This window comes from Sciurus carolinensis, chromosome 11, assembly GCF_902686445.1.
Source record: "Sciurus carolinensis chromosome 11, mSciCar1.2, whole genome shotgun sequence".
NCBI classification, from domain to species: Eukaryota; Metazoa; Chordata; class Mammalia; order Rodentia; family Sciuridae; genus Sciurus; species Sciurus carolinensis.
The window spans coordinates 91,127,945-91,200,033 of record NC_062223.1 but is presented as its reverse complement, the minus strand read 5'-3'; the positions used below and the strand labels follow the sequence as shown (position 1 = coordinate 91,200,033).

General features: G+C 35.1%; 1 protein-coding gene across 3 annotated transcripts; it reads right to left on the bottom strand.

The window, feature by feature from the left end:
• Positions 1 to 22,623: 22,623 nt before the first annotated feature.
• LOC124960251 (Putative N-acetylated-alpha-linked acidic dipeptidase) lies at positions 22,624 to 71,469 on the bottom strand. Of its 3 annotated transcripts, XM_047518947.1 has the most exons (19): positions 71,196 to 71,469; positions 68,811 to 68,919; positions 67,352 to 67,538; positions 61,847 to 61,948; positions 52,711 to 52,836; positions 51,765 to 51,951; positions 48,917 to 49,010; positions 43,179 to 43,277; positions 42,851 to 42,936; positions 41,477 to 41,596; positions 39,155 to 39,237; positions 37,573 to 37,636; positions 33,488 to 33,555; positions 31,335 to 31,426; positions 30,448 to 30,538; positions 28,468 to 28,732; positions 28,113 to 28,194; positions 24,230 to 24,322; positions 22,625 to 23,439 (listed from the first exon to the last, which is right to left on the bottom strand). In XM_047518947.1, exons 1-19 carry the CDS (start codon positions 71,311 to 71,313, stop codon positions 23,250 to 23,252), a joined length of 2,256 nt encoding a protein of 751 aa, XP_047374903.1. In that variant the 5' UTR covers positions 71,314 to 71,469; the 3' UTR covers positions 22,625 to 23,249. The 3 variants fall into 3 exon arrangements, with proteins under 3 accessions (XP_047374904.1, XP_047374905.1, XP_047374903.1); XM_047518948.1 differs by lacking the exon at positions 43,179 to 43,277 and having other exon boundaries at positions 22,624 to 23,439; XM_047518949.1 differs by lacking the exons at positions 67,352 to 67,538; positions 71,196 to 71,469 and adding an exon at positions 70,969 to 71,163 and having other exon boundaries at positions 22,624 to 23,439.
• Between the last annotated feature and the right edge of the window lie 620 nt (positions 71,470 to 72,089).

The window sequence follows — 72,089 nt, the reverse complement described above, 5'->3', positions numbered from 1 at the left end:
TTATTATGAAAATACCTAACATACAAAATAAAGACAGAATTTTAAAGGCCGCGAGAGAAAAGAATCAAATTACATTCAGAGGGAAACCAATAAGAATATCAGCAGATTTTTCAATCCAGACCCTAAAAGCTAGAAGTGCCTGGAACAACATATACCAAGCCCTGAAAGAAAACGGATGCCAACCAAGAATCTTATACCCAGCAAAACTTACCTTCAAATTTGACGATGAAATAAGATCCTTCCATGATAAACAAAAGCTAAAGGAATTTACAAAAAGAAAGCCAGCATTACAGAACATTCTCAGCAAAATATTCCATGAGGAAGAGATGAAAAACAACGATGCAAATCAGCAACAGGAGGAACTAGCCTAAAGGAATAGCCAAATAAAGGAGAAACCAAATCATGTCAAAAACAAATATGAGTCAATTGACTGGGAATACAAATCATATCACAATAATAACCCTGAATGTCAATGGCCTGAATTCATCAATCAAAAGACACAGACTGGCAGATTGGATTAAAAGAAAAATCCAACAATATGCTGCCTGCAAGAGACTCATCTCATAGAAAGAGACACCCATAGACTAAAGGTGAAAGGATGGGGAAAAACATACCACGCACACGGACACAGCAAAAAAGCTGGAGTATCCATCCTCATTTCAGATAATGTGGTCTTCAAGCCAAAACTAGTCAAAAGGGATAAAGAAGGACACTACATGCTGCTTAAGGGAAGCATAAATCAGCAAGACTTAACAATCATAAATATCTATGCCCCGAACATTGGCTCATCCACGTACGTCAAACAAATCCTTCTCAATTCCAGAAATCAAACAGACCACAACACAATAATACTAGGCGATTTTAACACACCTCTCTCACCACTGGATAGAGCGTCCAAACAAAAATTGAATAAAGAAACTATAGATCTCAACAACACAATCAACAATTTAGACTTAACGGACATATATAGAATATACCATCCAACAAAGAACGAATACACTTTCTTCTCAGCAGCACATGGATCCTTCTCTAAAATAGACCATATTTTATGCCACAAAGCTACTGTTAGCAAATACAAGAAGATAGAGATACTACCTTGTACTCTATCAGATCATAATGGATTGAAATTAGAAATAAATGACAGAATAAAAAACAGAAACTTCTCCAATACCTGGAGATTAAATAATACACTATTATATGATGAATGGATAACAGAAGACATCAGGAGGGAAATAAAAAAATTCTTAGACGTAAACGAGAACAAAGACACATCATATCAAAATCTCTGGGACACTATGAAAGCAGTACTTAGAGGAAGATTTATTTTATGGGGTGCATTCAAAAAAAGAAGTAGAAATCAACAAATAAACGACTTAACACTACAGCTCAAAGCGCTAGAAAAAGAAGAGCAGACCAATACCAAAAGTAGTAGAAGACAGGAAATAGTTAAAATCAGAGCCGAAATCAATGAAATTGAAACAAAAGAAACAATTGGAAAAATTAACAAAATAAATAGTTGGTTCTTTGAAAAAATAAATAAAATTGATAAACCCTTAGCCACACTAACAAAGAGAAAGAGGGAGAAAACTCAAATTACTAAAATTCGTAATGAACAAGGAAACATCACAACAGATACGAGTGAAATACAAAACATAATTAGGAGCTATTTCGAAAATCTATACTCCAACAAAACAGAAAACCTCGAAGACATCAACAAATTTCTAGAGACATATGAATTACCTAAACTGAACGAGGAGGACATACACAACTTAAATAAACCAATTTCAAGCAATGAAATAGAAGAGGTCATCAAAAGCCTACCAACAAAGAAAAGTCCAGGACCAGATGGGTTCTCAGCCGAGTTCTACAAAACCTTTAAAGAAGAGCTCATTCCAATACTCCTCAAACTATTCCATGAAATAGAAGAGGAGGGAATCCTCCCAAACTCGTTCTATGAAGCCAATATCACCCTGATACCTAAACCAGACAGAGACACATCAGACCAATATCCTTAATGAACATCGACGCAAAAATTCTTAACAAAATTTTAGCAAATCACATACAAAAATATATTAAAAAGATAGTGCACCACGATCAAGTGGGTTTTATCCCAGGGATGCAAGGTTGGTTCAACATCCGGAAATCAATAAATGTCATTCACCATATCAACAGACTTAAAATCAAGAATCACATGATTATTTCAATAGATGCAGAAAAAGCATTCGATAAAATACAGCATCCCTTCATGCTGAAAACACTAGAAAAAATTGGGGTACTGGGAGCATTCCTTAACATTATAAAGGCAATCTACGCTAAGCCCATGGCTAATATCATTCTAAATGGTGAAAAACTGAAAGCGTTCCCCCTAAAACCTGGAACAAGGCAGGGATGCCCTCTTTCACCGCTTCTATTCAACATCGTCCTTGAGACTCTAGCCAGAGCAATCAGACAAACCAAAGAAATTAAAGGGATACGAATAGGAAAAGAAGAACTCAAACTATCCCTCTTCGCTGATGACATGATTATATATTTAGAGGAACCCGGAAATTCCACCAGAAAACTTTTAGAACTCATAAGTGAATTCAGTAAAGTAGCAGGTTACAAGATCAATGCTCATAAATCCAATGCATTTTTATACGTAAGTGATGAATCTTCAGAAAGAGAAATTAGGAAAACTACCCCATTCACAATAGCATCGAAAAAAATAAAATACTTGGGAATCAATCTCACAAAAGAGGTGAAAGACCTCTACAATGAGAACTACAGAACACTAAAGAAAGAAATTAAAGAAAACCTTAGAAAATGGAAAGATCTCCCATGTTCCTGGATAGGCAGAATTAATATTGTCAAAATGGCCATACTACCTAAAGTGCTATACAGATTCAATGCAATTCCAATTAAAATCCCAATGATGTACCTTGCAGAAATAGAGCAAGCAATTATGAAATTCATCTGGAAGAATAAAAAACCTAGAATAGCTAAAGCAATCCTCAGTAGCAAGAGCGAAGCAGGGGGTATTGCAATACCAGATCTTCAACTCTACTACAAAGCAATAGTAACAAAAACGGCATGGTATTGGTACCAAAATAGACAGGTAGATCAATGGTACAGAATAGAGGACATGGACACAAACCCAAATAAATACAATTTTCTCATACTAGACAAAGGTTCCAAAAATATGCAATGGAGGAAAGATAGCCTCTTCAACAAATGGTGCTGGGAAAACTGGAAAACCATATGCAATAGAATGAAATTAAACCCCTATCTCTCACCCTACACAAAACTCAACTCAAAATGGATCAAGGACCTCAGAATCAGACCAGAGACCATGCATCTTATAGAAGAAAAAGTAGGTCCAAATCTTCAACTTGTTGGCTTAGGATCAGACTTCCTTAACAGGACTCCCATAGCACAAGAAATAAAAGCAAGAATCAACAACTGGGATAGATTCAAACTAAAAAGCTTTCTCTCAGCAAGGGAAACTATCAGAAATGTGAGGACAGAGCCTACGGAGTGGGAGAATATCTTTGCCAACCATACCTCAGATAGAGCGCTAATTTCCAGAATCTATAAAGAACTCAAAAAACTCTACACGAAGAATACCTATAATCCAATCAACAAATGGTCTAAGGAAATGAACAGACACTTCACAGAAGAAGATGTACAAGTAATCAACAGATATATGAAAAAATGTTCAACATCCCTAGTAATAAGGGAAATGCAAATCAAAACTACCCTAAGATTTCATCTCACCCCAATTAGAATGGCGATTATCAAGAATACAAGCAACAATAGGTGTTGGCGAGGATGTGGTGAAAAAGGAACACTCATACATTGCTGGTGGGGTTGCAAATTAGTGCAGCCACTCTGGAAAGCAGTGTGGAGATTCCTCAGAAAGCTTGGAATGGAAACACCATTTGACCCAGCTATCCCACTCCTTGGTCTATACCCAAAGGACTTAAAATCAGCATGCTACAGAGATACAGCCACATCAATGTTCATTGCTGCTCAATTCACCATAGCCAGATTGTGGAACCAACCTAGATGCCCTTCAGTTGATGAATGGATAAAGAATCTGTGGCATATTTATACAATGGAATATTACTCCGCAATGAAGAATGATAAAATTATGGCATTTGTAGGCAAATGGACGAAATTGGAGAATATCATGCTAAGTGAGATAAGCCAATCTCAAAAAACTAAAGGACAAATGATCTCGCTGATAAGCGGATGAGGACATATAATGGGGGGTGGGAGGGGTTAGCATTAGGTTTAGGGTTAGGTTTAGGGTTAGGGATAAGGAGAGCGGTAAGAATGAAGGAAAGAAGGACTGCATAGAGGGAAAAGAGGGGTGGGAGGGGTGGGAGGGGTGGGGGGGAAGGGCAAAAAAAAATAAACATCATTGCCCTATGTAAAAAAAAAAAAAAAAGAAAATCCCAAATAGAACCAAAACAAATTCAGGGAACTCCAGCCCAGGACTTGATCTAACAGCATTTATAGAAAATGGAAGTGACGTTTAACCATGAATTGGCTAATGGGTTATAGTCTTCTGTGATTAAACTCTATAATAACTTGGTCTCTTAGTTTTTTTTGTTGTTGTTGTTTTGTTTTATTTTTAGTCCTGAGAGTTGAAACCCTCTCTAACCACTGGAATTACCAACATAGGGCACAGTGCCAGGCTTCTTCTGTTAGGCTTAGTTTGAGAGCTCAGTCCAAATCAGTGGCTCACATGAATTCTATTTAACACACATAACCAGAGATATAAAGAAAATAAACAAAGAGTAGCCAAGAAATTGGACCCCCATCAAAAATAGACTACCAGTAGTTTAGCTGGAAGCCAAATTTGCAGTTTCCATAATCTAATGACATTAACCCAGAATCCTGAATCACGGGTCATTAGCAATGAAACAAAGGAGATATGACAGCAGGGCAGTGGGAAGACATTTCTGTAAGTCCACAGTCACAGTTGGACCAATAAACTGGATACTGCTGATAACATGGAGGGCTCATGGAAAGCACTCCATTTGTGCTTTTATCATTCCTTTCTTAATTTTGCTACACAGTTTCCTTTTTGCTACTATATTTGTCAACTCAATTAGCTCTGTGATGGTCTGTTTTCCACAATGTGTCCTTCATGTTAGGACTTTCTCAGCATTTTATCAAGGATGATGGTCTTTCTCAAACTGTAACACTCCCTTTTACAATTTCATCTGCTTTGTTAAAACTCAACACAAAAGAAGGGTGGGAGGGGTGGGGGGAAGGAAAAATAACAGAATGAGACAAACATCATTGCCCAATGTACATGTATGATTACACAAATGGTATGAGACTCCTATCACCCTGCAACCGAGGTTCACCTGCCGTTCCTCCGACAGCAGCCAGATGCTTGCTGTTGCCTGGAAGTTCACTGTCACGGTACCTGCAGGTTTGATTACACGTGGCTGCTGCCATTTTGAGACAACAGCTAGACCCCGTAGGACCCCTGGCGGAACTGACTGAGCCCCGTTTCCAGGATCCCTAGCCGGACCAATCACTCCCTGCCTCTGGGGCCCTCACATGGACTGACTGCTCCCTGCCACCAGGACCCCCAGACCAACTGACTGCGTCCTATCACTGGGACCCCAGACTGACTGATTACACTCCGCCTCCAGGATCCCACAACCACACCAAACACACCCCACCTCCAGGACCCCTACCTGACCAACCGCACCCCACCTCCAGGACCTCCAGCGGACCATATCCACACCCCGAGCTACAGCTCCCCATTTGCCAACACATTTGAAAGCCAGAGTGGCCATCTTGGATAATCCTGGAGGCCGTATCTACCATCTTTAGGTGGGGAAAATCTCATTCTGAGACACCTGCTGGAGACTTGAAGCTCATTGTCAGGTACCTCTCATACATCAGGCTACTGAAGACAGGGAGGTATGAATACTATTTGACTGTTATAGTGTAGATTTTTTTTTTCTTTCCTCTCCTTATTGAAAAATTTTAAGTTTTCATTTCTTTACTTTTCTCACTCTCTTTTCCTTTTGGTTACCTGTTCCCTCGGAGTATCTATCTACCTTTTTGAATGCTAACAACCAACTTCTTTTGATTACACTCTCAAACTTTCTTTGATCTACAATTTCTATATATTCTTTTCTTACCCCATTAACAGCTACATCCTACACCCCTCCCCATGCTCTTTGTCCTCCATAAGAAACTGCAGACCTTATTTCAAATCTATTTTTTATACTGAAGATAATTATTGAACTCATTCTGTTTATTATGACAATATTATTAATGTCCTCATAGAGGTTATTTGGTTTCAGGTTGCATATTGTCTGTACTGGGTGCTGCTAATATTGATCTCCCCCTTAAAGAAAATGTTTTGGAAACCTATAGGGTCACTATGAGCATATAGAGGGGAAACTGCAATATCCCAAATCTGTACTGCTAGAAGGGAAGATACATAAACAACATGAAAAAACAAGGGAAGAAAATGATCCAAGCAAACCTAGATTCTATATGAATAGAATCCAGTGACAGTATAGTAGAAGAAATGTCACAAAAGGAGTTCAGATTATATATTATTAAAAAGATTCATGAAGCAAAGGATAAGATAAGAGAGCAAATTCAGGCAATGAATGATCACACAAATAAGCAGTTGAAAGAGCAACTGCAGGAAGCAAAAGATCATTTCAACAAAGAGAGATTTTCAAACACACAAACAAACAAACAAAATGGAAATACTTGCAGTGAAGAAAACAATAAACCAAATAAAAAACTCAATGGAAAGCATCACCGATAGGCTAGACCACTTGGAAGACAGAACCTCAGACGATGACAGGAAAATCAGGAAAACAACTCTGTTCACAATAGCCTCAAAAAATAAAATAAAGTACTTGGGAATCAATCTAACCAAAGAGGTGAAAGATGTCTACAATGAAAACTAAAAACCATTAAAGAAAGAAATTGAAGAAAACCTTAAAAGATGGAACGATCTCCCATTTTTTTTGGATAGGCAGAATTAATACTATCAAAATGGCCATATTTCCAAAGGTGATATACAGATTTAATGCAATTCCAATTAAAATCCCTATGACATTTCTTATAGAAACAGAAAAAGCAATCATGAAATTCATCTAGAAGAACAAAAGACCCAGAATAGCCAAAGCAATCCTAGGCAGGGAGAGTGAAGCAGGAGGTATCACTACACCAGACCTTAAACTCTACTATAGAGCAATAGTAACAAAAACAACATGGTATTGGCACCAAAAAATAGATAGGTAGATCAATGGTACAGGATAGAAGACACAGAGACATACCCACATGAGTACAGTTATCTCATACTAGAAAAAGGTGCCAAAAATATACAATAGAGAAAAGATAGTCTCTTCAACAAATGGTAAATCCATATGCAGTAAAATGAAATTAAACCCCTATCTCTCACCCTGTACAAAACTCAACTCAAAATGAATCAAGGATCTAGGAATTAGACCTGAGACCCTTCACCAAACAGAAGAAAAAGTCGGCCCAAATCTCCATCGTGTTGGCTTAGGACCAGACTTCCTTAACAAGACCCCCATAAGTGCAAGAAATAAAAGCAAGAATCAATAAATGGGATAGATTCAAACTAAAAAGTTTGCCCATTCCCTTTTCTTCTATATCATCCAAATTTCCTTCATTCTTCTCTTCCCCCCATCATCCCCCATTGTTATATATTGTGATGCTCTTGTCAGAGAAAACATTCGACCTTTGAGTTTTGGGGCTTGGCCTATTTCACTTAGCATGATATTTTTCAACTCCATCCATTTACCACCAAATGCCATAATTTTATTCTTCTTTGTGGCTTAATAATATTCCATTGTGTATATATACCACAGTTTCTTTATCCATTCATCAATTGAAGGGCATCTAGGTTGGTTCCACAATCCAGCTATTGTGAATTGAGTTGTTATAAACATTGAAGAATGAAGGAAATTTGTATGTTGTAGAAGAAAAAGGAGTGGGAAGGGGTGGGGGACAGAAAGATAGTAGAATGAAACAGACAGTATTGCCCTATGCATATATATGATTACATGAATGGTGTGAATCTACATTGTGTACAAGCATAGAAATGAAAAGTTGTACCTCATTTTTGTACAATGAATCAAAATGCAGTCTGAAAAAATAAAAAATCAAAAAATTTTAAAATAATTTAAAAGGGGCTGTGACTGTGGCTCTGTGGTAGGGTGCTCCTTGGTTTAATCTCTAGTACCACAAAAATGTTGAAAATGTGAATGTAATTAAATATTCTCAGAATCATCATAGTTCTTCTTGTAACGGCTGAAAAATATTACCAAAAAGATATATAATTTTCTCCTGGGGTACATCCTTCCTGAGGGCCAGTCTCTCCCCCCACCCACTCTCTCCTTTCTTGCAGCCACCACAAGAGGAGCAGCTTCTCTCTGATGCACCTTCCCCCATGATGTGCTGCCTCACGCTTAACTCAGAGCAATGGAAGGAGACATCTATTGTTGGGACCTCTGAAACAAAACTGTCACAGTGTGAAAAGCATTTGGTCACAGTGTGGAGAAAGTTCAATAATACATTTGGCTAATAAAGGACTGTGTAAACTTAGCAGCAGGAGGAGGAAAAGAGTCAACTATGGAATCTAGTTGGGACAGACAGTAAGTAAAAGGAAATATTTCTAAAGCATTTTCACAAATTAGAGAATTTTTTCTGCTTTAGTCATCCACTGAAGAGCTCAAAAGCAAGTAAGCTGCTCCTTGCCACATGATCCGCACTTAGCCAGACAGTAACTAAGGAAACACTCAACACATCAACAAGGTTGAAAAGCAGAGTTTCCTCCCTCTTGAATGGTGCTCACTCCTGGGTGCAACTCAAAGTATCCTTACATCACTGGTTAAGCTTACATTACTCTCAGCTGGGCACAGTGGTGCACACCTATAATCTCAGACACTCTAAAGGCTGAGGCAAGAGGATCACAAGTTCAAAGCAGCCTCAGCAAAGTAGTGAGATCCTCAGAAACTTGGTGAGATCCTTTCTCAAAATAAAGAAATAAAAAGGACTGGGATTGTGGTCTAGTGGTTAAGAGTTCCTCGGTTCAATGCCTGAAATAAAAGAAAAAAAAAAAAAAAGATTACCTTACACTCACTGAACATGAAAGATCATGAACTTATTCTATTGTGCCTATCATTTCATTTTTTCTTCTAAATAAATAAAGTCCCCATCATTCTGTATCCAGCATACCCCAAAATATCTTGCAGTTTGGTGTGCCCTAAGGATAAGTTTGAACCTGTAGGATGGAAACAGACATGCTGTGGAAAACACCAAGCCATTTCCCAAGTCAGGACCCCTTGCTCAGGATATTCTTCAGCTTTCCTACTGGATGGCACATGGCAACAAACTGCCAATTTTTTGCATACACATATAAAAATCCAGTTGTTGAAAATCTCCCTTTTGACCACTTCCTCTATTTAGAGAATCTGATGAGAAGAACACACTGTCCAATTCCTTTAAAATTGGCTTCTGTCTTAAGGCAGTTTGGCCTGTGCCCTAACAGATCCCATGAGAGGCTTTAACTTATACTGAGAAACTAACCCTTAGGCTATGTGCTCACATCTGTAATCCTAGCGACTTGGGAGACTGAGGTAGGAGGAGCTCATGTTTGAGGTCAGTCTCATCAGCTTAGTGAGGCCTGAAGAAACTTAAGACCAAGTCTCAAAATAAAAATTAAAAAGGGCTGTGTGTGTGTGACTACAGGGTGAAGTACCCCCTGAGTTCAACTCCAAATAGCAACAGACAGAGAGAGGGAAAGAGGGAGGGAGACAGAGGGAGGGAGAGAGAGAGAGAGAGAGAGAGAAAGAAATGAACCCTCAGTTTGGTGGAATTGAGCATATTACAAATGATATGATTTCTTCAATTTTCATTATTTTTCTCATGGATAATCCCCCCAGAACAGATATTTTCTTTAATTTTATTCATTTTTTAATTTCCACTTTTTTATTAAAATATTTTTTTAGAGATATGTTTTGATTCATTGTACACAAATAGTGTACAACTTTTCATTTCTATGACTGTACACAATGTAGACTCACACCATGTAATCCTACATATATATAGGGTAATACTGTCTGTTTCATTCTACTGATTTTCCATCCCCATCCCCTCCCACCTCTTTTTCCTCTACACCATCCAAAGTTCCTTCATCTTCTCTTCCTCCCACCACCTCCCATCATTATATATTGTCATGCACTTATCAGAGAAAACATTCAGCCTTTGAGCTTTGGGGCTTGGCCTATTTCACTTAGCATGATGTTTTCCAACTTCATTTACCAGCAAATACCATAATTTTACTCTCCTTTGTGGCTGAGTAATATTCCATTGTGTATATATACCACAGTTTCTTTATCCATTCGTCAATTGAAGGGCATCTAGGTTGGTTCCATAATCCAGATATTGTGAATTGAGCTGCTATGAACATTGATGTGGCTCCATCACTGTAGTATGCTGATTTTAATTTCTTTGGGTACAAACTGAGGAGTGGAATAGCTGGGTCAAATGGTGGGTCTATTCCAAGTTTTCTGAGGAATCTCTATACTTCTTTCCAGAGTGTCTGCACCAATTTGCAACTCCACCAATAATGTATGAGTGTGCCTTTTCACCCACACCCATACCAACACTTATTATTGCTTGTGTTCTTGATAACACAATTGGAGTTAGATGAAATCTTATGGTGGTTTTAATTCGCATTTCTCTAATTACTAGGGATGATGAACACTTTTTCATATATTTGTTGATGACCTGTATATCTTCTTCTTTGAAGTGTCTGCCCATTTCCTTAGTGCATTTATTGATTGGGTTCTTTGTATTTTGGGTGTAAAGTTTTTTAAGTTCTTTATAAACTTTGGAGATGAGTGCTCTGTCTGAAGTGTGTGTGGAAAAGGTTTTCTCCAACTCAGTAAGCTCTCTTTTTACAATATTTATTGTTTCCTGTGCTGATAAAAAACTTTTTAGTTTGAATCTGTCCCATTTATTGATTCTTGCTTTTATTTCTTGCAATATGGGAGTCTTGTTAAGGAAGTCTGGTCCTAAGCCAATATGATGGAGATTCACACCTACATTTTCTTCTATACGGTGAAGGTCTTAGGTCTAAATCCTAGATCCTTCATCTATTTTGAGTTGAGTTTTGTACAGGGTGAGAGATAAGGGTTTAATTTCATTTTACTGCATAATGATTTCTAGTTTTGCTAGCACCATTTGTTGAAGAGGCTATCTTTGCTCCATTGTAAGTTCTTGGCACCCTTGTCTAGTATGAGGTTACTGTACTTATGTGGGTATGTCTCTGTGTCTTCTATCCTGTACCATTGATCCACCTGTATATTTTGGTGCCAGTACCATGCAATTTTTGTTAATATTGTCCTGTAGTAGAGTTTAAGGTCTGGTATAGTGATACCTCCTGCATCACTCTTCCTGCCCAGGATTGCTTTGGCTATTCTGGGTCGTTTGTTCTTCCGGATGAATTTCATGATTGCTTTTTCTGTTTCTATGAAAAATGTCATAGGGATTTTAATTGGAATTGCATTAAATCTGTATAGCGCCTTTGGAAGTATGGCCATTTTGATAATATTAATTCTACCTATCCAAGAACATGGGAGATCTTTCCACCTTCTAAGGTCTTCAATTTCTTTCTTCAATGTTTTGTAGTTTTTGTTGTAGAGGTTTTTCACCTCTGGTTAGATTGATTCCCAAGTATTTTATTTTCTTTGATGCTATTGTGAATGGAGTTGTTTGCCTCATTTCCCTTTCAGATGTTTCATTGCTTGTGTATAAAAATGCTTTAGATTTATGCCTGTTGATTTTATAGCCTGCTACTCTGCTGAATTCATTGATGAGCTCTAGAAGTTTTCTGGGGGAGTTTTTTGGATACTCTAAATAGAGAATCATGTCATCAACAAATAGTGACAGCTTAAGTTCCTCTTTTCCTATTCATATCCCTTTAATTTCATTAGTCTGTCTAATTGCTCTGGCTAGTATTTCATGTATAGAAGTGGTGAAAGAGGGCATCCATGTCTTGTTCTCATTTTTAAAGGGAATGCTTTCAGGTTTTCTCCATTAAGAATGATGTTGGCCATGGGCTTAGCATAAATAGCCTTTATAATGTTCATGTATGTTCCTACTATCCCTATTTTTTCTAGTGTTTTGAGCATGAAGCGGTGTTGTATTTTGTCGAACGCTTTTTCTGCATCAATTGAAATAACCATCTGATTCTTATCCTTAAATCTATTGATATGATGGATTATGTTTATTGATTTACGGATGTTAAACCATCCTTGCATTCCAGGAATGAACCCCACTTGATCCTGGTGCACAATTTTCTTAATACGTTTTTGGATACGGTTTGCCAGTATTTTGTTAAGGATCTTTGCATCTATATTCATCAAGGATATTGATCTAAAATTTTCTTTCCTTGATGTTTCTTTGCCTGGTTTGGGTATGAGGGTGATATTAGCATCATAGAATGAGTTTGGTAGGGTACACTGTTTTTCTATTTCCTGGAATACTTTGAGAAGTATTGGAATGAGTTCTTCTTTGAAGGTCTTATAGAACTCGGCTGAGAATCCGTCTGGTCCTGGGCTTTTCTTGGATGGTAGGTTTTTAATGGCTTCTTCTATTTCATTGCTTGATATTGATCTGTTTAAATTGTGTTTGTCCTTCTGGTTCAGTTTGGGAAGAGCATATGTCTCTAGAAATTTGTCGATGTCTTTGGTAGTTTCTATTTTGTTGGAATATAGATTTTCAAAGTAGCTTCCCTTTATGTTATGTATCTCAGTGGTGTCTGTCACGATATTTCCTTTTTCATCACGAATTTTAGTAATTTGAGTTTTCTTTTTCTTCTCTTTGTTAGTGTGGCTAAGGGTTTGTCTATTTTGTTCACTTTTTCAAAGAACCAACTTTTTATTTTGTCAATTTTTTGAATTTTTTTGTTTGTTTCAATTTCATTGATTTCAGCTCTGATTTTAATTATTTCCTGTCTTCTACTACTTTTGTGTTATTCTGTTCTTCTTTTTCTAGGGCTTTGCACAGTAATGTCAGGTCATTTAGTTGTTAACTTTTTATTCTTTTCTTGAATGCTCTCCATGCAATGAATTTTCCTCTTAGTACCACTTTCATAGTGTCCCAGAGATTTTGATATGTTGTATCATCATTCTCATTGACCTCTAAGAATTTTCTTATCTCCTCCCTGATATTTTCTGTTACCCATGTTTCATTGAATAGTATATTATTTAGTCTCGAGGTGTTGAAGTAATTTTTTTTTTTATTTTGTCATTGATTTCTGCTCTCATTCCATTATGATCTGACAGAACACAAGGCAGTAACTCTATTTTTTGCATTTCCTAAGGGCTGCTTTGTGACATAACATATCGTCTATTTTAGAGAAGGTTCCATGTGCTGCTGAGAGGAAAGTGAATTCACTTGTTGATGGATGGAACATTCTATATATGTCTATTAAGTCTAGGTTAAAGATAGTGTTATTGAGTTCTATGGTTTCTCTGTTTGGTTTTTGTTTGGAAGATCTATCCAGTGGTGACAGCAGTATGTTAAAGTCACCCAGAATTATTGTGTTGTGGTCTATGTGATTCCTGAAATCGAGAAGGATTTGTTTGATGTACAGAGATGCATCATTGTTTGGGGCATAAATATTTACTATCGTTATGTCTTCCTGATTTATTGTTCCCTTAAGCAGTATGAAATGTTCTTCTTTATCCCTTCTGACTAACTTTGACTTGAAGTCCACTTTATCTGAAATAAGGATGGAAACCCCCGCTTTTTTACTGAGTCCATGTGCATGGTAGGTTTTTTCCCATGCTTTTACCTTTAGACTGTGGATGTCTTTTTCTATGAGATGAATCTACTGCAGGCAGCATATTGTTGGGTCTTTCTTTTTAATCCATTCTGCCAGTCTATGTCTTTTGATTGATGAGGTTAGGCCATTAACATTCAGGGTTATTATTGAGATATGATTTGTATTCCCAGTTATTTGGGCTTATTTTTGGTTTTTAACTTGGCTTGGTTTCTCCTTTGAGTGGATTTTTCTCTAAGGTAGTTCCTCCCTTTGCTGACCTTCATAGTTGTTTTTCATTTCCTCCTCATGGAAAATTTTGTTGAGAACATTCTGTAGCTCAGCCTTTCTATTTGTAAATTCTTTTAACTTTTGTTTATCATGGAAGAATTTTATTTCATCTTCAAATCTGAAGGTTAGTTTTGCTGGGTATAGGATTCTTGGTTGGCAACCATGTTCTTTCAGAGCTTGAAATATGTTGTTCCAGGCCCTTCTAACTTTTAGAGTCTGGGTTGAGAAGTCGGCTGTTATTCATATTGGTTTCCCCCTATATGTAATCTGATGCTTTTCTCTTGCAGCCTTCAAAATCCTATCTTTATTTTGAGTGTTAGGCATTTTCATTATAATATGCCTTGGTGTGGATCTGTTGTGATTTTGTGCATTGGTGTTCTATAAGCCTCTTGTAATTGATTTCCCATTTCACTCTTCAGACTTGGGAAGTTTTCTGATATTATTTCATTGAATAAGTTGTTCATTCCTTTGGTTTGTATCTCTGTGTCTTCCTCAATCCCAGTAATTCTTCAATTTGGTCTTTTCATGATATCCCACAGTTCTTGGAGATTCTGTTCATGTTTTCTTATCATCTTCTCTGTTTGGGCAACTTTATTTTCAAGATTAAATATTTTGTCCTCATTGTCTGAGGTTTTGTCTTTCATGTGGTCTAGGCTTTTGGTGATGTTTTCCATTGAGTTTTTTATTTGGTTTATTGTTTCCTTCATTTCAAGGATTTCCATTTGGTTTTTTTTTTTTTTTTGAGAATCTCTATCTCTTTGTTAAAATGATCTTTTGCTTCCTGCAGTTGCTCTTTCAACTGCTTATTGGTATGATCATTCATTGCCTGCATTTGCTCTCTTATCTCATCCTTTGCTTTGTGAATCATCTTAATCATGTATAATCCAAAGTCCTTTTCTGACATTTCTTCTACCCTACTGTCATTGGATTCTATTAATATAGAATCTAAATTTGTTTGGAAAATTTTCTTTCCTTGTTTTTTCATGTTGTTCATGTATCTTCCCTTCTAGCAGTGCAGATCTGGTGTATTGCAGATTCCCCTCTATAGGTTTATTGTGGCCCTATAGGTTTTCTAAACCTTTTCTTTAAGGGGGAGATGAATACCAGCAGTGCCCAATTCAGACAGTGTACGATCCTAGACCAAATAGCTCCTATGAGGACATTAACAAAATTGTCATTATAAACAGAATGAGTTCAATTATTATCTTCAGTATAAAAAATAGATTTGCAATAAGGTCTGCAGTTTCTAATGGAGGATAAAGAGGATGCAGAGGGATGTAGGATGTAGCTGTGAATGGGATAAGAAAAGAATATACAGAATTTCTAGATAATAGAAAGATTGAGAGTATAATAAAAAAATGGTTGTTAGCATGGGAAAAGGGAGAAAGAGACTCTGAGGGAATAGGTAAACAAAAGGAAAAGAGAGAAAGAAAAATAAAGAAATAAAAACTTAAAATTGTTCAATAAGAAAAAAAAGAAATCTACACTATAACAGTCATATAGTATTCAAACCTCCCAGTCTTCAGTGACAAAAGATCTTTAGGACAGATTTTTATGCCAAAATCCTGCTAGGATTCATTTCTTGTCTACAAATGTACCCCACAGTGTGGTAGCAGTTTTGTTTGTGCCTTTTGGGTATGAAAAGAATTGAGGTAATAAGGCTAAATAACTGCAGTACTAATTCTTATGTGTTGTGCTTAGTACCTTACTCTTGATTATAAAACCTCTTCTAGGAGACTCAGCTACACATACAGATTTTAATATCAGCTTTTTAATATTCATACATATACAAACAAATGAAAAACTCCGTTTGAGCCTTTATTGGAATGGCCTATTTAAGACGAATTACCCGTATAGTGTCTTCCACTTCTCAGACGTGGGATATACCTCCATTAACTTGTATTTTTAAAAATTTATCTCAAGCTGCCAGTTTCAGTGGCTAACACCTGTAATACCAGCAGGTTGGTAGGCTGAGATAGGAGGATCTCAAGTTCAAGGCCAGGCTTAGCAACTTAGTGAGGCCCTAAGCAACTCAATGAGATCTTGTCTCTAATAAAATACAAAAAAGGAGTGGGGATGTGGCTCAGTGGTTACGTGTCCTTGGGTTCAATACCCAGTACCAAAAAATTTAAAAATTAAAAAATAAATATGTATATGTATATATGTATATATTTCTCTCAATAATGTTTTATAGTTTATGTTCAAAAAGTTGTACATCTTTCATTAGATTTATTTCTAGGTATTTGATATCTTTAGTAAGATTTAAATATATTTGGAATTTTATTTCCTACTCTTGTTATTTGTAGGAACAGAATTCATTAAATTTCTTTCTGGCTTCCCTAATTAATAGTTTATGGATTTGGGAACATTATATAATCACACAAGCACCACAATTTTATAAATTATGGTAGCTATTTGTAATATTATGAATTACAAATTATAGTAGATTTATTTCTTTCTGGTCCTTATATGATTTATTTCTCTTTTTGATTCAAGTTCCTTTTAATAAAACAAATTTATAATCATTCTATCACATTTGCATCTGTTTTCTTCAATTTTATTGATCAGTCACTTAAATTGGCCTTCATAGATTTTAAAACTGATTTCTGGTTATATTTTTCTCTTTGTAGATTTTTAAAATTTCTTTTTATTTTTCATTTTTACAGACTGCATTTTGATTCACTGTACACAAATGGGGTATAACTTTTCATTTCTATGGTTGTACACGATGTAGATTCACACCATTCATGTAATCATACATGTACATAAGATAATGATGTCTGTCTCATTCCACCATCTTTCATACCCCCGCCCCCTCCTCCCTCTTATTTCCTTTACATAATCACTCCTCCATTCTTCTCTTACCCCCCCACCCCCTCACCCCCATTATGTATCATCATCCACTTATCAGGGAAAACATTTGGCCCTTGTTTCTTTGGGATCGACTTATTTTACTTAGCATGATATTCTCCAATTTCATCCATTTACCTGAAAATGCCATAATTTTATTCTACTTTATGGCTAAATAACATTCTATTGTGTATATATACCACAGTTTCTTTATCCATTCATCTGTTGAAGGGCATCTAGGTTGGTTCCACAATCTAGCTATTGTGAATTGAGCAGCTATGAACATTGATGGGGCTGTGTGACTATAGTATGCTGATTTCAAGTCTTTTGGGTATAAACTGAGGCGTGGAATAGCTGGGTCAGAAGGTGAGTCCATTCCAAGTTTTCTGAAGAATCTCCACACTGCTTTCCAGAGTGGCTGCACCAATTTGCAACTCCACCAGCAATGTACAAATGTGTTAATAATACTGGATGATTTATTTTGTATGACTAGTTTTTTGTCTAGTTGCAGTGACGGAGACATCCAGAACAGTGATGAACCCAGTAGCTGATACCAATACCTTTCTGTCACCCCCACTCTATGTAGAAGTTTTCAAATTCTCCATTAAATATGACACTCAGCTGTAAGATTTTAAAGGTATTCTTTAATTATTAAAGCTCACTTTTTGTTTTATTGACAGAATTTTTTTAAAATTATGAACTGACAATGAATCATATCAATTTTTTTTCTGCTATAACAATAATAAGTAACAGAAAAAAGTAGGATGATCTGCATTCATTCTACTTTCAAATGTTAAATTACTCTTTGTGGAAAAAAATACCATTTGAATGTGGCATTCTTGGCCTTTGTCTGTAACTAAATTTGATAAGCTAACAACTTGTTCAGAAATGTTACATCTATATCTACATGAGCGACTCTGTAATAGATTTTTTTTCTTGCAATGCCTTTGTCAGACTAAGATATAAAAGTTATAAATTGGGCATTATTACTTTCCTTTTCCATTCTCTGGAAGAGTTGTCTAAATTTGTATTTCTTTCTAAATGTTTGGAAGAAGTCACTGAAATACATCACTGAATTTTTCATTATGAGGTTCTTTTTGTTTGTTTTAAAATAATGGCTCAATTTTTCTTTAATAAAAATCATACTGCTAATATCATCTATTTTTATCAGCTTTTCTCCAATATATTTTTAAAGAATTTGCCTATTTCATCTGAATTGTCAACTGTGTTAGCATACAATTTTTCAAAAATATCCTCTTGGATTTCTGAGGGCATGTGCATTTTTGTTTTTATTCTTGATCCTATATCCTTAAATAGAATTCCCATTCCTTACTGGATAAGTCCTAGATAAATTTAATTAATCTATTTGAAGAACCAGCTTTTGGCTTTTTTAATAGGTAGGTATGCATGTCGATTGACCAATCGATAGATATATATTTTCTTGTTGGGGTCTATAACCCCCTTGCTCTTCTCGACCAGCGACAAGGGAAGGGAGCACTCCCCAACAAGGCCAGACGGGGAAAGGTAGGGCTGAATGACCACCAGCACCCAGCCTTCAGGCGGAGGGCAGGGGGGAGGGAGGGTTCACGCAGGGGAGAGTCCCATAGGACTATATGGCAAGCACGAGCTGATCATGTTGGTGGAACTGTTGTTAACCAATAATCCCTGACAGTCATCCGATTTATCATCATTAACTTTTGAAACCACCTTTGAGGCCTTGATCTTGCTCACCCGCCAGGAAGTAAGGAGTCAGCCTGAGTTAGTTAACGTGTCATTAGTCCCAACATTTTCTGAAATGTTAGTAGAGTTTTACTCTAGTTTATTTGGCATGGAGTTGCTTTTCTTTAACCCTTCTGGACATGCCCCTGCCTCCTCCCTGCCTTCTCCTTCTCCCACAGTTTCTCCTTTTCTGTTTCAGGTTTAGCATTTATTAATCTGCAGCAGAAGGCTGGCCAGACACTGCGGTGCAGGAGGCTTGCAGAACCCACAGTCACATCACATCTCACAATTCTGCTGTGAGATAGGGTTTACTGTACAGTTCAGAAGCCAAGACCACTAATAGGGTGACAGAATCAAGACCTGAATTCAGTTCTTTTTGACTCCAGGTTCAATTCAATTCTGTTCCATCATTTTAGAAAATATATACATATGAGTTTGTCCCAACCCACAAGAATCCATTAAATAAGTTTGGGATTTGTTTTCACTCCCACCCTTATAACCTCTTTTTATAAATTTGGAAGGATATAATTTTTAAAAATCAACATTGGTGTGTGACCTGGGGTTCAGCAAATGAGTATGATGTAATATTGATTCAGAGTCCCCTTTGGTCTGGCTTCTGGCACAGTGGTGAGTTCCACTAACCACCACTTCCTGGTGCCTGTGTCCTCCTCCCCTTCCCTCCTGCCTCTGTCAGAGCTACCTTTGAGGTTGACTCAGACTTCCAAGCACAAAAGAAAAGGGACTTCTGGTAATGGAACAAGACAGGCAAAATCTGAAGGTGATGGACCCTCTCCCAGTGGTTAGCAAACACTTTTTCTTTTCTCTTAAGAAATCCTTAGTCCTCCCTCTCTCCAACATACAGGTGGAATCCGACCCAGGCAAGCCAAGGACTTCCAGTGATCTGGGAGAAAAACACCTGCAGAGCCACCCCACTGAGGACTGGGAGTCTGACAGCATGGGACAGAGGCCACCTTTCCTGACCACCTCATCTTAAGCTGGAAGAAAATGAGGTGGGAGGAGGAAAGTGATTTCCCAACATCTAGAGAATCACAAAGAAAGATGTAAGAAACTTAGCATGGAAGATTTGAGTTCACAAATCCCCACCCATGTGAAAGACAACAAGCAGGCACCAAAGTGACTGTTCTGTTTTAACACCAAGATTGAAATGCACTTCTCTGTTTGGATACCAGGAAACCTTAGCTCAGGGTTCCAAATCTATCCTATGCTCTTTTGATAGTCACTTCCACTGAGCAATCAAAGAAAGGATCCAGTCAGGACTTTTATTTTTTATAATAGAAGCATTAAATACTGTATACTTTCTTTAAGCATTTATTTTGTTTTGATGTATTCTTAATATTACTCAATTTAAAATATCACCATTATTGTTTTTCTTTAATCCATGTGTTTGCATGGGAACTATGGTGAAGGGGGAGAATAGAACCGAGTCCTAAAAAGGATAAACTGCAGGGATTTGTAAGCCCTTAGAGGTTTTCTTTGTCTCCCTTCTACTCTGCCTTGTGTCAATGGTAGCCTAACACTGAGGGCTGAATTACCCAGTCTTCTGCATGTGATGGGCTGCAGATCTGGCTCCATGAGAATGTTATAGGCCAGACTCTAAAGGAAATGACTAAACAGACTCCATTTTGCTCTGAGACTCCATGTCATGTAGGAAATAAGTTTCTCCCATGGGAACACCCTGCCTCTGTACCCATCATCAGTTACATCAGTGTGACATGTTTAACAATACAGAATGATAATTCCTATGTAAAGAAAAATTGCTCTCTTTTGGTTCCTATTGCTCCTAAATAATGTATCATTTGAACAGTGATTGCATGGATGTTAGTAACCATTCTTTAGTTTGTACCTAGGTAAGGGTCATTTTGACCCACTTCTCTCTGTTGATGATCTCATGATGTTAGTTTGTAATTTTGAATCATAGCAACAGACACTTATGATTGATGTGATTTGGGTATAAGAACCCCTATAACCTTATGGTCAGGGCTGTTCTCCCAATAGTCATTTTTTGGGGGCATTGTGCGAGGCAGTCAGCTGGCCGGCTTAATAAAGACTCTCGAATTTGGACTTCTCAGTGGTGATCAGTCTGTTCTTAAGTTGCACCCCATAACATTGCACAGGCTAGTTTCTTTCAGCTCTTCCTTCACAGTGTAACCAATTCTTGGCATTAAATTACCTCTGTTTTAAATGCACTTTTAAATGCTTTCACTTTTCTTGGTTAAATTCTACTGATACAACTCCCCTTCATATTTTTTAAATTCTCACAACCATAAGTTATAATAAAAATCAGAAGCAGGTAACAAATTTTCCCTTAAAAAAATGAAATAAATGCAGTAAATTGTACTAAAAGGGACTAATGGTGATCCATTTGTATTTATGAGAGGAAATCATTGTTTTTCCCCTTTCTTGTCAGAGCTTTTTATTTATACATGAGTATGATCTATCAGACAACAAAATTGAAATAGCATTTTTTCAAGCTGTATCTACAAACCAAAGGTTTTAAAGATACATAAAGTATATTTAATTACCTGTGTTCCAAATTGATTCCACATGATCCTCCAATTTACACAAAATGCTTTATCCTTAGCACAATTTTAAGTGTCTTGGTTGAACAACAAAAAAATAAAAATACTAAACATCATAAATAGCACAGTGAATGTTGATAATAGACTTCAATTTGTGAAAATATTGGCCTGTTAGCTGGTATGGTGCATGTTAGAAATGGACTCCCGCTGACAAAAATAATGACATTCAAATATGTAATTAAGCTAAAGTATTTTAGAGAAATTTTCCACCTTTGGGTGAACAGGAATTAAAAATCCTTTGAGATGCCCTGGTTAAATCCATAAGGAAGGGAGGATTCTGAAGCTCTCAGTGGGGCACTGTTTCAGGATTGGCAGAGTTGGCCTTGGTGGAGAAAAGACAATATTGTCAGATGCCAAACTATTCAGTAGGAAGTTTCAGGTGCATGGAACTTCTTGGAGAATTTATTTCAAAGTTCTGTTCTAATGTTTAATATAGAACCACCTACATTTATTATATTAATACTTATGGAGGATTGAGCAGTAGCATAAAATTCTTTGAATGAAGCTACACTAGCAGATTGCATATATGTATCAGGGTGGCTATGTAGTGAAAGTGTTTTCCTTCTACAATTTTTGCCTTTAGTGATGGCGCCTCCTTACATTAAAAATCATGATTGTTTTTAACCCATTAGCTAATATAAAGATATGTGATTTTACACAGTCTTGTTCTCTCACACACACAATCATAGTTTTACTTTGGTTTTGGGGTCAGAATGGTTTTGGCTTGTTCTGAGCAAAAATATACTGTTTTTATTTTTTTTATCTTTGCAATTAATCATACTGTATAATCTTTAATTAAGTATGAAGACCTCTCCAACATGTCACCTAGAAACCATTTCATCCATTGCTTTATTTAGTCACCAGTCTTGTCACTGCTGATGACATCATAAAATCAGCAGGACAAGTCACATCAGTTCAGACGTTGTCATCAGTCTTCATGAGCTTTCATGCAGACCTTCTTTGCTTCATCTCCTGTTAGGGCATTTTTAAGCCTGTTCTAAAGGAAACCTGAAGTCCATAGTGATGAGAGGGACATTCTCTCAACTTTTGGGAGAGGAACAAACACATGGTTAGTTTATCCAGTACTCAGTACTTTGGAGCTGGTACTCACTTCAGATGTTTCTTAGAAACATAAACCTAGACAACTTAGGGAGACCTGCTCACAAAATGAAAAAACAAAAAAGAGCCGGGAATGTAACTCAGTGAGGTAGAGTGCCCCTGAGTTCAAGTTTCAATCCCCAGTGGTACTAAAGAAAAACAGATGAAGAGAAAGGGAGGAAGAGAGGGACAGGGAGAGAGGGAGTTGGACAGAAAGAGAGAAATGATAAACGTGAAGTTTTAAAAAGTGATTATGTCTGGCACAAAAGGCACAATGGGTCAGCAGAACATGAGTTCCAAAACTATTGAAAATGGTCCTTTCTTAATATGTCTTGTTGGATTTACAAATGTTCATTTGATTATTTATATATGCGTGCAATACAATAATAATACAAAAGTAATTGTCCTCTGTGATACAGAGTGACCACGTTTACTAGAGGCATGATTAGATCAGAATCTACCAACAAGCAGGGTCAGGCTTCTGGGCAGAGTAACCTCATGCACTGTTCCTGTGTGTTCCCTAACAAACTGATGCTTTTCCATGTATGCAGTAATGTGATTAGATCTGGAAATGCTGCATTACACTTGATTTCCTGATACTATTGGATAAGAGTTTTATTATTCTAAGCTTTTCTCTTTACTTTTAACACTCAGTCCAACTTTTCAATTTTAGAATAACATAATTACACAATAAAAACTTTCTTTTCTTCTTTATTGATCCCCAGGGAGGAAAACAAGGAAGAAGGTAAACATACACACATTCCCCACCCCCCACATAATCTCCCACTTTTATTTCTTAATTTATCAATACACTCATGGATATGCCATACCAATTCAACACCGGTTTTCTAAAGAACTCTCTAGGCTACTTCTCTCAAAGTCCCCGCAGCCGCCTGCACAGTGAAGGCTGCAATAGAAATTTGTTTCTTCACTTCTTCCCAGGCCTTGGAAGGGTCCACTTTGCTTTCAATGTCAAACAAAGCATCATAAATTCCTGGGAATGACTCTCCTGCATACTTGTTGTGGCTGCTTGGAGCATAGATGACATGCCTGTTGAGGAAATACTTCGCTGTTAATTGTACAAATGGCATACAAGAAAAAAGAGGAGCACTGTACAATCCTGGATTGCATATTCCTAAATTTACGCTTTGAATACTCCATATGTCAAGCAAACTTACAAGTTCACTAGTCTCCAAAGACTAGTCTATAAAATAGGTATTAATTACTTTTACTTTAAATAGATAGCTCAACCCTGACCTTTGGATAATCCCTACATGGAAAGATGGCACCATTTCGGACTGTTCCAGAATCTAATCCATTCTTCAGTTCTCACAGTGTGATCAACCTGGGGGCAGTGGGTACTTATCAGAAATAAGCACATTTGTCAAAATTTAGGAGGAAAAACTTTTCATATCAAATTTGGGGAGTAAATAAATATATATTTATTAAATATTATACATGTTTATTAAATTTATCATGTGTATATATAAAACAAATACATTTAAAATAGGAACAAGGGCTGAAATTATATATAACAAAACATAACCTGATTTTATATTTGAGTGGGATTGGGGAGATTTTTGTTTTCTGTTTGTGTCTTTCTGAAGCTTTCACATTTCTTAAAATAAGCATATTTTTTATAATCAAACACAAAAAGACTAAAAAGAAAGCTATGTAAGAATAATATTACATCATTTGGAAAACCAATATATATATGTATCACTTAGTATTTTGAAATATTCTATTAGCTTGCAAGAAATCAATTACGGTATTTTTTCCACAGTGCAAAACATTTTTTAAAAAATGATATTAAGGCGAAGAGTCATATTTTCTTTCTTACCTATAGAAAGGCCTGTCTGGTAACCCTAAAGGATCAATGAATGCCCGTTCCAGAAACATCAGTTGATCATTCATAATCCTCAATAATATTGGGCTAAAAAGAAAATTTATAGAGGTACAAATGCATGAAACTATATTACCCAGCAAACAAAAATATTAAAATTCCTATATATTCTAATTAAGAACAACAGCAAGGTAATTATATTTTTAATATCCTGTAAGATTCTACTTTGCTGAGGCTTATGAAACTATTGAAACAGTGATATGTGCCAATGGAAACATATGATAAATGGAAATGGAAATAGTGATAAATCTAAGAATATAAACTTGGGGAAGACTTTTTTCACCTTAGAAATCTTAATTATGTACTCATGGAAGTCAAATCAATATTTAAATGAGACAATCTAAATATTTTGTAAGGTGCCAGGCAAATTATAAATATTTTTCAAGTGACAGCTCATGACATTTTCTTATTATTAAAGATAAACTTTTGACACCTGGCACAGTGGCACATGCCTGTAATCCCAGTGACTTTCGACACTGAGGTAGGAGGATTGTGAGTTCAAAGTCAGGCTCAGCAAAAGCAATGCACTAAGCAAGTGAGACTCTGTCTCTAAATAAAATACAAAATAGGGCTGCAGATGTGGCTCCATGGTCAAATGCCCCCCAGTTCAATCCCTGATACCCCTCCATAAAAGATATAGTCTCATGAGCATAAAGAGATGGTGTCTTCTTTGTCCTTTCAATGGTATTGGAAAGCCTGCTATATATCCAACACTACCACAGAGCTTGCATTCCAAAGGCTGTGGTACAATTGTTATTATAATAAAAATGACTCCACATAATCAAAATTCATCAAACAGCTCTGAATAGTTAAACAATGAGAATTGAAGTCAATATATTACTGTCACAATTTAATTAACAAATGAGAAATAATGATTATAAAAAGGAATAATCATTTTATTCATTAGTTTATTCTTAAGTTTTATGTTGTTTTTAATAGTAACAGCATTTAGTAATCACTGTTATGAATGCTTACATAATATATTATTTTTAATCTTCAGTCCATTTCTTCAGGTTGGACAGGGCAATAGCTCCATTGACTTTAATTAATTAATTTTTGGTACTGGGGATTGAACCCAGGGACACTTAATCACTGAGCCACACACCTAGGTCTTTTAATTTTACTTTATTTGAAATGTTGAGATAGGGTCTCACTAAGTTATTTAGGGTCTCGCTAAGTTACTGAGGCTGGTCTTGAACTTGTGATCCATCTGCCTCATCCTCCTGAGTTGCTGGAATTATATGTGTGCACCACTGCAATCAGCAATAGCTCCACTTTATAAATGACATAACTAAGAATCAACAACTTATCAAGTTGCCCAAGTTTGCAAATGGAAAGCTGTAGAGTGAAATAGGTCAATGTTGTCTTATCAGTGGCACTATGATAATGAAAGGAAAATAGAAATAACTAAGACCCCATAATTTAGATTCAAGTGATTTTCAACATTTATTTTTTGAGCATAATGAATTCAGTTTTTATGATAGTATAAAGGAGGTGTAGACTTTACCTGTCAGCAGCTCACAAAAACAAAGGAGATAAGAATGAAAGATAATTTCAATATGAAGCTGTAGGTTTCTGAATCAAATTCACAAAGCATTGCTGTAAATACAAGAGTTCATGTGGATCTACACAGGTAAGTGTACAAACACACACACTTCTTTTATTTCTCCTTCCCTCTTTCTCTCCTTTCCTCTTATCCATCTGTTTCTCTCTCTTCCCTCTGTCTCTATCTCCATCTCCATCTCTATATTTGGGGGGGGGGGTAAGCTCAAGGGCACTCAACCACTGAGCCACATCCCCAGCCCTATTTTGTATTTTATTTAGAGACAGGGTCTTAGTGCCTTGCCATTGCTGAGGCTGGCTTTGAACTCATTATCCTCCTGTCTCAGTCTCCTGAGATGCTGGGATAACAGGTACGCACCACCATACCAGCTTCTATCTCTATTTCTATCTCCAAGTCTATCTCTATTTCTTATCTGTCCCTTTCTCTGTTCAGATTTCTCATCTTGTAGCTATTACTAAAAGCCTTCAGAGGTTCTTTGTAGAGTAACTGAGTTCAATTTGAAGTAACTCTGGGTTGCAAATAATCAGAGTAAGACAGTTAGGTAAAGAGTTTTTTTTCATGCCTAGAGCATGCTAGACTTTCTAGGGAGGACCAGAGAATCATAGGTTTTAAGGTTGACTATTATGTAAGTCTGAAGGTACTAAAGAGTCCTTCTGAAGAGTAAAAGCATTGATGTAAGAAAAGCAGGACCAGAAGTGTCCCTTTAATGTCAAAGTTTCAGTTGAGATTCTCAACATGCAGTTTAATTTCCTTATTTGACATTTACTGTAATTATGTGCAATACACAGGTGTTTTAGGATTCCTAAACACCATATAAATACACAGACTGTATCTTAATTATCATTTAGAAAGGATAGGCACATATGAAAATACTCAAGGAAGGTTAAGATGAGTGCCCTCAGAAAATGTAATTCAAGCCATGAGAGTCTGTCAGAGGGAGGAGGAAACACCATTTTGTTTTAAAGATAGAAAATCAGTTTCATAGAATACATGGTGTTTGGGATCTCCTAAAGAAGGCATTTCTCATTTTTTTACACATAAAAACTTGGAGAAAAATATGTAGGATAAAAACTCCCATAGTAATGTCAATATAACACAATTATTACATTAATTGCTTTAATTCCCTTAAGTTTTTCTGATTGTTCAAAAAATTAACCTAGATAATTTTTTATATTTTTGGTTTAACTCACATGTTATTATATGTACATATATAATATTTATAATAATCAATTTTAATGGTTACAAAATGCTCAAATTGGCAGGAAACTTTTAGTAATTCCTTTCCCTGTTGGGCATTAGGTTGTTTTTAACCATTTGACATTATATTTTTATAATTCTTATCTTTCTCTAGCTAGTTTCCTTTTTATGTTCAACAAAAATCAATAGGGAAAGAATCACTATATATAAATATATATATATATATATAATATTATTAGTGATTCTTTCCCCATTGATTTTTGTTGTATTCTTCATCACAAACATTTATTTAAATATCACTGAACATAGTTTTGGATCATTTCCTTCTATCCTTTTGTGTATTCTTGCATTAGTTCCCAACACTTTACATTTGTATCATAATGGATGTTTATTCTCAAAATTCTACTTTTTAAAAACTGTCAAATCAAAGCATACTTTGCCTCATAAATGTGCCCAAATATTATGTGCCAAAATTCCACTCTAAATTTTTTCTTTAATATTGTCACATTTTTCTCTTCAATCTTAAATTTTTATTCAAATTATATTTTACATTTATGATTTTACATAGAATTAATCCTAAATGTTTTACATTTCCAAAAATGATAGTTTCAAAATACTTGCTATTCTGGATTAATTGAATTTTATCAGCTGGAGGTAGAAATGAGGATTTCTGCATAGAGGTAATGTCTTCAAGAAGAGGTAGAAAGAAGTTATACTTTGGGGAATAAGAGAATTTGGTTGAAGTGTGATGCACAGACAGTGAAAAAGCAAGAGATAAAAATAGGAAGAGAAGGGTCACGTGGGAGGACCCATCAGTGTTTAGGTGGTATGTTAGAGCTCATTAGCTGGCAGCAAGGAGGCACTGGCATCTCTGAGCAGCACAATTCACTAAACAATGTCAGAGGTAGGTCTTTGGGAGGTAGGCAACCCTGCACAGGATGTTTCAGAGTGGAGATGGAAACCAGAAAAAACTTCCCAAAGATGTTTTAGTAACCGAGATGTCAATTTGTACTTCTGTTAATTATATCCATTATATACAAAAATACATATAGAACATACTTGCTTTTGTCTAAATCTTCAAGTCTCTCGCTGAACTTAGAAGCAATTTCTGTAAAATTCTTTACTGCAGAAAACAGTGCATCTGAAATAGAAGTTGGAATCATCAAAAGCTTTAGGAATGTAATTTCTAATGATGTTGTTCCATAGTAAAGAAATGAGAATATAGAAGGTCATCCTCTTTTGTGTCTTACAAGGTATGTGAGCAATCATGACATGGAAAGTACACACAACTAAACAGAATATTTGATCATGTAGAACAAAAATAAAGAATGAATAACCTAGGGGAGGTGACTGCATTTCAGAAATTAGGGGAAACATACATATAATGACATTTGAAACAGGACATGCAACATACCAAATGATACACTGTATGTTTTCATTTCCTGTGGATGTTTCATTGAAATATTGTAGATTTTGTCGGTATATTTTTTTAAAACTATAGCATAATCTCGACAGTCAAAAGGAAGTACTATGGAATTGGCCAATTCAAACACCATCCCTCCTCGAACCTGGGCCACGGTGAGGTGATATTTAAACGTTGGATCATAAAATTTTTCCACCAACTCATATGTTTCGTAGACACTATGATACAGTGGATAGCTGCTGAATTTGTGTGTTTTCTACAAAAGAAGCATATATCTCTTGTAAGATAGCTTATAATAAAATACATAGCACTGTATTTACTGTTAATATTAGTAAGAATGTTTGACTAATAATAACAGGAAGTACTTAAACACTTCAATATGCTACTTAATATGGGTCTACTATTACAATATTTAAACTCATTCTAGGCTTGTACCAAGTAAAATATATGTATATGTGATTTAAACAATATTAGAAAAATGTTCTTTTGGAGTCACCTTACAGACTTGCCTTGTTGCATTTGAATAAAAATAATTTAAGAAGACAGAAATGTTAGAGGCAAGAAAGTAAGCAATGACAATATTATATAGGGAAATATGCTGAATTGTTTAAACACTGAAATTCTATGGAAAAACGATTCTCTGATGAACAGTGTGTGGAAAGATGTAGAGTTCGAGCAGGTTCAGAAGTAAATGAAGAATTTCACTAAGGAGAAGGAAGGATGGTCAGATAGGTCCATCAACAGCATAAGAAAAAGTCAAGAAGGAAGGACTTTTCATCTAAGCACAGTGGTGAACGTCTGTAATCCCAGCAATTTGGGAGGCTGAGGCAGTAGGATTACAAATTTAAGACCAGTCAGCCTCAAACTAAAACATTAAAAAAGGGGGACTAGGGATGTAGTTCAATGGTAAAGTCTCCTGGGTTCTATTCCCCAGTACAAAAAAAAAAAAAAAAAAAAAAGAAAGAAAACTTTTCAAACTGCTGATTTATATCTTTTGATCATTTCCTAAGGTACTTGCATTTTTGTTATTGATTATTTGTTGTTGATCATTTATAAAAAATGGAGGTAGATATAAAAAAAACAAAAAAATCAAAAGACTTTTCATCTGACAAATAGACATCGGATGGAAGGAGCACAGAACTCAGATAAGAAGTTTGTTTTTAGTTATGAGGTTTTATAGAGCTACCTGAAATTTTATAAACTATGCATCTATATTACTTTGATAAAAATGAAAATATAAAATTATCATAGAAGCAACAACAAAAGGAATGGAACATGACTTTTATATCTTCACTGTGCATCATGCCACTTGTTTTTTTAAGATTTGTCATTTATTTAATAATTGGGTCTATAAGAGATAAAAATACAAATATTTATATAGGTCTTTACATGGATTAATATTGAAAGATAATGAAAGTCAAAGACATTGTGTTATGTGCATATAGGTGAATTCCACCTTTCTGTATGTCTACAAAGCACCAATTTTAAAAAATGATATATAGAAGGAAGATCAGTAGAATAGAAGAAGGGAAACAAGGGGAAGGAAGGGAAAGAGAAAGCATTGGGGACTGAAATGGAACAAATTATATTCCATGCCTCTATGACTATGTCGAAAAGAACCCAATACTACATAAAACTATAATGCACTAATATAAACATTTTTAAAAAGACAATTCCCATATGACTTAAATGGCTTAATGAACGTAGTGCCACCAAATAAAACAAAATATATTTAGTGGAACACAAGAAAGTTTGCAGTCAGGAGTACTGGTGCCAAGTGGCAGTGAATGAGGGCTCAGGACTCCAGAGACAGGAGCCACCTCATGCAGGACCAAGTCCTGAGATGTCTCCTTTCTGCCTTCATATTCCTCTCCTCCTCTAGTGCTTGAGCTGCTTTTTGAAGTCGAAATTATTTGTTTGGTTAAAATAGATTCATAAATAATCTTGAAGAATTTAATGAAAGAGAATTACCCAATCTTTAGTATACCGTGCTCTGCCTGAAGCAATTCCGAGTCTTTGGAAGAACACCTCAAAATCATTACCAGATCCCAATTTACTAATCCTTTTCAGGGGGGAAAAAAAACAGAATTATTTTAAAGTAATTTTTCATTAAAGTCAAATTAAAGATCAATTAAATTAAACTCCATTCCTATTATGATAATCTTAGACATGCATAAAAGAATGAGAGGAACATTAATTTGATCATAAAACATTCAGTTTTGTAACTATTCTATGGGTGACTATTTCTTAAGTCCCTTTTTAAAAAAATTCTTGAAATTGGAAAATATTTTCCTTCAGATTACTTGATTTAACATCTGTAATTGTTGTATTTGATAGAGTGAAAGTAAGTAACCATTTTTTTTTCAGATAATTCAGATGTTAATTTGGCCCTTATTACTTTATCCCTATTGTTGATATCAACATTCTCAAACAACTGAGATATTTCTCTTGTGTTTCTTGTGAATACAACCAATATAGAAGCGATGCTTATGTTTTCATTAGAGTAACCAAAAATACCTGTTAACTGTGTAATGTTCAGAAAAAAAAAAAAAAACAAGTGACAAGGTGATAGAAATAAAATGGGAATTACTTTTCACCATGATCTAACCTTATGTTTATGCACCATATGCAAGTATTACCCCTTTTAACAAGACTCAATTTTGGATACCTTACAGATTTAACTTCAAAATACATGGTAATATTTGATTTGAGATTCTAAGCATTTGTTTTCTCTGATCTTAGAGCATTGTAAAATTCAATTTTTAAATTAATAATTGAAAGAAAATACTCCTTTATTTTCAAAACAATTCCAGACAAAAATCAAATCTGGCAGAAAGTTGGCTTGCTGTTTTGTTTACCTGGGCATGCCACTGAACTCAGGTGAAGGACTCTTTTCACTCCAGCTCTCATAAAGAGATTTGCCTTTAAAACCTTCATCAGGGCTTTGAAGCTACACAAATTAATGGAAGAAAAGAAAATACTTAAAATTTAGATGCAGTAACACTTAAATGTCCATTATTAACCAGGGAGTTAATTATAGTTCTGCAAAACAAGAAATGGAATCTCTATATTAGCAGTCCTTAAAAATTGTGGAGTTGGGGGGCTAGGGTTGTATCTCAGTGGTAGAGAGCTTGCCTGGCATGCTTGAGGCACTGGGTTTGATTCTCAGCACCACGTATAAATAAATAAAAACATAAAGTTGTCCAATGACAACTAAAAAAAAAAAAAATCGTGGAGTTGGGTGTGGTTCAGTGGTACAGCAAACAAATAAATTAATAACAGTAATGAGTTTCTGACAATAAAAGGGAATTCTTATATAATTATATATAGGTATGATTATAAGAAAAATGCGTGAGGTGCGCAGAAAACTACATCAAATTATTATCAAACCATTTTCTTTAGAAAATGTGTAATTTTGTTTTGTCTATTTTTCTAAATTGGGGGAGGTGACTCTCAAAACCATTTATTTTTCCTTCTCTTAGAAAAGGAAAATAAAAGGAAGCAAGCTGGTTAAGGAAGAGTATTCCTTTTAAGACTGCTTCTTGTCAGTAAGATTGTCAAAGCCATTAAATAATATGTAATAAAATGTAATATAAATATTTTATTCAACCAATTATTTGTGTAATTGTGTTAAACATTAGACTTTAAACTCATTTTCTGTTTTCATAGACAAGAAAACTAAGGGAGTAAAAATGTGACCTATTACTGAATTCTAGACTGAGTATTACAAGTTGTACCAAAATTAGGCAGCAAACTAATGTCCCACAGTTATAGATAATTGAACAATAATGGTATAAAGTGTTTTTATTTCCTATTTAGTGAAAGTCAAGTGAACTATTTTTTAACAAATGCAAATCAGATATGTTATAGAGCACCTACACTTTTTGAGAGCTTTTGTAGACACCAGGGATTCAAAGACCAATAAGACACATAACAAGTTCTCTATAACAGGGGCTGCCAGTAAAATGTGGAAATCAATATCCTATGTTCTATCAGAGATGCATCTGCAAAAGTTTACAGGGACACAAATTTATAGCATATGAAAAGCAATTATTTCACTCAAGTTTTTAATTTCAAACCAAACTTCATATAAGGAATAGTATAACTCCATTAGTCTAAGAAATATATATTAAACAGTATAACCATTAAATAGTTTATCAGCAAAATTTGAAATTCTGAAAACCAGTCTCCCAAAACAAACAACAAAACTAAAAATTTTCAAGTACTGCACATTTCAAACTGGACCTAGAAAGCAATGTTTTTGTGATTATAACAGGATGCCACAAATTCCGTTAGCAAACAAAAATAACTGTCAAGTTTCCTCGGCATATGTTGAAAATTACTTGAATAGTGGAAATTCATGAAATACCAGGTCTCAGATATTTAAATACTGTATATTGCATGGTAATTTATAAAACTTCAGGCAAATAATAGAGATCATAAATGCTAGATTAATACATATTTTCAAACTGATGTTTCAATTTCAATAGGAGAAGTTACATGGTTGAATTCCATGCTTTTGAAACAAGGCTTAATAACATATATTCTAACTTTAATCTTCCCTCTGAAGGAATATAATATATTCTGTGTGTGTTTTAGTCATTTAGAACATTTGGATCTTCCTGCATCCTGAATTAATTAGGATCATGATATTTAGAAGGAGAAATTGGTTGTAAAATTAAGGACTTAAAACATAGTATAAAGCCCCAGTTCAGCAACTGTACAAATTGGGTGACTAGGGTGGCTATTGTTCCTCAAGCTGTTTCCTCATTTTCAAATTGGAGATAGTAGACTTAATGCTACATACAGGTTGCCTCACTGTGGTGTGAGGGGAGATGGGGTAGTGTGTAGCCAGCATGTTAGATGTGACATTCTGTGGAGTGGATTGTCACATGAGAAAAAATAAGATGAGTTATATAAAACAACACCAATGTTCAACATCATAATGGCATCTCTACAAACATCATTTGTAGAACTCATATTTTCTTAAGTCGTATGCATTTCTTTTTACCTCTTTTGTTAGATTGTATACCAAGCTAAACATCAATGGCGTACAATCAACTCTTAAGGTGTAGTTTCCTGAAAGACAGAAAAAACAAATACATTGGTTTTCATTTCATTTCTCTCTGCTATTTGTTTATTCAAAGACCACTGCTAACTTTCTAGGTGAAATGATCCTTTCAAAACATAAATTTATTTAAAACTCATGAATGGTTCCTGATCTCACTCTATAAAACCCATCATCTTCATTATGGTCTCACAGTGTGACATATGAAACAAACTACATCATCTCTCCAAGTCTTTATCTTCCATTTTGCCCAAGAATACTCCCTCAGGAGTATTCCTTTTCACACCCTGTTCTTCAGTCCACATGACTTACTCCTCCTCTGGCAAAATGTTAGATTTTCTGAGAGATCTCCCCTGACCATCTTACCTAGGTAAACAGCATGCTCCTTCCACTGGTTGTCTAACTACTTTCTTCCTCTTTTACCCTTGGTTTATTTTTTCCTACATTCCTCACCTATCTAATATATTAAATAGTTTTTTTGTTATCCGTCCTTCTACTGGGCTGTAAGTTCCATGGGCACCAAGACTCTCTTTTATTAGCTAATATATCATCAGTGTTTCCAACAGTCTGAACATTCAGCATTTATCCAATAAACATCTGTTGTGAAAATAAATTTGTGAGCCAGTTACTCTCTAGCTGATTCTACAGAGCAGAGATGGACTCTCCATTCCTTTTGAAGGAGTTTGGTGCTGCTGGGTGTGATAGTAAAGTGAAGAAGGGAAGAGGAGTGCTCTTGGAAACCCGGGGAAAACAGGGATTGGCTGTCTCCATCGGGGCTGGAGGGGGTGCAGGAAGAACAGTTTCAACAAGCAGATGACTCTTGAACTGAGTTTTCTGAACCAGAAGGAATTAACTAGACCAGAAAGAAATGACATTCACAGCTAAGTGATCATGTACACCAATCCCCAGAAATGTAAAGACACAGGACACTCAGAGCATGGCTAGTAGCTTTTATCTCAAAGCTCATGATCCACATTGGGAACAGCAAAAGTTGAGACTTCAAAAACAGTGTCAACCCAACAAGAATTGTGTTTGGAACTTGAAAAGTTGATTTAAAAATTCTGAAATTCATCTGGAAGAAAATATATGTACATATAGTCAGTGTAATTTTTTAAAACAAATGTTCTAAGAGCCTAACATGGGAAAAAGGATAGTTTGGCAGCATTTGTTACAACTTAAATGCATGTATCCCAGGACCAAATAGTTACACATGTAGCTTTTTTACCCTCCTCTCTCTTTACATAGAAAAAAGCAGGTTGATAAAGGATATTTACTGCAACAAGCTGAAACAATCTGACCTTCATTTAGAAAGTTGATATATTCTACTGAAAAAACATTGTAGAAGTTCTTTTGTTGTTGTTTTATTTCCTTGTGAGTTTTCTTTTTTTTTAATGCAAAGTAAATCAATGTGCAATGGCCACATGAAAAGTTTTCTATAATATGTTGCTGAATGAAAAGTTGTAGAACTATTTAACTATAATATGATACCTCAAACCTGTATGAAGTAGGAAGAGGAAACGATAGGTAGCGGTTAGAACCATACAACTGAGAGAGCGGAGCTTGAGTGTAATCTCAACACTTCATTAGTTGCATGACCTCGAGAAAGTTACTTCATGTCTGAGTAGAAATTTCCTCTTCTGTATAATGACGGTAATAAATCCCAGGGTAATTGTAAGTATTAACTAAATGTTTACATGTCAAGCACCTGAAACAGCACCTGCTGCACTGTTGTGTGAGCTAAATTGTATGTCTGGTTGTCAACCTGAGGGCAACACTTCCAACCAAGGACTTTGAAGAGAGTATTAAGTTTAAGAGTGGATCATGCTTGGAGTTTGTTTTATTTGTAAAATTTGGATTTTAATATGAGAATATGGTTTATTGTATTACTTGAGAAATGAACATTTAAAAAAACTTTTAATATAAAACAAAGAGAGATTACTGATGATCCAATCACATATTGGGTCCTTTCTTTTTAATCCTAAAAACTATGAGTACATGATGAAGCAATTCCAGGGAATATTGTAATCAGCTAAACCTACTAATTTTTAAAAATACATGAAAAATCAACTCCTAAAAACTATCAATGAAAAGAACATTGTTTTTATTTGAAGACTATGTTTGGAGTATTCATTCTGTAGGGCACAAATGTTTCATCTGTTCATATATTTTAAATAGTAGTAACAATAAGAATCAAGATTAATTTTTTTGAACATTTATGCTGCACAAGGAAGGTCTGAGAGCTCTACCATCATTAACTCCTTTTGCCCTAGTGACCCTTGGAGACTGGTGCTCTCAGTAAATCTATTTAGAAGTGAGAAATTGAGATGCAGAAGGCAACAACCTAAAGTCACACAAGAAGGACGTGGCAAGGCCAGGAATAAATCCAGGAAGTCTGATGTGAAAACCCAGGTCATCATCAGAGATAGAGGGAATGATAGGTGAAATGGACCCATGTAAATGAACTTCGACAGTGTATCTCAGACATATGGACAAAGAAGGAAGTGCAAATGCCAAAATGATTCCATCAAGGTACTATATTCCAGAAGTTTAGTAGATTAGACAAAGGGGAATCAAGGGACAGGAAGGGGATGGGAATAGGAAAGACAGTGGAATGAATTAGACATAACTTTCCTATGTACCTATATGAATATACCACCAGTGAAACTCCACATCATGTACAACCAGAAGAATGGGATCCTAATTGGAATAAGTTATAGTCCATGTATGTATCATATGTCAAAATACCCTCTACTGTCATGTATACCTACAAAGAACAAATTAAAAAAAATTTTTTAAAACAAGCCAAATATGAATAAATTTTTAAAAGGTACTGTATTCCAATTGTTGGCATGGCAAATGTAAACTAATAAGTTTTCACTCATAAATTTCTAACACATTAAGGAAAATATTCTAAAGTTCATTCTCTGCTTATTTATTTCTTCACTTTAGCATACATACCATAAACAATGAGAAATTAAGAATCCAGGAATGAGCAAGCAAGATACTACTAAAGAATATCATATATTGAGAGAGGCAGTTTATAAAACAAATATTTAATAATGACAGTGATGAGTGCTGCAAAGATATTGCTTCCCTGAAAAGGCAACATTTCAGGGGAGACTGCCTGGAAAAGAATTAAGCAGAGTGTGTTGAAGAGCAATCTGAGTAGAGAGAATACCAGTTGTTTCCTATGGTCAAGGAGCAGAAGGATCAGTGGGTGGGGTGGAGTACAGTGAGGATGGGCTGTTTCGTTGTCATGGAAATCAACCAGAAATGTCCCTTAGTTGGACTCTCTGCTTTTAAAAAGAATACCCATTATTCAAAACCTGTCTCAAATGCTTATCCCCTTTCTTACCCCTGACCTCAAGTGGCTACTATTTCCCTCTCCAAACTCCCAAGAGCAGGTTGGTTAAATCTGTTTTTCAATACCCAAATCCATTATAATCCAAGACTGATTTATTTTACCATATATATGAGCGACGAATTCCCAAATATAAAACCATTGCTTCCTAACTTCTGATTCCCCTGGATCCCTGGGAAAGTTCAGAGAGGTATTCAGTTATATGCTAAACTTAATTGTTGAATTAAAGAAAATTTAAAAATAAAAACATTTATTGAAAGATGGTATCTTGGAAATTAGTATTTCTTTCAAAATGAGTATGCATATTATCATGAGAATAAGACTTTATATTCTAAATCACAAAAGTATGTTCCTAATTTACTCATTCAACAAGTATTAGCTAATTCCTGTTATATTTAAAATAATTTGGCATAGATTATCATCATAGAATGCTGTTTTCCTGAATCAGCACTCTAAAGTACAAAGCAAATGGAGGGAAAAAAAAAAAAAAAAAAATCTCTCAACTAGGACTTCACATATTTTCCAGAGTCAAAGGCAGCAGCACGACAGACCAGGAGCAGATTTATAAACCACACATTCATAGGTTGCCTTCCTGGTTAGGACATAATTTATAAACTGAATTGCTGTCTCTAGTACAATCTTTGCTTATGAGGACTCCTATATTCACCTTCTATAGCAGAATCAGCATTAATATAGGCCACTCCACGTTCTTGAAGGACTCTGGAATTCTCCTATCACAAAAAGACAAGAAAAACCCACCTTTAAACATAATCATAACTACTCCCTCCCCCCACCAAAAGGCACATTAAATGTAGATTTCTGAATGAAATAGGCCCATTTTAACCACAAATTAAGTGTATAAGATTCTCAAAAGAGTTGGATTAAAAGAATTCAATGAAGGTTACCAGTTAGAAACCACAAGTAAAACTTTAAAAAACTAACATTTAAGATAAAGTTATCCACATATTTATGTACATGGAAAAGGAGTTAACCATGTGGTAGTTTGTCCATAGATGAGAATAAAAATTCTCTCAGCAAACATGAAATGACCTGGGAGACTTTTCAGTGGAAATCTTCCTACAAACACCTCATTATTTAAGCAAAAATCTTGCCTCATTCACAGGGAATAAGCTATTTCAAATTCATGGGTTGAAAAATTTATGAAGTTGACTCATGTAGACATGGTCAAGTTCTCTTGTAGGATGGCTCCACCTACTGGTAAATATTGATAATTGACCATTTTAGAACACTAGCAGGAAGTGTAGCAAAATGTTAAGATATTAGTGTCCAAAATACACAATTTCTTCAGAATTCTGACTGTAACATAAAAATGAAAATAAATATGTAACTCTGAATGATAAAAATAATTTGAAAGGGCCAAATTATACAAATTATATACATTTAAGCTCTTTCTGATGCCAGCACAACTCTTTCTTGTAAAAAGCTTCACCTCATTCTATGAGAACACTATTTTTCCCCTAAGGAAAATGGAAGTTTACAGGGCTGAATATAATACCTGGAGTACAGTAGAAGTCAAATAAGTATTTACAGCATGACAAGAAGTTAATGGAATAAATATCAATGTTGCATATATTTACTTTATAGTTAATGTTCCTATTATGCAAAGCCAAAAATATATGCAGATAAAATTACTATGAGGGGCCATAGTAAATATGCTATAATGGTACTTTCTGCTTCATTTTTAGTATGGTTTAATTATATAGTAGTTCTTATGATATAAGAAAGATGAAAAGTAGACCTTATTATATGAGTTCCATGGGGTAATTAAATGTGGTTAGCAATATTAGGAGCAAGTTTGGAAAACATAGTGGTCTCATGATAGAAACAAAACACATTTTGATGTTTGGTTTCTATTGTATCCATTTATTTACTATAACACTCCCAGAAAACAGAGATAAGTTAATTTTGACAACTGACATTGTGGTCTCTAAATAATTTAAACAAAAATTAGATCTTCAGTGACATAAAAGTTTTACTTGTTGAAATTTGAGTAGGGATTTATTGCTTCAAATATTTTTGAAAAAACCTTGAGCATTTTCTCACTGAATTCACTGTATTTACAGGTTTAACTATTAACTCCTAATTGCTTTATTTTGGTTTGGTTTGTGGTGCTGGGGATCAAACACAGGGCCTTGTGCTCACTAAGCAAATGCTCTAGAACTGAGCTACATCCCAGTCGGCTGCTTTGTTTTTGTGAAAATTTACATTGTAGCAAATTATTGACAAACCTCTGCCCACTCAGTAGAACCAAGAAGACCAAATTCTTCTGCATCCCAGCTTGCAAACAAAATTGTTCTTCTAGGCCTCCATCCTAAAATATATGTGCATATATATATATAAATACTGGGAAAAATGCACACTCTATCCCAGACATTATAAAGCCCAAATGGGGGAAAACAAAAAAATATAAAACAAAATGAAAACATCATCATTTGTTGATTCGGAAGGATAAATTCTGAATTTAAGACTCTTAAAATAATTTAGTTTTGTAAGATTTTAAAGGTGATTTGTCAAAATGAAAGAGCTTGATTAAAAAGGGAGAACTATAGACACAGTAAAAGTCTTAATAGATTTTTGACAATTGGCTATGCATAGGAAGTCATTCTGGTCTGCAGCTGCCTAAAGGGAAAGAAGATATTGCTAGGTGAAGCCGGTGTTCTGACAACCTGTGGAACTGAGGGAAAATCCTTTCCAACTCTTCCCTGTGGTTCTGACAACATAAGCTCAGTGTCAGCTGACTGTGTGATTTCACTCGAGCCTCTGGCTGAATTAGTCAACAGGGGCTCCATTAGCAACAGCAATACCTGTTGCTGCTAAAAAACATAATTCAGTGGGGGAGGTCTTATGGCTTGGAGGTAATAGATTTTGACCTTGGAGTTAAAGAACGATCTTGTTCAAACCTTGGTTCTGTCACTTGCAAGAGGTGTGACTGAGGGCAAGTTTTTCAAACTGACCTTGTTCATCTGCTCATCACACCAGGGTAACAGAGTAAAGGTGAAGTCACTACTTGACTATTGGGAGGGTTAAAGGGAGCAATCTCAAAGAGCGCCTGGTCATCCAAAAATTCTAAGCTGTCACTGTTAGTAAATATTTCATGTGAGTTTATTAAGAAGGCTTATCCTATAGCTATTGAATTTAGCATCCTGTTTTTATCAAGTTTGTTAATAACATTATTCAAATTTCCTATTCATTATTATTTTTTATCATTTCCTTCTTTCAGTATACTCTATAATTGCCACAGAGATGTTTTGCATTTATCACAGGGATTTTCCTGAGTCATGTCAAATCATGAAAAATTTTTGCGAGTGTAGTAGAGATTGAATCTAGGACACTTAACCAGTAAGCCACAACCCCAGACTTTTTAAAAAATTTTATCTAGAGACAGGGTCTCACTAAGTTGCTTAGGGCCTTGCTAAGGCTTTGAACTTGTGAACCTTCTGCCTTAGCCTCCTTCACTGCTGGGATTACAGGTGTGCGCCACCATGCCTGACTCAAATCATGAAATTTTTGTAATAAGATTAAACACTACTAATTTATGAAACATGTAAATTCAGGTCTTCATCATTTTATTTTCTTAAAATCTAAGATACCTGTGTGGAGAAAAGAATGGAGAACCCTTATGCTTCATTTTAATTGGAGACAATATGGTTTTGTGGACTAAAATTCAAAGAAATTTGAGTTTAAACTTCGATTCTCTCACTGGGCCACACATTACCTACATGACCCTGGTAAAATTACTTAATTCTCTAAGCTTGATTAACATCTGTAAAATGAGTACTAAATTAACTATGTAAACTTCTTCGTGGTTGTTAGTAAGTCAAAGAAAGTCATATATATGAAAACACTGTTTCTCAGAGAAAATAAATAGCATGCAAACTAAACATACTTTCACTGTTGATTTTACTATTGCTTAAATAAAATGTTTGCATCGTATGGCCCTCAGACACCTGGTTTGTAGGGTCAGAAAAGAAAATGAAATTGCTGCTCTCAAGGTATAACAATTACTTTAAAAGAAACCACTGAAACTACACATTTTATTTTGGTTTTCATATAAAGATTCTAAAATGACTGGTTAAGAGTCTGACCGGGAATGGGAGAGTGCAGATACCTAACAGGGAATAGAATCCCATTAGGCAGCAAGACTAGTATTTCTCTGGGCAGAGCCTCTATCTCCATAGTTACTTAGTCCTCATGACATGAGCACTGAGAATGGAGGAGCTCAGGAATTTCTGCTTGCAGCTCTGTGACAGAGAAGCTTTGGCTTATGACCTATTCTGGTGTGTCCACTAGAAGAACCTGGCTACATCTTCTTGGTTACCAAGAGCAGCCAAGTACAGTGCAATTCTTTTATGTCAGATTATCATTTAATTTATGCTACCAATAATATCAATAATCTTTAATAAATTAAAATTAATAAACAATAAATTATCTAATATTAATGGCTGTCTTAAATTTTGACCAATACATAGCAATGGTATTTTCAAACTAACATTACAGAAAACTTAATTGAGACTCGAAGAGGTTGATCATTTGCTCTTTGTTTATATTACCTTCCTTTTTCAGTGTTCCAAAGCTCCTCACAATTTCATGAACAACAGCTGCTCCACTCTGAGGGTCAATGCCCCCAAAGACCCATGAGTCTCGGTGACCTCCAAGAATGACATATCTGTCTAGAAAGCAACATTGCAAGACTGTGACTTCACTTCAATAATGGAGCAAATTGCAAATAATTCAATAGCATCTAAACACAGAGCACATGAATTCAAGAAAAATAGCAAGATTCCTGAAACCTTGTGCAAATGTGCTGTTTTGTTCTGATTTTAATATGCTTAGTCTATCTAAAGAAGGTATGAATGTGATAGAGAAGTTCATACCTCAATGTATTACTGTAATCAAAAGTATATGAACACTTATATGAAAGTACAAAATTACCCTTACCCACCTTTTAAATTCTCTACTACTCTCTCTTCCCTTACCACTTCCTTTCCAAAATTTTTAGAGTGAGAAAACACAATTTCCTACTTCCTACTCTTACCAAATTTTCAAGGTACAGGTCCCAAATTTTCCCCTCTGTGAACTTCAGTCTTTTATAGAAAAAGGGAATTGCTCTATCTACCCCATTCTCAGAGCAAGTTTCCATATCTGATAAAGTACTGATTACAGTTGAATGTATGGCTCTCCTTCCAAACTAGGGGCCCCTCATTCCAAGTCTTTTTTGAAGATGTTTAGCACAGTGCCCACACAAAATAAGATGCAATTAAGAGCTAGTTATACATAGTTCAGTACTCGCTTGAAGGAAATCAGTATTCTTGATCTCTTGTAGGAAGCATAAGCAATTTATTTCTATCTATTTTGGTAAGAAATGTATAACCAACCAGTTCCTATGGAACTGAAACATACTGAACTAAGGTTATACTATACATAAAATGTATTAATCAGCAGATCATCTGAAAAACTATGGAACTCATGTGTCCAGATACTGTCAATTACTTTAGTTGTGGAAAATAAAGAATTCATTAACTTAAGGTTACCTTAGTTTTCTGAACATTTCCTTTTGTGCAGATGTTTGTAGTCATGATCAAATATTTTCTTTTATAAAATATATGGCAAGCAAATCCAGAAAACTTAGAGAAACACCTCAAAACTCTCCTGTCCATCTTGCTTTGATTCTTTGACTGAAACACTCATACTTTATCCCTCACTTCACTTATCCACCCAACCTAGCCCAAATGTTCACTTTTCTTTTCTTTACAACATGTATAACAATACAATGTTGCATCATATATATCTATTTTGTGTTTAGGTAAATTGCATTAGGACAATGTGTCATATTCTTTGTTCATATTATGCTCCCAGAGCTCAGAGCACTATCTGGCACATAAGAGTTGCTCACTCAGTATTTGCTGAGCAAATAGTTAATTTACCTGGTTCCACAGCTCCTCTGAGGGTACCAATCACATTGTAAATCCTCGTCACCTCACTGTTGGAATGGATGTGCATCTTTATTTTTCTAACACAAAGAGAAAGGGCACATTCTTAAAAATGCTGGTTCTCAGATTAACACCACAATTTTTATATCTTCATCACTGTTCAAATTACATTAGTCAATTTTAATGTTCTAAAAGTATAGCCCTCTTCAACCTCTGGTTTTGTTTTTTACTGGTGCTATATACATTTTACTTTTTTATGTCAGTCTCTATAATTTTAGTCTTTTAAAAGAGCTGCATTAAAGAGTTAAAATAGTCTCTTAACTGTGTAGAAAAGTTTCCAGTAAAGCCAGGTCCCACATTATAAGGCACGTTGAGACCTCCTTTCCAGCTGCTATCTGGTGGTGCTGAGCCACCCATATGTCTGGTTGACAAAAAAAAAAAAAAAAAAAAAAAGTCATTATTAGCTATGGGAAAACTGTGATTTAACAAGTCAAACTGTCAATGAATTTACTTTCTTGAGCATCTGCTTATAATAATGTAAAGCATTTTGAATATAATATGCCATTTAGTACTTATTACAACTCTTATAAGGTAGGTTCTATTATTATTCCCACTTCAAAGATGAGGAGCATGAGGCTAAGTATGATTAGGTAACATACACAAAGTTTTGTGCTGGTAAGTGGTACAGTGGTGCAGTCAAATTATTGAATAGAATTCAAACTCTGTGGTACTGCTCCCAAGAGTAAATTTTAGAAGTGCTCTCCAGAGTATGCCTTGAATAAAGAGTTTGATGTATAACTCTTTGGAATTTTCCCTGATAAATATACTCCCAAATCTGTCTATGGTCATCCCTTACAAAGTGTGTTCACATAACTATATGGAAGAAAGGAGGAACAAAGGAAAGAAAGGATTTTGTCTCATTCAGAAGTCCCTAAAGGCTTTGTGCTTTTTTTTTTTTTTTTTTTTTTTAATTTGAAAAGGTAGGATTCAGTTGGACTAGGCACTACATGCCATCAGCTCCCTGTAATCTTTCAGTAGGAGACGGAGAAAGGTAATATGTAATGTTTATGGAATGGTGTGATTCTTGTCAATTCCCTTCAACATAGCTACCCTTGCTATATCAGAGCATGGGTTGAGTTCTTAGCTTGGGTATGAAATCAAACATCTTCACTGAACAGCAACAGATAGATGAATGTGGTCCAAAACAAACAGGAAACTGAAAGTTCAGTGTATGCAATTTCTACCTCAACTATAAATAGATTTTAATGAAAATCTAGCTGTAAGGCAGAAACAGTCTTCGAGAGTAAATACATCCTCTTTTTTTGTTTTCCCTTTCTCACTAGGAAGTTTGGCTAATAAATAGAACTTCTAGTAATATGTAACTTATTTATGTACAATAAATTTCCACACAAAATCATCTATTACTATGAAGAGGAATTTTGCAGTGTTAGAAAACATAATCAGAAGAGCAAAATATTGAATATGCAAAGAAATTGTAAGAGGCAAGGAAAGAATACACACATACTTGACTATATATAAAATATTTCTGCAACTTTATACTATCATTAACATTCATAGAAATGAATGGAAGGGAATCTTTTTACTGTAAATCTTTTCAAGTTGTCACTCTGTCAATGTATTTCCTTTTCAAAATAAACATGAAAAATAAAACAAGGTAAATTCATCAAGAAGAATAATAGGCAATTGTGTATTATAACATAAGAAAGGAAATAAATAGTCCCTATTCTCACGAAATAATAAAATATGCTGGAATGGTAGTGGTCCCACAAGGACAGGTAAACAGATAATAGAACAGAAATATGGTTATGTGTAAGAATCTAATAACAGATGAAGAATATAGCACCTAGTCACAGAGAACAGAGGGTTTAGTCAAACTGTAAAGATATCAGACAATGTGAATAAATTTTGAAAATATCTCTGAAAGGATTTTTAGATGATACTCAGTAATATATTTATAGTGTTGAATTTTAAAAATTTGTATTATAGTATATTCATTTTATTTGACCATTTGGCAAAGATTTATTGTCTACCTTTCAAAATGCACTTTGTTCTACTTGACAAGGAATATAACTATGTATAACACACGATCTTTCCCAAGTCACTCAGAGGATGGTACATATAAAACCAACTACAATATAAAAAAGAACATGACAGACAATAGATAAGTTCTACAGAATAAGCACAAAAGTGCTTAATTCAACTTGTTGGATCAGGAACAACTTTCTAAAGGAGATTTCACTCTGTTGGATTTTAAAGGATAGGCATGGGAAGATGAAGGCAAAGGACCCTCCAGGGACAAGTTACAAGATAGAGAAGTGTGACAACAGATAACTATGGGGCAAGTGTTAAGGCTTGGTGACAAATCTGACTGGGGTATGATCAAGGTACTTGAGAGAGAGGTTTGAAAAGTACTGGAACTTGGATTCTTAGAATGTGCTTTACCCTCCTGCTGAATGCAACTAAAATTCCTGTTGGCAGGAGTGTGTATAAATGAGCTTGGAGGGAGATGAGAATATAAAACAGTTACAGATCTAACAGCCAAAGAATGACACAGTGGTGAATTCCCACTGTGGCTGTCTTTTGGGTTCATACATCCACACTTGAAGCCATTGCTGATGAAATACCAGAAACAGTATGTGCACGTACACTCAAAGGCAGACTAATTCCAAATTCCTGTCAAGTGCATATGAAATAGTTTTCAGGATTGACAATATGTTAGGCTATAAAACAAGTCTGAATAAATTTAAGAGGTTGAAATCATGCAACCCTTTTATTGCAAATATACTCACTCCTTTCATTAATCCAACCACAATAGAAAGAATCTCAAGGTCAACAGTAGATGGAAATTTGAGAAACTCACAAATATATGGAAGTTCAACAACTGACTTTGAAATGACTAATGAGTGAGAAAAGTGCTTATAAAAATGTGGAAGGAAATGGTATCATCCTCACATTGCTGAGAGGATGGAAAGTGGTACAGTCACTCTGCACATGGCTTGTTAGTTTCATATGGAAGTGAGCGAGCTATTATCATGTGACCCAGCAACTGTACTCCAGAGAAATGAAATGTTATGCTGATACAGAAATATATATCCAATCATCCATAGAAGCTTTATGCATATAACTACAGACTGGCAACAATACAGTTGTCGTTCAGTTGGTGAATGCTTAAAGTATGGTACCACTATACAGTGAATTACCACTCAGCAATAAGAAGAGAGTAGCTATTTATATGTAGAACAATTTGGACAGTTTAATAGAAGCTGACTTAACATGAGCTAAATGGCATTTGTAATTTTTCTACCTAGTAATTCTACTACAGGGTTAGGGCACAGCTGATATTGACTTAGTCAATCAGAGAAACTAATTAAGAGGTATGATTAAATAAACCTCACATCTAATTCTACAAGGTTTTGTAACAGTGGTTCACTTTATACTTTGAGTATAGTAGCCCTTGCTGATCTGTCACTGCAACTGATTTTTAAATGGACATGTTTCTTTTCCTCTCTCCCTGCTCCTCTCTAATCTCTACCTCTCCCTAATCTCAAGAAACAGGATTACCTTTCTTCCCCATTTTAGACAGATTTATCTGTCCTTGAGTACACACCCACCATAAGAACGAAGTAATTCAAACTTTGGGGATGGTACCAGAAGATCTCAGAAATGACTATCTTTCAAATTAACAAGGGAATTACAACTCCAGCAAAGAATACATGGACTGTAGTCTTTGAATCACCTCTATAATTATAAGCCCCCTGTTCCTGCTGATGGGCAGAATCATAGATTTTGGGACAGTAATTCCCTGTGTTTCTCCTTTGCTAGCAAAGCAATAAACTTTCTTTTTCCTTTTTCTCAAAACAGTCCCCTTGTTATTGGATTGGCATCAGGGACCAGGACTGAGCTTTCAGCAACAGTTTCATGCATTCCTTTCCTAATCACAAACAATATGAATTCATTTTTTAAACTTTTATATAACTTGGATCATCTAAGACATTGATTTGAAATCTGTCTTTTTAACTCATTAGTGTATCACAAACATATTCCATAGCACTGAATAGTATACAATATACTTGTGTCTATTCGTGTACCACCATAGTCAGTAACATATTTGAGTACTTATCAATTGTTGAAGTTTTATTTTGTTGATAGCACAAGTTATGTAATAATTATTTTCATTTTCTAAATTCAAAAACACTAAGACTTTATTTACTAATATATTTAGATAAATGCATGGTTCATAATGCACTCAAAAGTTCTACCTGATCCCCAATCATAATTGAAGTGACAAAGTTAAAGTCCTGTTATGGTTTAGATGTTAGGCATACCCCAAAAGCTCTTGTGTGAAAATATCCAAGAAAGTTTAGAGATGAAATTTTTGAGTTATGAGAGGTTTAACTTAATCAGCGAATTAATCCTCTGATAGGAATTAACTGGGTAGGAACTGTTAATACCTCGAGAGAATTAGGTTGTGACTATAGGGGGGGGCAGGGGGGAAGGGGGTCCCTGGAGGCAGGTCTTGTGGGGCATATATTTTGTCCTTGTTGAGCAGAGCTCTCTTTGGTTGCTTCCTGATATCATGGACTGCTTTCTTCTGCCACACCCTTTCTCCATGATATTCTGTCTCACCTCAAGGCCCAGGGAATAGAGTCGGCCATCTATGGACTAGACTGTGAGCCCCCAAATCAACTTTTCCTCCTCTAACTATTCTCATCAGGTCCTTTAATCACAGTAGCAAAAAAACTGACTAAAATATGGCCCCAAAGGAAAAACAAAACAAAACAAAACACAAATTCAGGGTACTTCCTTAACCCTCTTAAATTGACACATACCTCCAAATCTCTAGATATCAGTCTGGTCACCTGAATAAATAAGGGCCTTGCATACTAGGTTAAAAAAAGGTTTCTCATAGATGCTAGAATACAAGGAGTAAGAATGCTTTGGATTCAAAGGAAAAAAAGGACAAACTGGACATATGTTTTCGTCTTTACGAATATCACTTTCAGAAAAACTAGTGACCTCTCCCCTCCAAAAACATAGTGGAGAAGAAGGGACATTCAGATGGAAGAAAGTGGGGCAAGAAAAGGGAAAGCTTTCCAATGCCAGGCTAAACAGTAACATTATTTGAAGACGTTTCAGTAATCAAAGCAGAGAGGGAAAGGGCATAGAAATAAAAACAAAATGGAAATACCACTCGCATTGTTTTATTCTGGGTCCTTCAAGAAGTAAGAAATAGACAGGCACAGTGGTGCATGCCTGTAGTCCAAGTAGCTCAGGAGGCTGAGGCAGGAGGATCTTGAGTTCAAAGTCAGCCTCAGCAAAAGCGAGGCACTAAGCAACTCAGTGAGAGCCCTGTCTCTAAAGAAAATACAAAATAGGGCTGGGGATGTGGCTCAGTGGTCGAGTGCCCCTGAGTTCAAACCCCATCCCCCCCCCCAAAAAGAAGTAAGAAGTAAGAGAAACAGATGAATAAGACATTTATTAGGGGCAAAGACTGTGATTTATTAGGGGCAAAGTAGAGAGGTAGGGAAGGTTCAGAAAGCCAGCATACTGCAGTGCTGTTCTGACACAAAGTAAAGGAGAAAGGGAAGAGGATGGGGCAGTGGTGCAGTTTCTATTTGAGCAAATTGTCAAGAGGTCCTCAAGTCAAAGTCTCATATCTGAGGAATCCTGTGGTTCCAGAACAAATCTGTTTAAGCACTCTGACACACTCAGTCTACTGTCTGGGAACATCTGGGAGAGGCATGGTTGTGACACAAACCGGAAAGAAGGTTTCAAAGCACAGTGACTGGAGCAATCAATCAATTATGCTCCCTGACGGTAGAGATAGGAGGGTCTTGTTTTGGTGGTGGTCACACATTGGATGTTCATACATAATGTAAATTCCAGAACAGAACAATTATTCTATAAAATCATGATACAATTGCATGCTCCATTCATCTCAGAGACAATCAGTACAAGAAGAAAAAAAAAAAGAAAGAAAGAAAATGACTAATCACAAGAATTACCTAAATACTCAATTATTTCTTCTTGCAAACTTACTCAAGGAGCTTTTGTGCATCATAGTATCCAATTGGATGAACAGGAATATTTGGAAGACCAACAGCCTCTCTAATATCATGTCTATAAGCATATTCTGAAACAACAACAAAAAAGAAACACATTTCTAATAAAAACTCAATCCCTTTCAAATGGGTCTCTATAAATCATATTAAACACATTCTTACTTTGATCTATTGGATTGGTTAAAAAAAAAAAAACTGATAATTCCAAATGTTAGCAAGAACACAAAGCAACTAAACTCTTCTACATTGCTTTTAAGAGTGCAAATTAGACAATGACTTAGGATAATACTTTTGAAAAGGAACCTTAAGCAGAAATGTGCACTATAGCATAGCAATTCCACAGATAGGTATTTATCCAAAAAAGATGAAAACTTGCACAAAAAATTGCTTAAATCAACCACATTTACACCATTCAACAAATTTCTGACCACAGGAGTATAAATAAACCATGTATAGTCCAACAATAGAATGCTACTCCATTGTTAAAAGGAACACATTATGGATATGCACAATAACATGGAAAATCTCAAATCACTATACTGAGGGAAATAAATGAAGCAAAAATGATCATCTACTGTCTGTTTCCATTTATATGAACATCAAAATGAGGCAAACTAATATATGGTGCTAGATATCAAAATGTGGTTGCTTTGCGGGGATGGAGTACAAATTGACCGGGAAAGGTCATAAGAGGACACTCTGAACATCATGAAAATGTCCTTTAATTTTGGGTGACATTAATGCATGCGATTTTCAAAGTTCATTGAACCAGAGCTGGAGATTCAGTATGCTTGCCTAGCATATGAACCAGACCGTGAGACCCTAGATGCAATCCCCAGTGCTGCAAAATCAAAATAAAAAAGAGAAAAAATAAAAATATATATTGAACTGAATTCAAGATCTCTACATTTTATTGCATATAAATTTTACTGCAAAATAATATACTGGTATTTCTTCAGGTTTAAGAAAAATTAGAACTGTGTTTCCCACAATTATCATTAATTATAAATTTTAACAATTTGGCAAAAGCAAATCGTTTTTATATTAACAAAGTCATTTTGATTTTAAACTGTTTCATATAGTTGTAGTCCTTTACGCTTCCATTTTATATGTTACATTATGTACCTATTACTACAATCAATTGTATAGATTTATATGTACATATATACTTGATCTAGAAGTCTGGTCTCAAAATTCATTTTAGTTATAAGCATTTGAAATCAAAATTTGGAAAACTATGAATTAAACTGCCAGCTGACTTTAAAAAAAAGGTCATGTGATTCTTTAAAAAAAAAAAAAAAAAAGAACTGTGTTTTCCCTTTTTTGTTGTCATTTTCTTCCAGATTTTGAAATTATCTAATAGGCAATCTTAAAAGCTTATTCTTTTCTTGGGCAAAATGACATAATGACATGCTGTGCAGGATATGTTTTCAACAAAAGGGGGTGATGGGTAGCTGAAACAAGACTGACAAAATGCTGGTAACTATCTTCACTTTTGTATATGTTCAAACTATTACATAATAGAAACTAAAATTAAAGGAAGTAGAAAACTTAAAGCCACCAAAGGGAGTTGAATACATGTTAGCTCCAAAGGGATAACATGGCTTCCCCCACAAATCCCATCATTTAAATGTGAAGATAATCAACAGAAACATTCCAATTAATCTTATTTTATTTGGAAGAATTTGCATTTGTTAACCTTGAGAATAAAAAGGTAGAGAAAATTCAGGCAGATTCACATGGTTTTATTGTAGGGTAATGTGTATTGTTTAAAAAAAAAAAGCAAAGAATCTATGACAATGTACCATGTTCTCAAAAGATTTACAAAGCAAAACAGTATATAAGCTTCATAGAAATCCACAATTTGATGGAAAAAACCAGATGAAGAATTAATATATAAATGACATAGATGCTTTGGCAAACTAATTTTTGCAAATCACACAAATTTAGTTCATCTGGAATGACCCAAACTAAATGATCACAGATTTTTGGAAACATGTTCAGATAGTTGAGTACACCTAAAAAACTGAGTTCCTTTTACTAATATTTTACAAGGTGGCATTTAAGCACAAGTACACAGACTCTGGAGCCAGTGTGCCTGAATTTGAATCCTGACTCCCCATTAAGTGGTATTTTATCTCTTGAAGACAGCTTACCTCTTCTAGTCCCAGTTTCCTCCCCTGCCAATAGAGATAATGCCTCCTAGCTTATCGGGGTTGCTGATACATGCACAGTGCTGGCACGTAGGAGATACTCCTTCACAGCCATCACTGAGATCACTGTGCAACAACAGATGTGTGTCTTTCAGGGGTTCTAGATTCCAAACTGTCATTTAATGAGGTTATAAAAAAAAAAAATCTGTGGAAACTATCAATTTAGGGTAAATGTATTTGACAACAAAACCTGATCTGATCTGAACTCATTTGATAGCAAAATCTCACTTGAGCAGATGAGTCTCTTTGTAGTCCATATTTATCCCACTTAATATCAGTATTTATACAATTTGATGCAAATATTGTTTATATACTGGTTTCCTGTGTTCTGTTCCAGCCATCCATGTAAGTGTTATGAATTATGTGGTATATGTACCATGTTACTTTTTAAACATCTGGAAAAGTCTGAACTCCAAAATCTATCAGTCATAGGGATTTCAAATAAGAAACAAGGAACCTGAACTAATAATTTTCAGAAACTCTCTTACTCCTACATGCAAACAAAATTTTTAAAAACACATTCTCAGTCCACTGTGTCAAAGAAAATCCTTAAATAAAATCATTCTAAAATGTGGTTAAGTCTCCTGTAACGACCGAGGCCCAATCACTCACCATTTGCTGGGTAGCCAGGTGTGAGAGGGTCTCCTGCACCATTAAGATTTAAGATATTTCCACGCTGGACACCACGTCCAGGAAGATTCCAACCATCTGGATAGGACTGTACACCAGGAGCAAAATAGTCTGCAGGGTCTGAGTACAGAATGACGGCTTTGGCCCCTGCCAGCTGGGCATTTTTAACCTAGGAAACAGAGTGTACTTCTCTTATGTTAAGTTGGTTGCCCCAGATTTGGTAGTAACACTTTTCAAAATTACACGTAAATGAGTAACCGAGTTTTATGTTCAACCCATTCTCATTGGGCTTACAACAAAGGACTTATTACAGAGAACTGGCTTTTTCTCTTTTCTACTTCGAGTTCTAAAAATGGATGAGTCTTCAGAGCAGGTTTGGAAAATATCCATACATTGGTAGTAAATACTTGGTGTTTCCTTTTGCTGCTCTACAAGTACATAGACTCCTCATGCAGATGATTCTCCTGGTTCTATGGTTGAAAGGGAGTATTTTTGAATTTATTTTCCCAAAAAAGATTTTAAAAACTTAAGAAATCAATTGACTTTAATTTTATAAACTACCACGTGAATTTTGTTTTCTCTTAATATCTATAATAACAATTTATATTAAATTTAATTCAGTAAATATTTTGGGGCATAATATTTAAAACAAAAGTACTGAAACAACAAACCCAATGTGCACTTCTGTGTAGGTCACAGGGGTAACTTACAGGTAGAGAAAAATCTGCTCTGCTTATCCTGGCCCACCACTGGCCAATTCCAGTGGTCCAGTTTAAAACCACTTCCCATAAGCTAGTAAGTGTGTCCTCCCCGTAAGGTGCACATTTACAGAATGTGAGAGGATTATAGTCTTTGGAAAGTTGCAAGAAGACGTAAGATATATTGCATTATACCTCTCCAGATTGGAGGAAAAGGAAAGAGATATTACCTTATTTCCTCTGAAAACTTTCCCATATCTGGCAATCACAATCTTCCCAGAGCAATTGATTTTCATGTCCCTCTCCAGTTTAAAGAAGTCTTCAGTTCGTGCATAGTTAACATACACTAGATCCCCCTGTTGAAATCAGGAATAATTTATCGTAAAATATAAAGGTTTCTCTGCATGAGGGATATTTGATATCTTTGAAAAAAAGAAAGAAGCAAGAACATACAAAAGGATCAAACAACAACAACAACAACATGAGCATCAAATAAGACATACAATGGAGAAGTGAATTTCAGTCAAGACCATTTTTGGCTAGAGACAAATTAAATGTTTGTTTTTAAATGTCTTTTTTCAGAACATATAAAAGTACTGCCCTGGAAAAATCCATATAAATATACACATTGCTGCATGCAATTCAAGGGTAAGGCACCCTAAGTAAAAGAGTCCTTGATGAGAGCTTTACTTTCTTTTTCTTTCTTTTTTTTTAACTTACTGGATTCTTTTATCTATTTATTTATTTTTACAGACTGCATTTTGATTCACTGTACACAAATGGGGTACATCTTTTCGTTTCTGTGGTTGTGCGTGATGTTGGATTCTTAATGAATAAAGAAGACAGAGGATTTGCATTCCTGGCACACTTTATCCCTATAGATTTGCACCCTTAATACAAACACCTGCATACACTTGCCTTTCTACTGTTCAGAGGAAATGAGAGGAAAGCCAAAAGCATCAAACTGCACTACTATGGTTTTTGTGTTTGCTTTGTTTTGGGTAGAGGAAGAATTGTGACCTTCTGGGATGCAATGTTGAGTTGCAACAGAGTCAGAGGGGCCTACTAGCTTTAGTAATGATTGAATTTTTTAAAGCTTGTCATTGAGAGCATTCATATAATGTTATCTGAAATGATGTGGATAAAATCAAATGGATTTTGATTTTGTCAACAACAATACACTCTGGGTTACTCTTCTATCTTAAAACTTATGACAGGTTAAAAAAGATATAACTTACAATTTAGTTTAAATCAAGATACTACTGAGGCAGGGCAATACAAAGCTGCCTATCTTTTGATTAATTATTAGGTTTATAGCTCTATAGTGTAATCATACTCCAATAATGAGTTTTTACTTCCTAATCAGAGAGACACATTTCCACCTCACAATGCATCCTTTTTTTTTTTTTTTTTTAAACCAGCATACTACAGAGATACAGCCACAACAATGTTCATAGCTGCTCAATTAATAATAGCCAGATTGTGGAACCAACCTAGATGTCCTTCAATGGATGAATGGATAAAGAAACCGTGGTATATATATACATACAATGGAATATTACTCAGCCATAAAAAATAATAAAATTTATGGCATTTGCAGGCAAATGGATGAAATTGGAGAATATCATGCTAAGTGAGATAAGCCAATCTCAAAAAATTAAAGGACGAATGATCTCGTTGATAAGTGGATGATGACACATAATGGGGGCTGGGAGAGGAGCAAGAATGGAGGAAGGAGGGACTGTATAGAAGGATAAGAGGGTGGGAGGGGTGGGGGGGGGAGGAAAAAAATAACAGAATGAACCAAAAACTATTACCCTAGGTAAATGTATGATTACACAAATGGTATGCCTCCACTTCATGTACAAACAGAGAAACAAGATGTATCCCATTTGTTTACAATAAAAATGAATTGAAAAAACAGAAAAAAAAAAGAGAGCTTTACTTTCTTCAGAGTTGTATTCACAAATAATAAAGTAATGGGTCTTCACAACCATCAGGTAAGGAAAATGACCTGTGTTATTGGATTCAATTATTCGAATAAGCATGTTCAAGACATCTCTGAGTCTCAACATTCTTATTTGTAAAATAAATTGTTGGGTTAAATCTTCCAACATTTTTTTTTTTGGTACTCCAGTCCCAAAATTAACTTTGAAAAGCAATGTACATATTCACATATTTTACATGAACATCTAAGATTTTTTCAAGTATCTGCAGAGAATGTAATTTCTAGTATACTACAAATAATATTTTAGAAGCAATTTGCATAATTTTTCTATGTACCCAATGGAATTTAAATAAATATGCACATACTTACTATTCAACATCATGCACTTTAAAAAAAAGATATGGACACACTCTACTGTCAGAACTCCATCACTCCTTTTGCTTCTTGACCATTTGTTTTGTGCCCTTTCCCTTCAGCATTTCACTCTGAAATAAACTGCATTTGCTCCGATTCCCCTTTCAGTGAAGAATTCTTGCTTCAGCTACAGGGAAGACTCCCTGTGGAAAGCCTTCAGCTGTCAATCCCTCAAGGATTGCCTCAGCAGCAGATAGTCTCTTTGTGAAGTCTTATCACTTTTGGGGATGTTACACGTTCAGTGGCTGATTGGTGTGAGCATATAAAGACTTGAACATCTCAGTTCAATCTAGGACAATTCCAAAGGGCTCCTCTGGAGCTTTGTATAGGATTAGTCAAGGCTGCCCTTGAGCTAGCCCTGCTGTGTGATTCTCACTCTGCCTAATCCAACTTCTCTTTCTGCCCTGCCACAGGCATTGGTTTCAAGAGAACACTCCTTAACTGTCATCGACTACACTAAATTCAGTTTCAAAATCTATTCTTCTGAACCTAGATATGCTTGAAATTCTCTTATTAATTATGGTCAAATTTCCTCGAATACATATAATGTACAAAATTAAATTTTTAAATATATTTGTTTCCTGGGACAGACTGTTTTAAGAAAATTCTTCAGGAGTAATTTTTTACTATAATTATTAGTAAGTTATTAATATCAAAGTGAGTCTAACAACATCATCATATATATTTCTATGTAGTACCTAAACACAAAATTTAACTAGAAACACATCTCAATGAAATTCATGGGATGCTCTTAAAAATCTGTGGGTGAATTAGTTATTGCTAGAATGACACAGGGATCAACAACAGTTCTATTCACATTTCTTGTTTCCACATATAAGTTCTGATAAAACTTGGATAAGAAAGAAAACAGTTTTGTTACAGAATTGTCACTATATAATATAAACCTTATTCATGGCACAATCCCAAAATCAAACGCTGATCTATTATACAATTTACTTTTAATGATATCAGCTGGAACCTGAATTGGATTCACCTTTATTTTGTTCAACTGCAAGTCATTCAATTTGTGAAATAATCCATTACCTAGCATTTAAAATTGTTTGTCATCTCAACACCGAAAGTAAAATTTTAATTGTCGGTTTCTTTGTAGCCTCAAGAGTCCTACAATGCAGAGAAATGCTTCATTTGTTTTTTGAGGGTATGGGCTGGGTATGTCTTTCATTTGTAAAACAAGAGAAAATGATTATAAATGGGAAGGTAGGGCTAGAGTAGTAACAGGACCTCACCACAGGCTAGTACTCAATTCCATGAAAAAGTACATGGGCAATTGCTGACCTGAAAACAGATTTCCTTAAAACAATCACACACCTGCCCCTAGAAAGTCTTCACAACCCCAGGTTAAAGCCACTGTCCCAAATGATCTCCTATATTCTACAATTTTATTGTGGTTCTAGTTTTCCTTTTTGACCACATTTATCATAGCATATACATACTCAATTTATACCAAATACTAAAAGAGTTGTTTCCAAGCTGATTTTTAAGAATTATTTGACGGATTTGTTGAAGACTTATTATTATGTGTCAGTGTTCTAGGTGGTACAGCAAGCCTGCCCTTGACAGAAGAAGATAACAAGATAATAAACATTAAATTTAATATCTAAACAAATTTTATAGAATATTAAAAGGTGATAAAAGGTCTAGAAAAATTTAAAAGTCAGAGTCGGCAAAGAGTGAACTAGTACTCATATAGGTGCAATTTTAAACAAAATGAGAAAAGTCTAATTGAAAAGATGCCATGCAAATCTTTGCTTTTATAAAAGGAATACTTTCAGTTACTGTATTTCTTCCTAAAACCAATAAAATATATATGCATTGCTAAAGAAAGTACTATATGTCTGGTTTATAATTGTTAGAGTTTAGAATTTTAGAGTACACTCTCACCCTATTTTAACTGTGGCTAAAAAGCCATTAAACCGTTTTATTTTAGGAACAAAAAGCAGCTTGAGTATTCTATTTGAAATTTATCCTCAACACCAACAACATTTAGGAGACTGGTTCTTTAAATATCACTCAGTGGTGGTTATTTGTTGATAAACTGCCAATCTTTCCACAACAAATTATGATGAAGAAGGGATTAGAGAAGACATTAGTTTGAAAATGAAAACAAGTCTAATAGATATTCCCTCCCAGCATTTCTCAAATGGAAGCTGTCACTGTTGGTTAGAAAAAAGCCTTGTTTTCAGACAATGACCTTCTTATAATCTACACTGTACCATTGTTCTGTGCCTGTGAATAAATGCAATCTTGCACTGCTGGCTCTGGGTTTTCCCTGTTTCCTTCGAGCGGCCATCTCCCTGCCTGTGTTCATGGAGCAGAATTGAGAAGCAAAGCGTGGTTCTAGAGCCCTCAGTGACAGCATCACCTAGGACCAACACAATCAGGCTCCAGCCCAGACCTATTGATGCTCAGGGTGGGAACAGAATCTGTGTTACAAACCCTTCAAACTGTTATGACACACACTGAAGTTTGAGAACCACTGGATTGTGTTTTAGGTTACTATATTTATGGAAATTGTCAAATTTCAAATAGACTAAAGCGGAAACCAGATGATTAAAATGTACATTCAAGGGTGACTGGTAGTGAAATCTTATATACACATATGCATATCCATAATTTAAAAGAGAATTAATACCCTTCTGATAGGGTTACATATGATTCAGCTAAGTGCACAAGCCAGCAAACTCATCTGATAGTTTAATTTAATTGTAAATTATGTTTCTAAACAGAATAACAGGCTCCATTTATCCTGCTGTAAATCTAGAAGAATTTAGGCATACCAGAAAGAAATGTGATAATGATTTTTATGATACGATCTTATTAGTAGAATAATCATGTCAAAGTTCAAAAATTATTTGGTGGATTTTAAGTGCTTATATGATAAACCTACCAATTAATATAGTGTAATATTCTATTTACAGCATCCTGGCTTCCTATATAAAGGCATGATCTGTTTCTTCTACATGATCTTTACGCTGCTAAAGACGTTTCGCAGTGTTCTTCAACTGATTCACACTCATCTGTCTAAGATTTTAGAAGTGTATTTATTTCATAGTTATTTCAAATTAAGTCATTTCATTATATATTCTGCTATCATGTATAATTTGTCATTATATATTTAATCTGGTAATATTAATATTATTTTTAAATGAAGGTTTATTAATTCAGATTTTTGTATATTCAGGTTTTGCAGATATATTAAAAATAATGCAGATAAGTAATTTTTAAAAGACCTGAGGCACAAAAATAAGGGGAGAATAATTTTATAGTATCAAAAACAAGGATTTCTTTTCAACAAAGGACAACATAGAAAGTAACAAAGAGTCAAAATAATTAGAAAATATTTGCAATATCTCAAATCAATATGGTGATGACTAATTAAATATTTAAGAAACTCATAAGAAGAGAAAATTCAGAAATTCAACACAAAAATATATAGTTAATCCTTTCAAAAAGTGAAAAAACAGGGTAGTTAATAAATATGTTTAGGGAAGAGCAATCTCATTTATAATCAAAGAAATGTGAATAAAAACATTAAAAAAATTGAACAGTTAGATGGGCCAAATTGAGGTAGGAAAGTTATATAATTCCATTTGATGAAAGAGAAACACTCACACACTGTGAGTGGGAATATAAACTGCTCAGGAAATTAAGTATTTCTTACAACCCAGCAACCTGGATGTAATATTCTCCTTATAGCATCCTGTCTTCCCATCTGGAAGCACAATCTGTTTCCTCTAAATAATCTTTTCATTATTCAATACATTTCATAGTGTTCTTGTTATTGTGCACAGAGAAACCCTCATAGGCCTGTATCTGGACATGTCTGTGTCCATTCACTGTGACAATGTGAATAAAGGGAGTTTAGAGACAAATTATGTGTCTGTCACTAAGAGAATGGGTAAGTCACTTGTGGTGCACACGTAAGATGAAATAATAGGAAACAGTGAAAACCTTAGAACTACTCTGACATAAGGCAAAACAGGTTTTGAAAGAACTGTTAATTGAAAGTAGAAACAAATCAAATAAGTCCTAAAGTATAATGCCATTATGTAAATGTAAAGTACCTCCAACAAAACCATGTAGTTCCAAGAACATATACATACCTAAGGACATAAATACATCAGAGTGGATATGTCAGTGGGAAAGAAGAATGGGACTGAGAATAAGATTTGAAGTGAAAACAAACTAAAATAAATGAAGGACTACACATGCATTCATAATACTAGTGTGATTTAACCTGGATGATAAAGCTAAGCAATCTCAATAGGCCTGGAATCTAAAATACATTGTATTTTCATTTCCAACTGTTTATCTCCTATTTCCATGTCATGTCAATTATGAGATAATGTCAGTGATTGCAATCTTCCTTATTATGGGCCAATTTTAAGAAGAATTTTTCTAATATTCTATCATTAAGTATAATGTTAATTATATCATTAAACATAATGTTCATTTGAAAATAAATTTCATCTAATAGAAAATAGTCTTCTGTGAATTTTTAAAATTAGAAATAAACTGATTAAGTTCAAATAATATTTTTAAAATAATAAGACTATGACATTACCTGACACTAAATCATCCTTACATCTTTTTGACAGTGTCTTGCTGTTTTCCAGGCTGGTCTTGAACCCCTGGGCTCAGGAGACCCTCCTGCCTCAACATTCCATGTAGCTGGGAATACAATCATATTCTGCTGTACCCAACATATTCTTATGTTTTTGTAGCAGATCCTAACTGGTAAATATTTTACAATATAAGTTCAATTTTAAGTGCAAAGATTTTATTTAGAACATTTCCAATGACTGTTAACCTTTACCTCTCTATTGAGTGATGATTCAATATACCTAACTGCCAATGAGCAACTTACTTGTGAATTTGTCCTAAGCACCACAAACTTGACACCTCCAAAACTGAATTTACTTAATGTTAAACATTATATTTTTCATACCCACCTCTCATTTCTTTCTATATAATCTAAAGTTCCTCCACTATTCTCTTACTCCCCATTTCTCCCACCCCATCATATATCATCATTCACTTATCAGGGAAAATATTCCGTCTTTGGTTTTTTGGGGGATTGGTTTATTTCACTTAGCATGATATTCTCCAATTGCATCCATTTATTTGCAAATGCCATAATATTATTCTTCTTTCTGGCTGAATAATATTCCATTGTGTATACATACCACAGTTTCTTTATCCATTCATCTGTTGAAGGGCATCTAGGTTGGTTTCACAATCTAGCTATTGTAAATTGAGCTGCTATAAACATTGATATGGCTGTGTTACTGTAGTATGCTGATTTTAAGTCCTTTGGGTATAAACCAAGGAGTGGGATAACTGGGTCAAAAGGTAGGTCCATTCCAATACACGAATGGTATGAGTCTACATCATGTACAACCACAGAAATGAAATGATGTACTCCATTTGTATAAAATGCATCAAAATGTCTGTAAAAAATTAAAAAATAAAAAATTTAAAAATAAAATTTAAAAAATTATATTAGGGGATAGAACATTTTGAGATATTAATAAGTTATTTTGAATCCTGTCCATTTCAGCTTTCTCATTGCTATGGTTTGAATGTCTCCTCCAAAATTCAGGTGTTGAAACTTAAAGGTCAACATGATAGAATTTGAGGGTAGAAACTTTAAGAGGTGATTGGACCATGGAGATTCTCCCTCATGATTGGGGTTAAAGCCCTTGTGTAAGAGGCTCCAGGAAGCATTAGGCTTGCTTTCCCTTCTGCCTTTGGCCATATGAGGGCATATATTCCTTCACTCTGGAAGACACAGCAACCAGGTGCCATCTTGGAAGCAGAGAGCAGCCCTCACCAGACAACCAAACTCCTATAACCTTGGTCTGGGACTCCCCAGTCTATAGAACTGTAAGAAAATAAAATTCTCTTCTTTATAAATTACCCAATCTGTGGTATTATGTTAGAGAAGTACAAACAAACTAAGACATGTACCAAAATCTGTGCAAGAATCTAGGGACTGATTATAAAATTTCAGATGATACTCATGCACAGTCTATTGAGTAAGCGGCATATGTTTTAAGAATGGATATTCATGCTCTGAATTGGGAAATGACAACAATATCCTTATTCAATTGCTTAGCCTGAAAGAAGAACAAAATTATGGCATTTGCAGGTAAATGGATAGAACTGGAGAATATCATGCAAAGTGAAATAAGTCAGTCCCACAAAACCAAAGGCTGAATGTTTTGTCTGATAAGCAGATGCTGATCCATAGTTGGGAGTGGTTAGGAAAGAATGAAGGAACTTTGAATTGTACAGCGGGGAGAGAGGAGGGTGGGGATAGAAAGGACAGTGGATTGAGACAGACATTATTACTCTATATACATGAATGAAAAAAATTTTTTAAATAAATAAATAAAAAAATACCCTTATTGAAAATTTTTGAAAATTAATCAGTGTTATACAATTTTAGTAATACATGAAATTACTGAAACAATAATTTGGAACAACAAAATGAACAAACTACTGATATTAAAATATGAAGGTCACAGACTCTAGTGAAAAGATCCAGACACAAAAATTATGTTATATAATTCCATTTATATGAATTAATAAAATAGGCAAAATCAATATATGATGGTAAAAAAAATCAGAAACAACAATTGACTCAGTGGCACGTGGAGTTGGTTAAGAAGGAACACAAGATTTTCTGAAGTGATGGTAATATTCTATATACTGAAGAAGTCTGGATTACACAGGTGAATGCATTTGACAAAAGTCAATAAATGTATTATGTGCACCTCATTGTAACAAAATTTATCTTAAAAAAGCACCATGAACAAAAATAATCAGCATTCTTTTTTTTCTCTCCTAAGGAACTCTAGTGGAAAAGGGCTTATTTGAATTACATCAAAAATCCTTTTATTAGCCTTTAAATATTGCCTGCATGTCTGAGGTAACAGGAGGCATTTTTGTCATTTTTATTTTAGTCCAGGACATTTTACCTCTGGCATTCCTTGTGGAGAGAAGGCACTGAAAGGTGGAACAACATCTGAAACATTTTCATATCCCGGAGGAGGCGGTTCAAATAATGATGTATTGAAAATCTAGAGACACAAACACAGTAATCAGAAGTAAATCATTCGAAGTCTAATTCCTACAATCTAGCAAGGGGAAATGCTCACTACCTTCTGTGGGGGGTAACTAATCCTTCAGCATTGTGAGAATACTTATCAGATGCTCACCAATGTGCTAGAAGTTGTGAGGAATGCATGAGATGAATCAGTTCAGATCCTGTTCTCAACATCCATCCAGGGAACAAATCTAACAAAAAATGCTTTGTCTCCCTACATTAGCAATCTTTTTTTGTTTGTTTGTTTGTTTTTTAAGTGGCATGCATCCCAGTCTGGCTTAAATAAAGGCCTAAATATATCATTGCTTCACAGAAGGTTAGCCATCTCTTAACCTCTTTAGATCCCTGAGAGAACTCATAAGTACCAGCTTTTGATTTAGGGAAAAAAAAAATTGTTTTTAAAGATAAAAATTTTAAATTTTAGTCTCCAAATACAAATGTAGTAATATATGGTAATGGTAGGCACTTATTATAAAAGTGTTAATTTAATTAAGAATAAATTAAGTATGAAATTCACTTTAACAAGTCATTACCTAATTGAGGATCACACCCAATAGTATCTGGATACACTGAACAACATTCACACTAAAAAGAATAGAAACCATGAAACAAAACGTATGTCTTTCTAAGTGTCATCTTTCAATTGGGAAAGACAAAAGTAAGTAATACTCAGTAGTCACCTCCTCACCCACAACAAGATGTAAAAGCAGTAATCCTGAGTCAATCCTAAAATCCATGCTACAGTGTGGAGGCTGAAGGCTCCCCTAAGGTCCAGGTGATGTTAAAGGTTTGCTTCCCAGAGTGGCACTTTTGGGAGGTGAAGTAATCTTTAGGGAATGATGAGTTGGCCTTAGGTCATTGAAGGTATGCCCTTAAAGGGGATTATGGGGTGCCAACCTCTTCTCTTTGCTTTTTGGTCATGAGGTTAGCAGTTTGTCCATGTGCTCCTGCCATTATGTGCTGCCTTGTTCAGAGGCCTAAAGCCAGGGAACCTTCATACCCCTGATCATAGACTGCGACTTCTAAAACAAAGAGCTTAAAATAAACCTGTTTTTCTTTTTTGTGGTGCTGGGGATCAAACCCAGGGCTCTGCATTTGCTAAGCAAGCACTTCACCCCTGAGTCATACTTCCAATCCCTAAACATTTTCTTTTAGGACTTAATTATATTCTCTCAGGTATTTTATTATAGTAATAAAAAGATGACTGAACTAGTCTGATTTGCCTCAGTTGAATCTATCAGGGCATAGGGATCCATGAAAGAGATACAGGAGTTAGGAGTCTGATGTCAGTACCAATAGTGGAGTTAAACAGGACCCCTGCATGAGGCTGGTCTCCAAAGAACAATGTTATTTAAGGTTAGTGATAAATTAGAAAGAAATCTGCTCCACAGAAAGTGATGGCTTAGTGTACAGTAGAAAGAAAGGCCCCTGAGTCTAGTAATTTCCCATTCATGACCTATATGGTACAAAATGCCTCAAGCTAAAAAATAATATTTTAAAGTAGTACCAGGTTTATGGTACCCTCTGGGGCTTGGCAGCAATTATCAGTATGACTCAGCCTTCAATTGAGGATTTAAGGAAGTTCCACGAAGTTGTGAGAAAGAGACCCCCAAATCACTAAACACACACAAAGTAGTTGGAAAAGAACCAATAGAAAGAACAAGGAAAAATCCCATTTGCAAAGACTACTTTTCTTATATTTATCATGCACAATATTGAATTAAAAGTCAAATGAGAAACTATACTCCATTTTATATGATGTATCAAAGTGCATTCTACTATCATGTATAATTAATTAAAACAAATTTTTTAAAAGTCAAATGAAAAAATTAAAAATAATTTATAGTTTAAAAAAGGACAAAACTGGAGAAAATTAATTAGTTTAGGAGACAGATCTGAAGGAATGGCCCAGCATGCAGCACAGAATCTTAGTAATGAAAAGTATAGAAGAATTAAGAGAACTAAAGAATAAAATGAGAAGGGTCAGAACATATAAGAGTTCTAAAAGAAGAAAAGAGAATGTGGAACAGCTAGATTTGAATATTTAATGACTAAGAATATTTCAAAACTAATAAAAATTATGAACTCTCAGATTTAGGAGGTTCAAAATAGTCTGACCAAAATAAGTAAGAAAATAATCTACACTCTACTTATCATAGTAAAACATCAATGCTAGGGTATTGAGTACTTAGGTAAAAAGCTATATAATAGTTTTATATAAAATTAAAAAAATAAATCAGTTGCTTAATAATCTTCAAAATAAAGTGTCAAGGCCAACTAATTCTTCATGAAAGGTTAAAGAAGATCATTTCAATATAGCACAATCTTTCTCAGAGACTAATATAAACAACTCATATTATAAAATGAGTATGATCTAGAAATTATAGCCCAACAAGTAACTTGCCAAAAAAATCAAGACTAGACATGTTAGGAATACAAATTGAATATATATGAATATATAAATTTAAACTCCTATTACCAGTTCCAGAAATGTAAGGTTAGATTAACATTAGGGTATTACTTAATGCTATTATCAGCTCAAAAAAGAAAAATGTTATGCTCATCTCAAAAGAAAAGTGTGTTGATAAACGTCAACATAAATCCATAGCAAAAAGTCTTAGCAACCTGGAAAAGAAGCACGTTAACCTGATGAGAGTATAGCAACTATCAAAATTAATGGTGAAACTTTAAAGTCATTCCCTTCAAGACTAGAAGAAATTCAAGGTTACCAGGTATCATCGCTTCTTTTCAACAGCATACTCTAGTCACTACCAGTGCAGTATACCCAGGGTAGAGGGGCTGGGAGTGAATCTGGGGTAACATTGTATTACTCTTAACTGGAACACTAATTGTCTCTCTCTCCTGAGGCTGATGGGACCTCGAATGAAACAAAATCAATCACTACACCAAAATTCCCACACTTTCCAAGTTTCCCATATTTTTTCTGTGATTTGCGTAGGGTACAAACTTAGTGTGTCACTGGATAAGTTTATAAAAGAAACTTGCTAAGGTGTAATAAAAATCTATCTAGAAGCAAAGCCATATAGGTAAATCTTCCAGGCAAGGGAGCATTCAAGCTTGCCTCACTTGATTTTTGGAAATCTTCAATACTGTATCATGCTGTGCAGGAGTGAATTTCACAGCAACTTATGAGTTATTCTAACCATGAAGAAAAGTATCTTTAAGGTCAAGGAAATTACTTACTTGGTTGAACTTATTAAATGTGGAATACATACCAGTCTTAGTGCATTAGTCACTTTCTGAAATTCACTAGTAGCTTCATATTATGTGTTCTATGAGTATAGCTTAAACAATTTTAGATTACAAATTTCTGTTTACTTTTTGAGACATAAAAAGGAAACGTGCAGTTCATTCTCTGTGGTATGTTATCTCTGCATGAACAAAGCTGAAACAATGTACCTGTATACACTAAGAATACTGGATTTCCAATAGGATCTAGAAACTACTAACTATATTTGTTGCCTGTGGGCAGGGAACTTGTCTGTGTTACCCAAGACTAAAAGAAATCATAGTTTACCACATAGTTCAGCTGTGAATAGTTAGTCAAATACAACAAATTGCCCTATGAGATAAGAAAGAACATTGGTAACAGAGTAGTGAGATGAACATAGAGTTGAATTTTCACAATGTCTATAGTTAATGCCAGAATTTGAAACAAAGTAATCTGTTATTTATAGAAATGGAGGTGAATGTCAAAAGAATCAATGGGTAGTTGAATAGTGATTATACTGAAAATGGTAAAATAAAGAGAAAGTAAGGTATTCCAAAGGACCATGTGATGAAATAACATTTGTAACTTGTATAAAAATTAAAACCAACCAATGATATAACTTAGAATAAATAAGATGCTTTAGGTAGCTAACACCATTCAGAAAAATCTCCACAATGAAACTTCTATACCATTGATTTTTACATAATATGATAGGCTTTTGTAACTTTATAAATGTATAAAACAACAAAAGTAAATAATGAAATAATAAAAACAATGAACCAGTCAAAATTGGTAGGTGAAGAGAAAGGAGAAAAGAAAAAAAAAAAAAAAAAGACTGTTATTTTCCTTTTTATATACTAACAATCCCCAAATTTGATATATCAAGATAGTCTTAAGTATATGTGCATTTTTAACATTGTCAATATTTTATTATGTCATTAAACAATTTTCCTTTAAAAGCAAGTTTAAAGGAAAAGAAAGTTCATACTTGATTGTATAGATATGCCAGCACTTATTTTATAATTGCTATGAGACTCTATGATGTATATTGGTATTCCCCATACTTTAAAAATACTTTTAAATTTTACAAAATTTAATAGCATTTCTTTAAAGTTAAATTGTTCATTTCCATAGTTTAAAATAGTTAATATGGAAAATCATATTAGGAAATTTAGCATGGGATTATATCAGTGACTGAATAAAACAATACATTAGTTATCAAGAAGAGACTGAAAAATTGTCAATAAGAGGTTAATATTTTTAATAAAATTAATATTCAAACTACATGACATTTTTCAGTGCACTGAACAAGCTGGATATATTTGAAGCAATATGTAATTTAGAAGATCCAGTAACAAAAGGATTGAAGAAATTCTTCTAAATTGAAAGAGACACTTTTGGATATGATAACCCTAAAACTAAGATGTGGTAAACAGGGGTAGATATTTGAGTTGCATTTTATAAGCTTTCATACTGAACACAAATTCCAATAAAAATTATGCCAATTATCTATCTGTGCTTTCTTCTCTTTTTCATGTATGTGCCTGAGCTTGCAAACAAGATTACATATTCTATAGTGTAGATAATAACCTATATAACTTGCCTCCAAATCATTTCCTCCCTCCAAATGTCCCACACAAGCTCTTGTCAGAGACCTTAACACATAGTCCTTTTGGACATAATCATTTATTGCCTTTTAGCTTTTTGAATAAGATCAAGTGGAAACAGTCATTACAAACCAATAAAACCTTTGATGAAAACTGCACACTGGATCAATGAATATTTTAGCAACTCCAGATCTATGCAGTGTCTTCAAAATTTAGACCTATCAAAAGTGAATCTATTTTAGTTTCTTGGAAGCTTACCAGTATATAATATTTGACATTGGTGTGCAATACTAAACTACAAAAAGCAGTAACTATCATAAATCATTAACTTATCAGAATCTTCTCAACATCACATTAAATTCAAACATCATGAGAAAGTAGTTGACACTGTAATGAGTTATCAAAGATATTATTCACAAACTGATAATATTGATTTCTTGTATCAATATTTGAAGGGAGAGCATATTCTTTCACAGGAGGTATTTGAAAAGAATAGAGTAGGATGGATGTTTCTTTTATTCCCTTTTTGTTTTTTTACCTCATTTCCATCTTCATCAATTATTGAGATGTAGTTGGGATGAGTCTTATTTGGGTAGGACAACAGGACATCATAATGGGCTAACTCAACAGAATCCAGGCCAAATTCTTTCCACTGGGATTGAATTTGCTTTGCAAGCTCAAAGTTTTGTTCTGTTCCTGCTAAATGCGGTATCCGTGTAAAATTACTGGTGAACAAAAATTGAAAGTGGTTAGAAATTAATGTTTAATGAGCCTTTATCCCAAATTAACATGATTATAGTAGAGTAAGTGCAAGAGGCCGAGGAGATTTTTCCACACAGTAAAGAAGTTTGAACTTCAAGTTCTTTCACTTGGAGGGGCTCTTCCAAAAACCTGCCAGGCACCTCAGCAAATTTTTATCCATGGTTTTGATTCTGTTGCAATTAATTGATGCGTTTGTTATGACTATGCAAGTCTATGTGTCTATCTACCTATGTGCATGTTATGGTTTTTTTATACAAAATTATACTTTGTATTCACTAGAAAATCCTTCAATCACTAGAGGTACTTCAGATATTTTTGGGATAAATGCACTAAGTTAATTTGTAATAAATAAATAAATATTCAAGGAGAATTCGTGCTCTGAAAATAACTATTCTAATCAAACACCTATTAATTCTATATGTATGTTTTATTTTAGTTGCTTTATTTTTAGTTGCTTTGTACATGCTTCTGAAATTTACACATTTTTCTCTTTTGCTTTAGGCTATTTCAGGAGGTGTGGAACTAATATCCAAAATACGCCAAACATGCTCTCCAAATTCATTCTCATCACAACAATATTATTATCTCCATGTTATAGGGCTAGAAATGAAGGTTCAGGAAGGTTAAGTATTCACTTAAACCTACTTTAGTATTAGTGGGCAAAGATGGAATTCAAACTCAATTCTGTTCAACTCCCAAGTCTGTTCTTACTAAAAAATCTATCTTCCTCTAAAGCATGAGTCAGCAAACTAATTTCCTCAGGTCAAATCTAGGCTACTGCTGGTTTTTGTATAGTTCACAGACTAAGAGTGGCTTTTACATTTAAATAGGTGAATAAAACAGAAGAATCCTGTTTTTGATACTTCAATTTATGAAATTCAAACTTCATTGCCTAAAATAATATTGTATTAGAACTTACATGCTTAATTTTTAATGTATTTTCTGTGGCTTCTTTGGTGCTGCAATAGCAAAGCTGAGTAGGTATGACAGAGACCTGTTGGTCCATGAAGGCTGGTCCCTTTACTGAAAAAGTTGGCTGACTCCTACCCGGAAACTTCTGTAATAATGAATGTTCAGCTAAGAGTATAACCCCCCACATGAAATGAGATGCAAGATAGGCAGCAAACTAAACTTTTAAAAAAACTGATGCCTGTGTATGAACTATCGGGTCAAAACTTCTAAATAGAATATTTCTCCAATAAACTATTTATACAAATTTTTAAGTATATGCTTACTATAGGAACTTTTTGATGTTTTCGGCTTTCAATTCATCCAAAAATACCTTCTTCAGACCATTCTGTGGAACAATGTTTGTAGCTTCATTGGAAGATTTTATAAACCATCCTGTAAAATACATACAAATACAGGAATGAGATATGAGCTCATAGAGAAGTGTTATTTTTCTTTCTGATTTTATCTGTCATGTGTAAAACACAAATCAGCAATTACCTCTGATGTTAGCTGAGATTTTCTGAAATTTAATTTCCCTTGCCTACTTCCTCTGAAAAAACATCATGCAAACATTTAAAATAACAAAGCAACATATTTTTATTTCAGTTTCAATAATAATACACTTGCTATTTTAGAAACGTTTTATGAAGAATCAGCACTTGAATTAAGTATGGTATTAAGGTTTCAGCTAAAGGAGATACACTATATATATTAAAATAAAGTCAAAATGCAGATCTGCTTTCTTTCTCTATAAACCTTCTCTCTCTAGTGACTTCTTGTCTGTTGACCTAGAATAAATATTTAATAAATGTTTATAGTGAATTAACTATGAACATATTTCAAGTACATAAATGATTTCAAAATGTTGAAGAAAACTCAGACTTTTAATTTGCTCTGCTTCTGAAATGAAAACAAAGTGTGCTGCAATTTTGTTTCTAGTTAAAATAGGCTTGAGAAGTTGAAGGTCAGAAAGCTACAGTGAAACTCCAATTTACCCAACATCTCTGCAAAGCACACTGTGTACGCAGGAGACCAGAGGCAATGCATACCCACATTATATAGAGCCCATTGGCCTCTTCTATTGACTTAATCTAAGGGAGAGAGGGAATCATTATGGAATTTATTTGGAGAAAGTATATTGATAAGGGATTAAAAGTGTTACAAACTTAACAATCAGTCAGATTTCATAATGCTTTCCAATTATTGATCACATGTATACACATACACATGCGTATAAACAACACATTAAAATACATGATTGGCACAAAAGAGATGATTTCACCTGTGCATTAAACTAAAGGACTTTGATTAGACTGTGGGATCGGGGAAGGAGACACACTGAGGATGAGATATTTGATATTTGAGTTGAGATCTGAAAAGTGAACATGATGAAAAGCACAGAGGCCTGCTGAGGGGAGGGGAGAGCAGAGCACCTTAAGGAAAACAAACAGACAAACACAATAAAGAGCCTATTCTGTGACTTGGCCACTGACACTGAATACAGGAATTAGGATGATGCCTTTAAGACAGACAGGATATTTGAATACTATGCTGACCTTGCTAAGTTCTTAACTCCTCTTTTTCCAGTTAAGAAAATGAAAACTCAATTTGAAATGTATCATTATTGAACACTTATCTTATTTAAGCCCCACAGCAACCCTAAGTGGTTACCAACACCCACATGTTAGTTCATGAACAGAGTATATAAAGTCTGTTGAGACTCCAAGGTCACACAGTGAACTAGCAGATGATACAGGGTTTGAATAAACTTAAGTGGTCCACGTCCTGGTCTTCCAAATCCCACAGAGGGGATCCAGAATTCAGAGCAGGGGTTTAAAAACCTTACAGTAGTCCTATTAGGAGCCTCTCCTTATAGAGGAGAAATGAAGAACCAAAAACCCCAGTATGATGCTAGGAACTTTGCATGCTATTTCATTTACTATGATCTATAAATTTCAGATACTATTCTAACCATAAAGTGAAAAACTGAGATTGAAAGACTTGGTCATTTGTTCAAGGTCAGTACGAATTAAAATTAGAATTTTAAGTCTGAGTCTGCATGCAGTGCTCCTATTTTCTTGTAGAGTTGGATTAAGTCTGTAAATCAGTACAGGAAACATCGCAAAAGGCCAGCAAAGATCAGTTCAAAGCGCTGGCAACAAATCACCCATTTCTTAAATGTGCCTCTGCTAGTCCCAAGGACTGAAGAATGAGAAGACTCCTTTTGCAGCAATACCCTGAATTCTACCTTGCACCCGAAGCATTCCCAGGCACCGAAGTAAACGAAAACCCCAAACAGGTAGGAGCCGCTTCAGGCAAAGCTCCTTGGATAACCTCGTTTCACAACCATAGAAATAATGCTGCTTGTCTCCAAAAGTATTGAGTCTTGCAGGGCGTGGGGAACCTTTCTAAATTCAATTTCAGGTTCTCCCCGTTTTATACCTTAGCCAGAACTTGCGGCTTCTTTAGAACTTAACCCTATACTGACTGCGCCCTGCAATCCTCCGTCAAACTCCAGGCGACTCTTGGGCACATTGTCCTTTTTCCAAATAACCGTCCCTAGGGAAGACATGCGACAGGATCCTACTCCGCAGCAGGCTCACGAGTCCCCGGGACAGCAGAACTGCGCGGGGAGGCTCCGAGGTTTGCTTATTAGCAAACGCCCCTACCGAAGAGGAAGCCGAGGATAAAGAGGCCGGAGGCTAGCACCAGCGCCCCCGTGAAAAGCCAGCGCGGGCGGCGCCCCGCAACTGCAGCTGAGTCGTTCTCGCGCAGGGGATTCCACATCTCCGCTGAGTCGGCCAGGGCCTCCCGGGACCCGCGCCTCTGCTGCGGCCGCACAGGCCAGTCCTAGTCCGGCCCTGCGGCGAGGCAGCTTTCCTCCACTAGTACCACCCGCGGCTTGAATTCACTCCCAGCCCTGGGGGCCAGACCCGCCCAAAAAGTACTTCTAGTTCACTCTGAACCAATCCGAGGGAGGGGTGGGCAAGTAACCCGACCTCTTTCGAGGGCGCTTTAAAAAAGAAAGAAAGAACGAGAAGGCGGGGAGGGGAAGGAGGAGGGGAGGGGGAGGGGCGGATCTGGGAGGGTGGAGCGCTACTTTTCTTTAGGAAAATCAGTACCGACCTGGCCCCAAGATAGTGGAACAAACTTAAACCGTCTCTGGAGAACTTTTTTTTTTTCAGCTTCGACGTCCTACAAAATGCTTTATAACTGTGTGCTGCATAACTTAATCTGAAAAGGCAATATCCGGTTCTTGTACTGTCTTGGATATTTAAATAGGGTTGGCAGTGTCATCTACCATGGTGCTCTTTTTCCTAACAAATGTCATTGTTATTTGCAAATATTCAGGATATTGCCCTTCATTTACGTAATAAAACGAAGTGTTTATTTATTTATTTATTTATTTATTGAGACAGGGGTCTGACTATGCTGCTGAGTGTAGCCTCCAATTGGCAATCATCTTACCCTAGCTGAGGTGAAAGGTGGGCACCACGCTGCCCCATGCACAAGGAACTTATTTACTTACATATTTTTTTATTTACTGGTACTGGGACTCTACC

Bases quoted from the DNA above. Each gene is read 5' to 3' on its own strand.
- LOC124960251 (XM_047518947.1), bottom strand. From the start codon at position 71,313: ATGTGGAATCCCCTGCGCGAGAACGACTCAGCTGCAGTTGCGGGGCGC. The intron at 49,011-51,764 runs GTGAGTGATTGG...TTGTTGTTTCAG, and splicing joins ACCTGGCTACCCAGCAAATG to AATATGCTTATAGACATGAT. The intron at 37,637-39,154 runs GTTTGTCAATAA...TTTTTGTGATAG, and splicing joins GTTCTACTGAGTGGGCAGAG to GAGAATTCCAGAGTCCTTCA.